We start from the raw sequence: 72,089 nt of genomic DNA on the forward strand, positions 1-72,089 counted from the left end.
TAAAGGTTGACAAAAGGGAGAAACTCTTGCATAGGTCGATCAAAAGAGATAGTGGTGTTGGAGAAAGAATGAGCCACAACAAATGAGGACTAAGTGGTAAGAACATACATCCAAGGAATATGGTGAGACTTTGTGCTATTTACATATTACATAATTTATTATTTGTCAGTTGCTTTGGTTATGTTATCATCAATCACCAAAAGTAGGGAGATTATAGAAAACATGCTCATAAGAGATTTTAGCATTTACTTCAATACATGTATGTGATTTTATATTATCAGAAATTCTGGGATGTCATCAAGTTTGACTTGATGAATTTATTCCACGAATTATATGCAGGTGAATTGCCTTTGTTTAGTCTCATTTTTGGGGTGATAACACTTCTGCCAAAAATCAAAAGGCAAATAGGATACAACAATATAGACCTATTTGTTTGTTAAATATCAGCTTTAAGATCTTCACAAAGGTAGCCACAAACCTGATTAATTCCGTTACGGAGCGAGTGGTCAGTCCTACTCAAACCACATTCATTCAAGGATGAAACATCCTAGAGGAAGTCGTCATCTTACATGAAACAATACATGAATTATATAGAAAGAAAATGAGTGGTGTAATTTTTAAGATTAATTTTGAGAAGGCCTATGGCAAGGTCAAATGGTCATTCCTTCTATAGACCTTACGGATGAAAGATTTCTCACCCAAGTGGATTTGTTGGATTGAGACTTCCGTTTCTGGAGGTAGTGTAACAATTAAAGTGAACAATGACATCATACCCTTTTTTCCAAACGAAAAAGCCTCCGACAAGGTGACCCCCTTTCTCTAATGTTGTTTAATATTGTAGCTGACATGCTACCTGTCCTTATCAAAAGGGCCAAAGCAGATGGGCAAATTTGTGGACTGGTGCCTCATCTTATAGATGATAGTATTTCTATTCTACAATATGTTGATGACACGATACTCTTCATGGATTATGACCTTGAAAAAGCTCGCAATATGAAGCTATTGCTTTGTGCTTTTGAGCAACTATCGGGTCTTAAGGTCAATTTTCATAAGAGCAAATTGTATTGCTTTGGCGATGCCAAACTAATGACCGAACAGTACATTGAGCTTTTTGGATGTGGTACTGGTGAATTCCCTTTGCGATATTTAGGCATTCCTATTCATTATAAAAAGCTGAGGAATGCTGATTGGAAAGGGGTCGAGGAACGGTTGGAGAAGCGACTTATTAGTTGGAAGGGAAAACACCTTTGAATGCTCAACAGTCTGCCCATGTACATGATGTCTTTCTTTGCTATACGAAGAGGGGTGCTTAAAAATTCTTGATTATTTTTGCTCCAGGTTCTATTGGCAAAGTGATGATCACAAGAAAAAATATTGCATTTCTAGATGGAACATATTGTGTCGTCCCAGAGATCAAGGGGGGCTAGGGATTCAAGATCTAGATACTAAGAATATTGCCTTACTCAGGAAATGGCTTTTAAAGTTTCTCACGTATGATGGAATGTGGCAACAACTGATTCATAATAAGTATCTAGGTTCTAAACCCTTATCGCAGATCTAGTGGAGAGTTAGGGATTCACATTTCTAGGCCAGCCTTATGAAGTTGAAGCGAGATTTTCTACGCTTCGGAGCCTTCACTATGAAAGAAGACACGCATATCATGTTTTGGGAAGACCAGTGGTTAGAAAATTCACCCCTGCGAGAACAATATCCATGTCTTTACAATATAGTAAGGAACAAACAGGACACAATAGCAGGAGTCATCCAAACATTCCCTCCAAATGTTTCTTTTAGAAGGGGTCTTATAGGGCCAAAATTAATCACGTGGAATTCTTTACTTCCTCGAATAGCTAATATTGTGCTTACTCAGGAGCAAGATGAGTTCCGTTGGAACTTAACCTCTAATGGGCAGTTCTCGGTGAAATCTCACTATCTTGCCTTAGTGCATAGTGAAATTCCCAATTTAAATAAAAGACTTTGGAAGCTGAGGGTGCTTCTCAAAGTCCGAACCTTGCTTTGGTACCTACGACAAGATGTAGTTCTGACAAAGGATAATTTGGCTAAGCGCAATTAGCAAGGGAGTACAAAATGTTGTTTTTGTCACCATGAAGAGACAATTAAACATCTTTTCTTTGAACGCCGTTTTGCCCACGCAGTGTGGTCTATCATACAAGTGGCTTTAGGACTCTTCTTACCTCGTAGTGTATCACATATGTTCGGTACTTGGTTATGAGGGATTAGGAGGGACTTGAAACCAAAAGTCCTGTTAGGGGCGACTGCTATTTACTGGTCGCTCTGGTTATGCAGGAATGATATGGTGTTTGATAAAAGAAATATTTCATCTCCTTTGTAGGTTATCTCCCTTTGTACTCACTGGCTTCGTACCTGGGCTATGTTACAGAAGCCGAATTCTCGGGATATAGTTACAGTAGCATGTCAACATTTGGAGAGGATGGTCAGGGAGTGTTTTACCCAGGTTTATGGGTGGCAGCCTAGTCGGAGGATTAGATCGCCTTAGCATTTCTTGTTTTCACTGATGTCCAGCTTTTATATATTTTCTCTTTTTTCGGCTATGTTCATCTTGGCTATACACTCAGTGCATTTGTATCATCTTGATATAATTGTCTGAGTTCAATAAAAGCTTCATTTATCGAAAAAAGTGATTTTGGTGATTAATGATAACATAGTCAATGGGACTAATATGTGTGTCAAGTATATGCTTTAGTAGGTCTCTTAAATGCAATACATGAAGAAGTCACCGAAGCCGTGATAAAGTTTGGTTGAATTTGAGAAAACCTAGAGAAAATGACCTCACCGGATGGTCCGACGCTGGATAAGTTTGTACATGATGGAGCTTTGTGTCCAGATACAATTGATCTCACCGGATAGTCTGGTGTTAAGCAAGTTCAACACACTGGTCAATTGAAGATGCTTTTGGTCAGGTTCCGTCATGCCACAAGGTGTGTGGCCCAACAATACTTGTTGTATTCCACTGGTTCATACTCTTTGTAAGGATCAGTGATGTCCTAAGAGGTGGGGGTGAATTATGACACTTAGAATCTATTTGGCTTTAAAAACTTCAGAAGATAAACCTATATAAAATTATATCTAAATGTGCTCTAGGTTTATCTAGAGTGTCTACACTATCGATAGAAAGAGCTTGCAACCTATCTAGGAAGGTAAATTGCAAGTATGTAAGTGAAAACATGTAAATAAGGTAGAGAGAGCAAACTCAGCATAAGAGATTTTTATCACATGGTATCAATGACATAAATACCACGCCTAGTTCATGTTGGAGCTCCACCAAAGATATGCTCCCGGTTACCAAGACTCTATCAGTCACGGCTCTTGAGACACAAAGACAATGACTCAATCTGGATGAGCCACTAAGCCGTAAAGGCACGATCTCACTACTAGGCTCTCTCCTGGTCACTTATCGTCATCTTCACTTCAGAGCTTGAGCCACCAAGGCAAGGGTCTCCGTATCCTCATACAAGCGTCTTACCGCCGCTCCACACCAAGTTTGAGAGTCAATAAGCTTGAGCAACTCTAACTCAAGGTGTCAGAGAGTCACCAAGATTATAAGACGCCGACGTACCACATGGTACGAGGTTGGATCACTCCTTGATCTAATCTTTAGGCAGCAATCACCTAGCGACACTCTTTCTAAGTCTATAAGCACTAATCAAATCACTAGCGACACTCTTTCTAGGCTTATAAGCACTAATCACTTATTAATCGTGTACTTAGTTACTTTGGATGATCACATTAAGCATTTTAATAGCTTGAATGTCTTCTCAAGTGTCTCTGTGTTTATCTAGACTGCAGCACATACAAATAACCGAGTAGGTGGGTATTTATAGCCTTAAACCAGTCAACTAGCCATTTTTCTAACGGTTTATAAAAGTTGTTAACATCGGATGATTTGGTGACAACAGTAGTACTGACATCGGATCATCCGATGAGTATAACATCAGAATCTAACCGTTGAAACCCCACTCAAAGCCTCTATGAACACTGGACTATTCGGCCTAACTTTCAAACCATCATCGGACTATTCGGTGAGTTATCTTGAGCTAACCAAGTCACTTTATTATTCTCTGCACAAAATACTCTAGTGTGATCCTCTGATGTACACACATATCATCGGACCATCCGGTCAGTTGATTTACAGTCTTCAACATTTGAATCCTTCTCTGCAGGAAATGCTTCGGCGCAATACTCCGGTGAGTACATCTCCAATCACTGGACCTTCCGGTAGGTTGATCTTCAACTGCATTCTTCTGAAAATGCTCTGGTGTGTACTACTTTATTGAGCACCGGATCATCCAGTGAAGCTATCCTCACTTTCTGTCAGAAATGCTTCGGCGTGTTCACCGGACCTTCCGGTTAGTGTAACTTTCTTGAACTTTGCTGATAGAAATACTCCAGTGTGCACTGTCTTTCTCTTATGCTGAAAATACTCTGGTGAGTATATTCTTCAGTACACTGGACTATCTAGTGAGAACATATCTCTTGGGATTTCTCTAATATAACTAAACTTTGTCCCTACTGCGATGACTTCTTCATATATTGCATCCATAGTACATACTAAAATATATACTTGATAAACATGTTAGTCCCAACGATTGTATTATCATTAATTACTAAAATCATAATCATGATCTAATAGTACCATTTTCGCTACACCACCTTCTTCTTCTTACAATTATTGTTATGTCAAAATTTCTAGACTAACTATTTACATGGATCATGGTCTTCCGTTATAGGGAATCAACTACTATATAATAAAGTTCCTGGAATCCCTGAATTCTCAGGGCCCTTGCTACTGTAGCTACCGTAGCAGTGAGCCATGTGTATGTACATGTATATATACATATATATGTAATTTTCTTTTTCAGAAAATTCTAGAAAAATATCAAAATAAATATTAGTTACATTAATAAATCAGCTGAAAAAAACTAAAATGCAAAGAAAAATATCTAAAATTCAAAAAAATATGAAACAATTTTTTTAAGGTTAGTATTACTTCCACTACATGTTAAAACTACTATGTGCGTGCATAAAAGTAATATTGTTTTCTCTATAATTAATTGAATGTGTTTAATATTAATAATTTCATAAATAAATATTAAAATGTACAAAATTGATGAACCTAATTTTTTTTAGTCTTCTTTTATCGTGCTCTGCACAGCAAAATAAAAATGAGCGCGCATAGGCGTGCCAATTAGACTAGTATCAACTATATACAAGGAACTTGCTTGCTGCAGATGATGCTATGGTTCCTTTTTCTTCTCTTTTGACACCTTCATTGGGTGATAATGAAGAAACTTCAATTTAGTTTGAGTTACTAATACACTAGATCAGATTTCTTAAGAATATATTATGACAGAGATGAAGGTTGCACAAACTTCATTAACTGGTATATTGCATGTATCCTTTACTAGTATCATTAAGTGATGTTTATAGCTCTGATCTTTCTGAAGCTTTCTGGCTATTTTAGAGACCCAAGAAGGTACATCTAGTAGCCAAGCTATTTCGAGGTATGCGTGCAGAAGATGCCTTATTGCAGCTGCAAGTGACAGTTAAAAAGGCTGGCAAAACTGTTTACCAGGTTCTTTAATTAGCGAACTTTTGACCACTCAACTTCTTCCTGTGATAGATAGGGTTAAAGTGACCATCGATATGTTTCATCAACATTTTCTTGCCAATCGCTGCAGATGATCCGTTCTGCTCGTGCCAATGCAGCTCACAACTACGGATTGGATCCTGATAAACTCTTCGTCGGTAAGATTACGTCCAAGCACGCACTACCCCCTTCAGTTTATTTGTTATAGACTAAGTACTTTCTCCTTATCTATGAAAACCGCAGAGGAGGAATTTGTAGGGAAGGGACTTTACCTGAAGAGGTTGTCGTACCACGCAAAAGGAAGGTGTGGTGTCATGGTGCGACCGAGGTGCAGACTCAGTGGTGGTTAGACAAGCTACAGCTGAGGAAGAGGCAAAGATTGCTAAACTCAGAGTGAGCAACTATATAAGAAGCTAACCAGAAAGGAGCGGCAGCTTATGCCACACCGGCTCATCGAGGTTAGCCCGAGGCGGGCTCGCAAAAGGAAAGAGGATCAAGAGTATTTAGCTGAGCCATCTAATTTGTATTTTAAACTAAAAATAAAATTTTAACCACTTTATTTTATCATAAAACATCCAAATTTGGTATAAATTTTGAAACTGGAGTTGTAACAAACATACCTAATATATACTACGACTAAAAATTTTATTTATTGTTTTTTAAGAGGAAATTGGCGTGCTATTTATCTAGTTTCTAAGCAATTATTAGTAGTGACAGATCTAACGTCAAGAGTTAGAGGCTCTATATCTTCTTCTTTCTCTCCTTATTTTTTCTCTTCTTTCTTCTCTTATCTTTTTTTTTTCTTTTATTTCTCCTCTTCATATAAAAAATTGAAGGAGGGGCTTGGCGACTCCGAGTGCGGCCGGGTAGGGAGCTGGAGGGCTCGTTGGATCCCCCGCTGATTGTTAGGTGTTGGAATGTCGGCAAAATATAGAAAGGACGGCCCGGCAAAACAAAATGGGCCCACCTCCTCTCATTCGTTCTGCCAAGGGCCCAATCCGTAAAAGAAGCCCTACCACTTGCAGCTGAGTCTTAAACCCTAACAACGGGACATCGCGATCGATCCAGTCCAGCTCCGCAGCCATGGCCGCCGCCATCTTCTCCACCGGCCGCCGCCTCCTCTCGACGGCCGCCGCAGCCGTGGGCGAGGCCAAAACCGAGTATCCCATCCCGATAGCCCACCTCCGCCGCCTGGTCCGCGCGGGCCGCCTCGCTGACATCGACGCCGTCCTCGCGCCGCTCTTCCCTTCCCACCCCGTCGCCGCGCTCTCCGCCCTCTCCGCGGTCGGCCTCCCCGACCGCGCATCCGCGCTGCTCGCCACCATCCCGTCTCCCACCGCCGCGCACCTCAACGCCGTCCTCGGCCCGCTCCTCCTCCGCCGCCGCCTCGCGGGGCTCGTGCCCTCCATCCTCGCCGCGCACCCCTCCGCCCCGCGCGATGCCATCACGGACAGCATCCTCGCCAAGTCCCTCTGCATCATCTCGGGCGCCGACTCGGCGCTCCACCTCCTCCGGGAGCCGTCGTCGGGGGCAGCGCCCTCCCTCCAGCTCTTCACCGCCATCATCGACTCCTTCTACAAGCAGCGCCTCCCGCACCGCGCCGAGGAACTATGGCGCTCCATGGTCGACGACCACGGCATCACCCCTGACGCTGCCGCCTACAACGCTCGGATCACCTACAAGTCCACCAATGGCACGGTGGAGGAGGTCAGGGAGCTGATCCACATCATGCGCGAGGAGACGGGGCTCCGGCCGGACGTCATCACCTACAACGCGCTGATGCGGGCGATGGTACGGCACGGTAGGGTGGACGAGGCGCTGGAGGTGTACCGGAGCCTGGAGAAAGGGGAGGAGGTGGAGGTGGTGCCGGACTGCGGGACGTACACGTGCGTAGTGAGCGCGCTTTGCGGCGCGGGGAGGTGGTCGGAGGCGGAGGACGTGTTCTATGAGGGGTTGAAGCGCCGGAAGGTGAGCGACCTCGGTACGGTGCGCCGGCTGGTGCGCGGGCTAAAGGACGCCGGCAAGGGGCGCGCGGCGAGGCGGGTGGTGGTCGGTCTGCGCAAGAAGTTCCCCGACCAGTTTGACGGGCCGTGGAGGGAGCTCGAAGAGGTTGCCGGGCTGCCGGCCTCTGGCAAGGAGGACGACTACGAAGATGGCGACGACGAGCAGCCGGTGGCGACAACGGCCGCAGCGTGAGCTGCTTGGTTGCAGCGTTCATGACAATGCTCAAAAGGAGTGGCAAATTTTGTTTAAGGGGCAGTTTTTTATGATCAATCCAATAAGCAAGTTCACAGATTTACAACAACACTTGAGTATTCGCTTCTTGTTTAGCCTATTGAGGTGTTCTCGAAAAATTTAACTTGTTGGTTGGCACTATATAGTCTTCCAGTGTCTTGTCTTACTGGCACGATCAAACGCTTGATTTTGTTGTTTCAAGTCCCAGTTTTATTGATGCCTTACAATGCTCGCATGCTAGAACTTACTGGCATTTTTAGATGGTCAAGTGCAATTTAGCCGCTGCAATCTTATTCGTATCTACTAGTTTTTCGAAGGTGAAGTGCAATTTATAGCTCTTGCTGCATTTGGTTCTCGCCTCCCCCGCCACCATTCGCCTCCCCATCCTCTCCCTTCACCTCCCCATTGATGTATCTGCTCTCCCTTCACCTCCATATAGATATATATAGTTATTTAGTTTTGAAATAAAGTTATCTGATAGTTTAGATCTACTTATGTTAGGGTTTAGCTTTCCCATGCGCTTGGGGATTTTGCTTCCTTCGTCTCTTTGTCGGCGGTGACGATGACTTATGCACATGAAAATCTTGGAAGGTGTGTCTTCCTCGACCTAATTGTATTCATGTTCGATGGAATTTTGTTTCTCTAGTTTGGGTATTCCTTATTTCGGGTTGTTAATGCTTCAATCTGTGGCGATGACTTTACATTTTGAGTCGTCGGCTTATTTGGTGCTGTCGGCTTGCAGATTTGTCGAGGAAACATATATGGTGGCTGATGCTCATTCAAAGGCTGTTTCACGTGCAGTAGGTCAACATAGAGGCTGCGCTCGTCTGCACGCATCTCTTGTGGTGCTCAAGGGTCTAGAGCCTCTTTATTTTGTTTTGGTATAAGTTGGCGCCAGTAATAAACATATTTTAGCATCAAATTCTCTCAATATATGATCATGATTGTCATCATATCTATGAATAATTACCGTCAACCTTGGCAAATTGCACATACAATATTGTTTAATAGCGATTTGCAGATTTGTCGTAAAAGACAGCAAAAAAGTACAGAAAAGGCTCATCTAGAACAAGTACCAAGAAGAAGTTCGATATAATCTCCCAATGAATATTGTTCAATTAACTTAATTGTGATAGTTAGGTTTGTTATAATCTCCTAAGTACTCAGAAGAAGTTTGATATAGTCTCGTGACAAGAGTGATGAGAAAAAACTGGATAGATTATGGGGTGAATCGAATGAGGGCGAAGGATAGATTCCCTCATTGTGCCACCCTCACCGTCGCGACAACTCGGGGTTCAGCTACATACATTCTCAAATTGCCCATCCTCCCTCTCCGACACTGCCTTCATCTCTCCCTCGATATCTAGTGCCATAAGCGACCCTGCCACGGCCAGGCTGTTGCACCTCCTCGCACCCTCCTTGCTCGTACTTTGGTTGGTGCACCGAGGACTAGCTATATTTATGCGGGTCATGTGCAAACAAGACATGGAGAATGCCGGCCGGTGTGGCTATCTATTATGTTGGTCTATTTTGGCACCACTAAATGATCACTAAACCAATGTTCCGTGACGTGTTTGCAAAACTTCATATACCTGTGATGCAATTTACTCTATTATTTAACCGTGACGTGTATGCACAACTTCATATACCTGTGATGCAGTTTACTCTATTATTTAATTTAGCACAATACTATCCATTTATTTCTATATAATTTTACATTTTATCTAAATATATCAAAAATGAGCTAAAAACAATCAACTTGTTTGTCCAATATTTCTTTCACTTACCACATTTCCGTTTATGGTTATACTAGTGTATAGTTAAAGTGTCTAAAACATTATTAGATATAAATACAATCTGTGCCCACTTTACCTTAGTTTTATAACACAATCGTATATGGTTTTAACTAGCACACGGAGAACACACTACTTATATAAGTATTGAACTATTGTCTCGTGGCAAGAGCTTACATGCAACAAAAAGAATATGTGTACTATTTGTTATTATTATTCTATTTAAATCACTAAAAATATCTTGATATTAATTTAAAGTATTTTTTACACATAAACCTTTTATGCCACATAATCTATGAAGAATCATAATGTGTTCAGATAAAGAGGGTAATGCATGAGAATACAACACTATGGTTGTAAAAAGATACATATATGTTTGGATAAATATTACAATTGGTGGTCTTTTACTATTATGCACATATTCTTTATGTAAATTTGGTTGCCAATAAGTTAGAAAAAATATTAATGCTTAAGATACTAGAAGGAAGGATTTTTTTAACTCTTTTCACATAAACTCCTCAAAAATCTATGCGTACAAATGGTCCCTAAAACATGTATCATTATACTAGAATGGGAAAAACTGAGAGTGCATCTAGCTCTTATGTGTGATTTTGGTAATTAATGATAATACCTATAGACTAACAATATTATTGAGTTTGTTAGTAAGTTGTTCTATTGGTGATGCATGGAGGAGACATATGCATCAAGATGAATGAATTTTTAGTGATGCCCATAAGAAGAAAGAAAAACTCATATAATATTGGTGATAAGCGTGAATACTAAGTTACTTATGGAGACTAAGTGACTAAAGGTATAAAGTTATCAATTGAGTTTTAATGGACTAACCCATGTGCTTTGTGTTTGAGAGTGAGTTGGGGTTATATTCCTTAAGAAGTCATGAGCTGAATTGAGATATTTTATATGTTAAGAGTGAAGAACAAGATTGGCCTCATAGATGATAAAGTGAATTTATTGAAGATGTCGAATATAAAATAGTTTTCTATGGCAAGACGGTGAAGGGTAAGTAAGACTTGGCTGCGATGAACCATCTGGTTGTGAAGGGAACGCAAATGGGTTAGCGTCGAAGGACCAAGGCAGTGGTGAAGAGCGAGTCAAGGGTTTGCGCCAATACCGTGTGAGGCAATGGGAAGCTATGGGTGATTCACATCAATCACATGAAGAATCAAGAAGAGATGGAATGAATACGATATATAAGTTGGCAACCCTCAAGGTTTGAAAGAAAGAAGCGGTAGTTGAAGGTATTCAAATGCTCAATTGGTTCAAACAAGTTTTACATTTGAATTTGAGTATAGGTATGTTGCACTATTAAGAGGGATGCAATGTGAGCTATTAGTCGTGTCTCAGTGCTCAAGAGTTTCTAACCAAACTAAAGTGAGAGTTCGCTTTAGGAATCCTGTGCGGGAAGTATGGAAGTTTCTGAATTGAGTTTTCAGAGTGTTTCTAGTTTGATACAATGTGTTTGGGATCATGAATTTAGTTAGGATGTGTAGCCCTCTGAATAAGCTTTTCGTAGAGTTCAAAATCGTCGAAATTGGACTTCAGGATCAAAAGTTATCGCCGTTTTCAGAGGATCAGCTGTGTTGAACTCGGATACTCCGGGCTGACCCGGATACTCCGAGTTGGCTAGAGTCTCCGGGTTTAGCTTGAAGATGGGTGGTCTGTTAGGGTCTAATTGTTTAACTCGAATATTCTGGGTTGACCCAGAGACTCCGGGTTCTGGTAGTTGTTTGGAACCTCTAAGTTGTACTCCAATCAGGGTTCTCGGTTACGCGTTGACGGGTTGACCCGGATACTTCAGGTTAGTACAAAAAGCTATGTAACGACTAGTTTTTGGAGGAAGGGTATAAATAACCTCTCACCCCACCCTTGTTTGTTGTTGCTTGGGCACGAAAAAAAACATTCTAGAGCCAAAAGAACTTCTCCCCACTCTATTTTAGTGTGAGATTTGAGAAAAAAAAGTGAGTTGGGTTGAGAGATTGGAAGATTGAGTGCAAATGAGCTAAACTTCCATCTTGAACACTCTAGTTCATCAGCAAGAAGTTCGCGAAGCATTTGTTACTCTTGGGGATTAAATCCTCAAGGTGGCTAGGCATCGTTGACGAGCACGCAAGATTGTGGTGTGCCGCGGAAAGTTTGTGAAGGCTTTGACTTTGCCTCCGGAATGGAAGAAATCAAGAGTAGAAACCCAAGCTTAAGTGTGACCGAGCTTGGAGAGGAAAAGAGTTGAGAGAGATCCAGCTCAAGTATGTCCGAGTCCCTCAATGGAGACGTAGGAACCTCTAAAGGAGGTGTCTGAACTTCAGAAAATAAATCTTGTGTCTCCTCTCTTGTATCTTTGTTCTTAAGTTCTTGCTTAATATTTATGCATATTGCTCGATTTACTTGCTCGTGTGAAATTTATGGTAGGTTCTCCATGGATCTACTTGGAATCATCAGTTGGAATACACGACTACATTTGGTTTGAGCTAGAACTTATTAGGTGTCCTTTAATTTCATATTCAAGTTCATTCTCTACCAAACCCGGAAGTTCGGTATTTAACCCAGAAGGTCTGGATTCTGTATAATCAGATATGAACCCGGAGCCTTTGGTGAATAGTATTTTCAGGATTTTAAACTAAAGTTTTGTTTCATATCTTTTGCTAGTTTTGAATAATTTTTGTCACCCTAGAATGGTAACTTTTACACTTATTTAGAGTGATTGTGCACTAGTTAAGCCTAGCATATTTAAGATTTTCAGTTGTGAAAAATACGTTAGTTTATTTTCCGCTACAAGTTTAGACCAACGGTAAAAGGGGACGAATTTTTATAAAAATGCCTATTCACTCCACATATAGGCGACATCATTATCCTTTCAATTAGTATCAGAACCAAGTATCTTTTTTGGGCTTTACCACATACAGAGTAAAGATGTCGACTAGTGGTTTAGTGCACCTAGAACCACTCCTATTGGATGGCTCTAATTATTTTGAGGGGAGTACTCGCATGCTATTAATTTTTAGGACCATGGGTCCTCAAATAGAGCGAGTTGTAGATGTGAGCATTTCTCCTCCTAGTGATAAACTCTTATCAGTTGAAGAGGAAGATGAATGCATACATCTCAATGCTTAAATCATTAATGCTTTATTTAATGCTTTGAGTATAGATGTGGTTGAATCCATCTTGCCACTTGAAGACGCTCATCTCATTTTGACTACTTTTAAAGAAAGATATGACAAGCCCCAAATATGATGAAGAAGAACTTCTTCCGGAGATATTATTTGTAGAATGCTCTACTTCATCATCACATTATGAAGAGCACCAAATGACTTCCTCCTTTGTCCAAGAGGATATCACTTTATCATCCACCTCACCTATTGACATAACTGAGCAAGGTAATAATATGGTGAGTGTGATTAGTAAGTGTTCAGTCCATCCTTTGGACTTCAACAATGCTTGCAATGGAATTTCTATATCTACTTATGTTGTTAACTCTTGCATATCATCTAGCACATCAAAATGGAAAAACATCATTTACACGGTGGCGAAGATGGCTCCTGCAGTGGCGCTCGACGGGACTCCCACCGGAACAACAATCTGGTGACCTAATCTCGATGGCGAGTGGTGGAACAGAGACATAAGCTCATGGGGAACTCACCTCGACACATGTTGAAGCTCAGGGAAACCCAGCAATGTTGCATAGCGACGGTCCTCCTAAGACGGCATCGTAGACGATGCTCTGGTGACAATCGGTAGTCAGAATTGCCTCGAGAAGCTTCCTCACACTCTTGAGATACTAGCGAATCCTTCGGTGGTGGCTATTGAGCTTTGGCGACCGAGATTGACAGCGGCAGTTTTCTTCATTGACGTGGTGGCGGACGGAGCTATGCAGTGGATTTCAAGCTCTAAACTTATGGCTTGCTTTGAGATGCTCTAGAGGAGGGGTTTTGTGTGCCTAACATACCCAGAAGAGATAGGGCTCGTGGGCGGCTCAGACTCAATTTGAATGGCAGTGGCATCAACTCCAACTCCGATTTGAGCTCGATCACATTTAGAGATAATACATCTACAGCCATGATTCTTGCTTATCCTTAGCTAGCAAGCTTCTAGAAGATCTTCTCCTTCATATGCATGTCATACTTGATCCTTGGCCCATGGCCGGCTCAAGCTTCCTCGGTGGCACAACACAGCGACATGAGAGAGCGAGGAAGAAGGGAGCTGGAGGTTGGGGACGACCAGGTGGGCTGACCCGATGAGATGGGTTGCGACCCAGAGAAAGGAGAAGAGTTGGTGATGGCTGGACTAGTTGGATCGGGCCGAAACTGAGACAAGAGAGGGAAGAGAAAAAGAGAGAGGTGGGCTTCAACCTTTTTAATCTAAAAGCTTTTCCTTTTTCTAATCTATTTGTCTCATGTATATACGCATGTATATTAAATACACACAACATGTATACTACTTATATATATTATACTAGCTTACAAAATCAAGCAATCAAATATTTACACATATATGCACTTGGATTATATATTTTTGTAAATTCCTTTATTTCCTTTGGTTAAGTTCCTAACTTTTTCGGGTTTTAAGAATTTGGGTTGTTACAAAATCTACCCCCCCCCCCCTAAATGAATCTCGTTCTGGAGATTTGAGATGATGTCCAAACAAGTGAGGAAACTCTGCCTTTAGCTCTTCTTCTTGTTCCCAGGTTGCTTCATCTTCAGTATGATGACTCCATTGTACTTTGCACATACGTATGACCTTTCTTCGAGTCACTTCCTCTGTCGTTTCTAGAATCTTGATCGGGTATTCTGAATAAGTCAAATTCTCCCACGATTCCACTTTTTCCAAGGGTAATTGTTCTTATGGTACTCGCAAACACTTCTTCAGCTGTGATATATGAAACATGTTGTGCACATCCTCCAGCTTGGGTGGCAGTTCCAACTGCTAGGCCACTTCTCCACATCTAGCCATCAATCAAAATGATCCAATGTACGTGGGTGCCAACTTGCCTCTAACCTTAAAATGACAAAGTCCTTTTAAAGGCAAGACCTTGAGATACACATAATCTCCAACCTTAAAAGTTAACTCTCAACATTGGTTGTCTGTATAACTCTTTTCTCTGGATTGGGCTGTCTTTAACTTTTTTCATATTGCCTTGACTTGCTCCTCAACTTCCTTGAGTATTTTTGATCTAAATACTTGACCTTCTTCAGTCTCACTCCAATGCAGGGGTTTTGTACACTTCCTTCCATATAATGCCTCGAATGAGGTCATCTATAAACTAGACTGATAACTGTTGTTATACGAAAATACTACATACAGCAAGTTCTTCCCAATTTTTGCAATTTTGAAGAGCACATGCTCGCAATATATCCTCAATTATTTGGTTTATTCTTTCTATCTGTCCATTTGTCTGTGGGTGATATGCCGAATAAAACTCAACTTCGTGTTTAAGGATTCATGAAGTTTCTACTAAAACCTTGAGGTGAATTGGGTCCCTCGTTCTGACACTATTCTCTTTGAAACTCCATGTAAGCACACAATCTTGGATATATATAACTCTGCTAACTTATCTCCTTTATAAGTTGTTTTAACCAGGATAAAATGAGCTACCTTCATGAGACGATCCATAATGACCCATATTGAATCATAGCCTGATTAGGTACGAGGTAATCCGACTATGAAATCCATCCCAATTTCTTCCCACTTTCATTCTGGTATCTTCAGAGGCTGTAGCAATCCTGCTAGTTTCTGATGTTCTGCTTTCACACGCTAACATACATTACACATTGCCATATACTCGGCTATTTCTTGTTTCATACCAGGCCACCAATAATGATCTTCAAATCTTGGTACTGCCTAGGTGAATAGAGTAAACTGATTCATAGGCTTCGCTTAGGATTATCTCCTTAAGCTCCTTTTGATCTAGTACACAGATGCGCTTGCCAAACCATACTATATCTTTCTTGTCCTTCAAGAATTTTGGGGCCTTTCCTGCTTTAATATTCTCCTTAATCCCTTTGATATTTTCATCTTCCGCCTGTCCCTTTAAATTGTCCTCATCCAAAGTAGGTTCCACTTCCATGGTTATCGCCTCTAAATCCGTGACAAAACTTAGGTTAAGACGTTGGAATTCTTCACACAAAGTCGGTCGAGCTTCTTGCAACATAGTCGTGGTACAGTACACTTTCCAACTTAACACGTCTACAACCACGTTTGCTTTTCTCAGGTGATAATGGATTCCTACATCATAATCCTTGATCAATTCTAGCCATCTTCATTGCCTCAAGTTAATATCCATCTGGGTGAATATATACTTCAAGCTCTTATGATCCGTGTATATTTCACATCTTTTTCCAAGAAGATAATACCTACATATCTTCAAAGGATGTATCACTGCTGCTAACTCCAGGTCATGAGTCAGGTAATTCTTCTCATGAGTCTACAACTATCTCAAAGCGTACGCTATCACTTGACCTTCTTGCATTAATACACATCTAAGACCTTATCGAGATGCGTCACAGTATATATTGAAATTTTTCTGAAGATCCGGCAACACTAGCACCGGGGCTGTAGTTAACTTTTTCTTTAGCGCATTGAAACTTGCTTCACAAGCGCATGTCCATTCATATCTCTTTTCCTTCTTTAGCAAACCTACGAGCGGCTTAGCTATCTTCAAGAATCCTTCTATGAAATGTCAGTTATATCCTGCTAGACCACAGAAACTTCTCACTTCTGTAACACTAGTAGGTGATTTCCAATTCAACACATCTTTTACCTTACTTGGATCTACTGCAACTCCTCTGGCAGATAAAACATGTCCAAGAAATGATACCTTTGTTAATTAAAACTCACACTTACTAAGCTTAGCATACAGTTGATGTTCTCTAAGCTTTCCTAAAACTTTTCTTATGTGCTCTTCATGTTCTTCTTCACTCTTAAAGTAAACCAATATGTCATCAATAAACATCACAATGAACTTATCTAGATACTCCATAAAAACCTTATTCATGAGGTACATAAAGTAAGATGGGGCATTAGTTAAAGCGAACGACATAACCTTGAACTCATATAATACGTACTGGGTGATGAATGCTATCTTGGGTATATTCAATTTCTGAATTCTTATTTGATGATATCCTAACCTCAAGTCTATCTTTGAAAACTCGAGCTCAAGTAAGTTGGTCGAACAGATCTTTGATCCTAGGTAAGGGGTACTATTTCTTTATGATGACATCATTAAGTGCTCGATAATCTATGCACGTCCTTTGGCTTCCAACTTTCTTCTGCACGAAGAGCACAGGTGCTCCCTATGGCGAGGTACTAGGGCGGACATAACCCTTTTGTAATAACTCTTGTATTTGCTTTTTTAGTTTGGCTAGATCATTAGCAAGCATCCTATAGGGTCTCTTAGCTATATGTGCAGTTCTAGGCACAAGATTAATTACAAACTCAATGTCTCGGTCTGGTGGCATGCCTTGTAATTTATCAGGGAACACATGTGGAAACTCACAGACTATCCGTATCTGGTCTACTATCGATCCTTCAAGATGGTTCAGCTTGCATTCTTCTACTAATGATGTGTCTGCCACAAAATCTACCTTGACTCCTTCTCCATTTTCCAAGGTGTCTGCCCTTCTAGCACACTCTATCACTCATTTGAACATTGCTAACCAATTCATTCCAAGGATCACATCAATCCCATTTGATTCCAGGACGATGAGATTGGCTGGGAACTCTACCCCCTGTAATTTAAGGCTTAACTTAGGGCAGAGGAGACTAGCTCTCATTTCTCCACCAGGTGAGCTAATTAGCATCTTATGTTTCAAGGTGGTTACAAGCAAACTATGCTTTGTCACATACTTAGATGTAATGAATGAATACGAGGCTCCAGAATCAAACAAAACAGAGGCAGGGGCTGAGTTGACAAAGAACATACCAAGTACGATGTTAGGTGCATCTTGAGCTTCTTCTGCAGAGACATGGTTCACACGTCCCTTCACATGGTTCTGATGAGCTCTGTTGGGTGGTGCAGGTGTATGATATTGATTGCGATTCTGAGTTAGAGCAGGTGTCTTCGTTCATGTGTTCAAGTTGAAAGGGACTCAGGTTTGGTTCTGCCTCTCTTAGGACACTTAGCATAGTGTCCAGTCTCATGACAGTTGAAACATGTGCATCCAGTTGTAGCCTGTGAGTTAGAGTTCTTGGCCAGGGCTAGTGTGTTGTAGCTTGTGTTGGAGCGGGGTTGCTGGTTTGCAGGGCGAGGTGCTTCTGCTTGAGGTCGAGACTGAGTGGATGACTGCTGTTGTCCTTGGTGCAGCATGGTGCGTGGCCAATAGTTGTTGCCTGAGTGTTGTCCTTTTGAAGTCATTCTTCTCTTGAGATCTTCACCAAGCATACGACGTTTGTCTTCTAATACTAGTGTCTTGTTTACCAAATGCTGAAAGTCGGGGTAGTCCTGGGTACTTAACTGAGCTTGCATTTCATAAACCAACCTATCCAAGAAACGCTCCTGTTTCTTTTCATCTGTGTCAACATCCTTTGATGCATACCTTGAGAGTTGAGTAAATGTGTTGACATACTCGTTCACTGACATAGACCCTTGCTTCAGGTTGCGGAACTCCTTCATTATAGCGATAGTGTCTGCCGGCACATGATGGTGAAGAAAAGCTTCCTTGAATTCTGTCCAAGTGACTGGCTCCTGGTCCTCATGGGCATTGCAGAAAGCATCCCACCAGTTAGTGGCAGGACTGGTGAGCTAATGTGCAGCATACAGAACCTTCTTACGATCATTGCATTGCGCGATCAATAACTTCTTCTCAATTGTCTTAAGCCAATCATCTACATCGAGTAGTTTAGTGGTGTGAGAGAACTATGTGGCTTAGTCCTCATGAATTCCTCCAACTTGGACTGGTTGTGGTGGTAGGGCTGTGGCGGTGGCTGATTATGAGTAGTCTGTTGCATGTTGGTTATTGCCTGGTTGCAAAATCTAAGTTTGTATAGCCACAAGCTGCTCCATAGTCATCTGAGTTTGCATAACCATCCCCCAACAATAGAAGTTCCCTTTTGCGCCTTACGGATCTAAGGAAGTCCATCCCTTCCATTCTCCGTACCACTAAATGGTCTACACTATACTGAGAGTAAAGCAAATTACTTGGCTAGCCTTGTCCCATACAAGATTTGTGGTTGTACTGTAAACACATAAATATCATCGCACATACTGGTTCTTAGATTTGAGCAAGACTACCACTTTTCCCAACCGTACATCACCTACCGATCATACCGCATGCTCAAATCTCTATGCCATGTTGCTACAAAAATTATTCTATCATATTTTATTATTGTTGCATAGGACCATTATCATGTTCATGGAACATTTATCATGACTTCCATCCTAAAGCAAGGCTAAGCATCATCTACCCTTCCATAATGCAAAACCATACTATAGCGACATGGATGCTAAGGGAAAACTAGGTTGAAGCCTAACTCATATGATTCTCAATATATTATTAGCATGTGTGTTTGTAAAATAAAACATTTGTAAAATTAGGATAGATATGTTCAAGAACACAATTTGCTTTCACTGAACTTAGCTGGGTCTTTAAAATCCTGATCCTACAGACCTTCTAGATCCTTCTGAATGTTGATGTCTACTCGTAACATACGCAAAAAACAACAACACATAAACAGCAAGATCCAAAAAGAACCAAATATCACACAACAAGCATAATCATAAACAAGATCACTCTATTTAAGACAATCTGGTGAGAGAACGGGCCAAAACAGAGCTACGGTTATCAAGTTATGATTTTCTAAATTTTAAAATAGGACTAAGAAGATTAACTACAGATGAAATTATGTTGCTAGAAAATTTCTAGAATTTTCCAAAGCCATCTATGATTTTATGGGGGTTTTTTCTAAAATTTTCTAGCATTTATTTGAATTATAAAACTATATAAAACTATTAATTAGAATTAAATAAACCTATTAAACATTATCATAAATCAATTTCCAAATTATTATTATTTTTGGAATTATTTTTACACTAGACATCTATTTATTGCTCAGTATTTAATATTTATGATGTCAACAAAACAATTAAAACAATTTAAAAGAAAAACAACGCTAACTGGGCATTCTTTGCTGAGGTGGCATGACACATCAGCAAAAAATGCTAACGTACCTGGATGACTTGGCATTCGGCTGACTCAGATTATGGTTGATTCACAGTACTTGGCCCTCATCTACACGGCAGCACGGCGACGGAGATGGCTCCTGCGGCAGCGCTCAGCCGGACTCCTGCCGGAATGGCGCTTCGGTGACCAAATCTTGATGGTGAGAGGCGAAACAGAGACACAAGCTCACGAGGGAACTCACCTAGACACACATTGAAGCTCGGGGAAACCTCTAGCTAGGTTGGCGACGTCGCACGGTGACGCTCCTCCTCGGTCGACGTCGTGTAGACCACGCTCCGGTGATGATTGGCGGTCGAGATTGCCTCGGGAAGCTTCCTCATGCTCCTGTGATACTAGCGAACCCTTCGCCAGTGGCTATTGAGCTTCGATGACCGAGATCGATGGCAACAGCTTTCTTCACTGATGCGGCAGCGGACGGAGCTATGAGGAGGCTCTCAAGCTCTAAACCAATGACTTGCTTTGGGATGCTCTAGGGGAGGGGTTTCAGGAGCCTAATATACCCAGAAGAGATAGAGCTCTCTCGGACTCAATTTGAATGGTGGTGGCATCAACTGAACTCTGATTTGAGCTCGATCCCGTTTAGAGATAAGGCGTCGTCGGCCATGATTCTTGCTTATCCGTAGCCGATGAGCTTCTAGAAGATCTTCTCCTTCGTATGCACATCGGACTTGATCCTTGGCCTATGGCCAGCTCGGGCTTCCTCGGTGGCACAACACGGCGACACGAGATAGCGAGGAAGAGGGGACCTGGAGGTTGGGGACGATCGGGTGGGCTGAACTGACGAGATGGGTTGCAACCCAGAGAAAGGAGAAGAGAGGGTGACGACTGGGCTGGTTGGATCGGGTCAAAACTGAGACAACAGAGGGAAGACAAAAAGGGAGAGGTGGGCTTCAATCTTTTTAATCTAAAAGCCTTTCCTTTTTCTAATATATTTCTCTCATGTATATACACGTGTATATCAAACATACACAGCGTATATACTACTTATATATATTATACTAACTCACAAAATCAAGCAATCAAATATATGCACTTGGATTATTTAATTTTGCAAATTCCTTTATTTCCTTTGGTTAAGTTTCTAAATTTTCTGGGTTTTAAGAATTTGGGTTGTGACACTCCGAGAGTGTTACATAAAGGTCGCGCTACATTTGGGCAACCCGCAAAGGGTGTACACGGAGAAGATAACATCTTACATGGAATAGAAGAGCGGGAAGGCCCAGTCCCATAGAGTTCATGTTGTTGGTAACCGTCAGCATGTGTTTGAGGTGATGTTGCGTGACAAGGACAAACTCGGTATTGGAAGGCAGGAAATTACAATAGAATGTAGGTTGTGGCCAACGGACAACAAGTGTGAGTGCACAAGCAACAAGCCATCACTGATGCATTTATCTTGCTCTCATGTGCTAGCTTGTTGCACGAAGGGCAACATAGAGTCGGAGTATTTCTTGTCGTCATACTACCGCAAGGAAGCCATAGAAAGTACTTGGGCTAGGGAGTTGCTTGGGTGGCGGGCGGTAAAGGACTTCACGAAGCCACCTGAAAATGGTCCATCTTATATTTCAGATCGAAACAGCAATGTTGACACAAAGAGGTGACGAAAGACTCAGCGTATTAGGAATGATATGGATGATGTTGAGGGAGCATGAGCCCACAAGAAGTGCCTGGTATGTCGAGGTCTGCATTCGAGGGGGCAGTGTGATCAGTATTTGGTGGACACTTTGGCGTCAGGCGAATAGGTGAGGTGTGTCCCAGCCCGCAAGCCAAAGAAGAAGAAGAATCCTTTGAATGAGACTCCTTTTTGAACCATGTTGTAATATTTGGATTATGTTGTAATTTGGACCATGTTGTATTATGTATTATTTGTAGTATCAGACAACCTGATTATGTCATGTAATATTTGGACCATGTTGTATTATGTATTATTCAGAGAACTAGATAACCTTAGTATGTGATGTAATTTTGAACCTTGTTGTAATATTTCAACCATGTTGTATTATGTAATATTTGGACTATCTGACTATGTATTGTAATATTATGAACAGTTGTAATTATCTATAATTTGTTTTACATAATTTGTTGTACTATATGATGCATTTGAACATGCTGCTCCGTTTCTTCTAATAACGTGTTTGAGTTATGCACTATTCTTTATGTTTTATTTCATTGGAGTTCAATTTTTATTTTGCATGTTCTGTGTTTCAATACTATGTGCTTCTCATATTCATTATGTTATGCAGTAGAATCTTTTTTTGCTTCTAGGTATGAAGCTCATTGACCTAGTGATTGATACAACGCATCAAACACATTTGGAGGGCACCGAGCTGCACTCCACCTTGAGTCTACGTACTCTGAACCACTTTTGGAGGCTTGACTAGTGTTGGATTCTAAGGTAATAAGTTCGTTCATTATATGTTTGTTGTTCTAAAGCCCCTGATATATTGCTTTCATTCTTTATTTTTTTTAGGTTGAGGGCATCGGGTCTTGTTTTGTTGATGTGTCTTCTCGACCTGACTAGGGACTAGGTCCCCCAGATTACCCTTGACCAGGCACTACTGACTGCACTTGTCGACCATTGGAGGCTGGAGACGCACACTTTGCACCTGTTCATAGGTGAGATGACTGTCACACTGTAGGATGTCTCCATGCTACTGAGTTTGCCCTTAGTGGGGACTTATATGCTTGACTTGCATGCCGGGTGGAGGGACGATGTGCTTGCTAAGTTCAACAGAATCATCCCTGAGGATCAGCAGCCAAAGCAGGTGGGCTTCAACTCGAAGCACGATCCGTCAAAGGCCTGGTTCGAGAAGTTCCAGGCAGACCACCTCACACCTGATTCATGACTAGAGAATGCGATGGCACCTAGAGGCATACCTGCTGTGGCTGTTCTGGTGGGTCCCCTTCACCACCACACACCAAGACACCTTTGACAAGCAGTTCATCTTCTTCATGCAGCAGATTACGGACGGCTCCCTGGAACAAGTCCCTCAGTACAGTTGGGGCTCCACTGTCCTAGCACAAATGTATTGAGCGTTGTGCAAGGCTTGCTGTAAGAGCAGTGCCTTAGCATTGATCACAGGTTGTTCATTGCTCCTCAACCTGTGGTCGTACGAGCACTTTGACATAGTCTGCTCACAGCTGAGGTCATACGACGAGTAGAATGGTTCTATCTACTTCCTCGACAATTTTGGCATGCATGACGCAGTGGATGACCCTATGATGGGTTAACTCTGGTGCAAGTGCGACGTAAGTAATACAAGTTAATACATTTCTTTAAGTACAGTTCTTTCATTATGCTTATATGCCTAACACTTCAATTTTTCATGCAGCCAAGGTGGGCGACAGCGATGATACACGCTTCATACCCTCAATTCGTTGCGGCATTCAACCAGCTGCAGACGGACAAGGTGCGCTAGACACCTTACGACCACGAGGCGGTTAGGAAGCGTGCACCTCTTGGCCTCTCCTACTTGTGCCACAGGGACTAGGCTCTTTGACTTACGAGGTGGCGATTGGTATTTGACGTTACGGTGGAGCCCTACTTCCCGAACAGAGTCTATAGGTAACTCAGGTATCACCAGCACTTTCGCCTGTAGCGGCGACTGATGGACAACACTCACTTGTAAGTATTTCTTGTTACAAGTGCTTTACTAATCATGTTTTCAGTTCTGTAATGGTAATTTTGTCTTAGCGTGTGTGTCACTGAATTTTTTTCTCTGCGTGATTTCATAACTGGGCGGCAAGTCTGGTAGTGGCATTGTACTGCGGTGCGCCAAAGATGGCATGCTGCTAGCTGCCACAAGTAGAGCCTCAACCGATGGAAATGGCGAAAGCAAAAGGTGGTGTGGGTAGCTAGGCTAGCTCGTGTATTAGACATGCATGACCTCGCCATGCTTTCTTTTTCACTGTTTTGACTGGAAACAGTAGCAAAAGGTTCTTCACGCATCAGTCGATGCTCATGAAGCCTGCCAGACTGACAAAGAGAGAGAGAGAGAGAGAGAGAGAGAGAGAGAGAGAGAGAGAGAGGATCGATTCAGTGAGGCTATTGAGGAAGAGATAAGGCTCGCTCTGTGGATGTGACTGTGAGGAAATAGATAAGACTTTGGACGTGAGGACCGAGCCGACAGAGCCAAAATTGGATTGGAGACCAAGTTCAGGTCTGGACACATTAGTGCAAATTGGTGGCTCCAACCAGCACTGATAGTCCTTTTCAGTGCCGGTTCTTAGCGGCTTACTCGTTTTTCGCACTTGAGATATTAAGAACCGACACTGATACATCTTCAATAGCGGTTTTTGCACAACCGACACTGATAGGGCACTACTTATGGCCTGTTCTGTAGTAGTGTATGTCGACATAGTGCTGATATGGCTAAAGAGGGAGCAGATATGACTAGAGAGGCAACGGGCAAAAGAGGCAACGGGCAAAAAACCAACGTTCACATAATGCCTTTATAATCTATGTTTTCATTGCTCGTTTCGCCACTGATTCACCGGCTCATTTGGTCATGATCTTCACAGTTCACAGTTTCACACTAGCAACATCAAATCCTCACACACAAAAATATGCTCCCTGGTGGTCAAACTGGTAGGAAAAGAGCGTAATAAGGCGCAGTGTGTGCAACAGCTCTCCAAGTCCTGGTTCGTCCATGGTCGAGGTTCCCGATCCATGCTTTCTGTCCCCAAGCATGGGAGACTATGGGATGGATGACTGCCATTTGGACGGTGTGGACGGCTACGAGGAGGAGCAACACGAAGGCGAAGGCTATTCCATACCAGAGGAAGCAACGACTAACTACCTCGTTACGGAGACAGTGACAACCAATGATACTGCCGGGCCATCTGCTCCATAGACGGGGGGGGGGGGGAGTATAATGTTGGAAGCATTTCACTAAGAATAAAGAAATGTGCAATGGTAAGTTGGTTGTAGTGTTTGCAACTTGTAATTATTGCAAAAAAGAATATTCTGTAGGCTCATGTGGTGGTACGGGGTATCTAAACCACCATTATCCGGTATGCTTGAAAAAGTTTGCCATGTGAGAACAAGGCGAAAGAGTGCAAACTCAACTAAACATCTCTGTAGATGGCTCTGTAAGTACATGGGTTTATGATTCTCAAATAGCTCGTGATGAAATTGCTATGCATACAGCTATGGAGAATCTACCCATTAGGATGGGCGAAAGTAATAGCTTTGAAAGAATGATACAAAAAGCCTTTTGTCCACAGTACAATAATGTGTTTAGGAAAACCACCAAGAGAGATATAATGAGAAGGTGCAAAGGAAAAATGAATTTTTTGAAACAAAGTTTTTGGGCCATAAGCTTTTCTGTTGCCTTGACATCAGACATTTGGACGTCTTCACACCAGAGAACATGCTACCTTAGTGTTGTTGCCCATTACATAGACAACGAGTACAAGCTAAATGAAAGGGTCATATGATTCAGGGTTATTGATGAGTCGCACACTGGAGAGGCCATAGCCGTACTTACCCTAGAGGTTATCCAAGAATATGGGATAGAAAATAGGATTGTTTATATTACATTGAATAACACATCGGCGAACATATCGGCCATGAAGACACTGGAACCATATATATAGAGCTACATTGGTGGATATGTTCTCCACCAAAGATGTATATGCCACATCATCAACCTCAAGGTACATGCAGGTATGTCTCAAGTAAGTCAATATGTAAACAATATCTATAGTGCTATTCGCATTCTTTCGAGCTCTCCATTGGCGTACATCAAATTCAAGGAGTACTGCAAGATTAACGGTTTGAACCCAAGAAAATTCGGCCTAGACATGAAAGTTAGTTGGAACTCAACATACACTATACTAAAACAGGTAAAAGGGTATGAGAACATTTTCAACAATTTTATCAATGCTCAAGGTATAGGCATATTGCTTACTAACAAAGATTGGAAAGTTGCTACAAGTTTACGTCGTCTCTTAAACCATTCTATAACGCATCAACACAACTGTCTGGTATTTACTACCCTACATCTCCTCTAGTTCTTGAATAGCTTATGAAAAATGTTGACACGTTTAATGAGCATAGTACAAAAGAAATGCTAGTCCCTATTATTAATGCAATGAAGGAAAAATACTTAAAAATATTTCAATGCTATTCCACACTTATATTGTTTTTCTCTCATCTTTGATCCACATAAGAAGTTAGAGAAATTAGATCTTGCTTTTCGTTTTCTTGTCGATGCACTTGATCTTGATTACTCAGCTGCTTACTCACATGTTAAATCTGAGATACTTCGAGATTTTGGTATGTACCAGAAGAAGTTTGGTCAACCTAACCCGAGGTCTGAACCAGCACAAAATGAGAAAAGAAAAACTATGGCGGTTAACATGTGGTAGAAACTGAAGGGCAAGGACTCTTCTTCCTCAACTCAGCCGGCTAAGTCATCCTGGAACCCCAACGTAGAGCTCAACCACTACCTCGATTTGGATCATGTCTCTCATGATCCACTACTTTAGGATGATGACCAAATCGACCTCCTTGGATGGTGGAAAGAAAACGAATGTCAATTTCCTGTGCTTTCCCAATTCGCACGAGATGTTCTTCTTGTGCCAGTATCATCTGTATCTTCAGAATCAACATTCAGCACAGCGGGAAGAATAATCGAAGAACGAAGGTCATCTCTTACGCACGAGATGGTCGAGGCACTCACTTGCCTCAAGGATTGGGAGGCCATGGAAACTCGACAACAGCACCAACTAGAGGACCCATAGATCGCGAATGCCATGGCAATACTCTTTTCGTTACCGGGGCGTAAGGTTTTTAATGAGGCTATGTACTAGCATGTATTTGCAATTAATAAAATTTATGTTCCCCAATTGCATCTTTTTTCTTCTGCAATTAATATTGGCGCGGCCACGCACTGGCGCCCACACGCGATTAAATCCCACGCCCACGCGGGGCCAAAACGTGGGTGGCAAAAAGCTTTGGCGCGGCTAGCCAGGGCACCCTCCTTATCCTTGAAGCCCACGGCTACGGCCACCGCGCTCCCGTCCCCTTCCCACGCCGCCTCCAAGCCGCGAAATCCGTATGGCTTAACCCTAACCTCCCCAGCCCCCACCCCCTCCACCTCCACCATAAGTCTGCCAAGCTCCAACAACCCCAGTGCGAGGGCCGCATCCTTGACGTCCCCGCCCTTGTGGCCGCACTCTCCGCCGTGTGCACGGCTCCCGACCTGGCTGCCGTGCTCTCCCTGCACCGCCCCGTCTCCGCACGCCTCCTCAGCACACTCCTCTCCTGCCTCCCCGACTCGCGCTGCGGCGTCGCTTTGCTTAACCTCCTCACGTTGAACCTCCTGGCCCCGTGCTCCTCATCCCTTACAACCTCCTCATATGATCCTCCTGCCACACTGGCGAGCTCCGCCTCGCCATCGGCCTCCTCCTCAAGATGCACGACAGGGGCGTCGCCCCCGACACCTTCCCATACTCCACACTCCTCATGGTGCTCACCCGCGCAGGCCACCTAGACCACACGCTCAGCTTCCTGCCACTCATAGAGGACGACGCTGTGGCGCCCGACCTCGTCCTCTTCTCCAACCTCATCCATCTCGCCCTCGGCAGCGGTGACGCGTCCAAGGCACTCGCGCTCTTCTCCCGGCTGCTGGGCACAGGGATCAAGCCCGACCTCAAGGCCTACAACATCGCCGTTGCCGCTTACTGCAAATCTGACTTGCTCCGCGAGGCCAAGCGGCTGCTGCTCCACGACATGCCCGTTGATGGCGTCACGCCCAACGCGGAGTCCTACTCCCCCATCCTCGTCGCGTTGGCACGTCGGGGGCGGCACCTCACTTCCGTCTCGCTCTTCTCACACATGCACGCTGTGAGCGTCAAGCCAGACGTCATGGTGTTCAACATCGTGCTCAATGCGTACGGGTAGCTTGACCTCGCGCGCGAGGTGGACCGGCTATTCTGGTCTATGCACCGAGAGGGAGAGGGAGGCGGCAACCAGCATTGGGTAGGTCGTGGACAGGACTGCAGTAGTGGTGGCAGGCTAGCGATTGGCTAGGACGCGGAGCTCGAGTCATGCCCATGCTTGGCCCGGCCCAACGAGGCCTGGCGTGCCGTTGGAATGTGCCTGAGCCTCGCGGGAGACGAGTCGTGCCAGCCCAGCAAGACACGACGTGCTAATCGTGCTGGGGAACCGTGGCTCGACGTGATCCAAGGCCAGACCGGACCGTGCCGGGCCAGTCCAGACCAGTCCAAGTCCCACCTCTACTTGAGGGCAAGTATGCTCTCACGGAGGGGTATTTGTCCGGCTAGCTCTATCGGACGGCGTGAAGATAATCAGTCTTATCGTTTGATAAACAGTAGTTAAGTAGGTTGATCCTTAGTTTAGCTTATTTTGCTTTTTGTTAATCGCATTATGAGCTGTAGTCGAGCCCGAGAGATTATAACCCAGCTGAGAAGAGTTTCTAGGATCATTCCATTAAGTCAAAGTCTATAACAGGACTTGAGGTTCCTAAAGAGTATTGTAGCTTATTTCTCGATTTCTCCCTGAAATTACATGAATTCCCTTGTTTCCCGTTCGATTGCTTGTCCGATTGCGCAGCGGTCGTGACATCACCGCGCTCCTCCACCACCCAGCCCGCCCCTCTCCGCTCCCGCTCGCCGCGCCGCTGCTCGACCACCTCCTCTCCCTCCGCCGCGCACGCGACGCCGCGTCAGTGCTGCGCTGGCTCTGCCGCCCGGACTCCCCGCGGCGGCCCAACGCCGCCGCCTACACCTCCGCCGTCGCGAGTCTCTGCCGCCTCGAGGGCACCAAGAGCGCCCTCGTCGCGCTCAGGGAGATGGCCGCGGACGGGGTCCAGGCCTCGCAAGAGCTGCGGGAGGCGGTGCGGGACGCGATGCTGCAGGACGCGAGGATCGAGGAGTCGTCGGCACTGGAGGAAGCGATGCGGCTGCCGGAGACCGAGAAGGTGGTGGAGCTGGTTGACAAGCTTCTTGCGGAGTGGGAACCATGAGCCATTGAGGTGGAAGAACGATGCATGGTGCTTCCCTGCTTTGGATGCAGAGGTGAAATCTTTTCAATTTTCATAGATTATTGTCCTAGAACTGATAGAAAATCTGATGAGCTATTAATTTAGATAGTGAAATGATTGAGACTAGCATGATAGCATCTGTGAAATTGCCCCCTCTGTTTTTGTTCTCAGTTTTCCCTCCTCTCTGTTTAATCGTCTAGCTGTGGTCTCTCTTTTTTCCTTCTCTTGTGATGTTTTGTTTATTATGTTTGTACCAACTCTTTCTCTTAATTAAATGCATGCAATGCACGCTCTCGAAAAAAGCGTGTGTGGATTTGTATTGATACTGGAACTAATGACTAATGAGTGTTGCCACGCCTAGAACATAGTTCACTAAAAGATTGTGGCAGAGCTTGATGGCTTGATTGGATAGATGGGTGCGCATACGATTGGGGAAATTTCATCTCTGAAGTGGTGTGTTGTATTGGATTATTGCAATGTTTGAGTTCGTCACAGACCCGTCATACCGGAGTGTTTATGCTCCAAATCATTTCTCTGATAAACTATTTGCATTTAAATGTAATTTAGGAGAATAATATAAGCTTATGTTACAGGTTTGCCGAAATGGCACAGCTTATCGTGGCTTGGCTTATTCAGAACAAAGGACAGATTCTGCCTGTACAGACTATAGCCGGAGGGTCTGTGATGAACTCACAAGAGAACTTGGCTTATTCGAAACAAAGGACAGAACTACTGTAGCCCTCGGTCTGGTCCATCCATTTTTGACCGGACGGCTCACATCGGCCCTACTGTGAAGTCCAGAGGATCCCGATTCTAGCCGGAGTACGACAGGCTTCTGCCTAAGATGGCAGTGTCTTAGTTTCTGTAGAACTTGGATTTGTTGATACTCGCTGGCACATTACTAAGCTGGCATACTAGCATTAACTTATTTGTGCAAAAGCACAAAAAACTGTGTCCAAATACAGACTGCCTAACACCGAAATTCTCTCTTCCATTGCAGCACTTTCAGCACCAGCTTTAGAGCTCACTGAAAATCTATTTTAATTTTAAGTAACCAAAACGTTCAGCCTCTTTCAGATATACAGCATAGAAACTCTTCTTACCAAAATCTGCCCTATTAGCTTACAGAAGATGGTAGAGAAGAACACAAAAACCACTATCTCGTGCCTTCAAAGAGATCCACCGAACGAGTACCACCCCCTGCAGACAGTCCACATCGGGCACAAGAACTTTTTCTTCCTCGAAACTGATGAGCCAGTTGATCCAGCCACGACAAAACTGATGCAACATGAACTGCAAAATTGAAGTAAAAAGTTGCAAATCCTCAGGCCACCTACTGATGCACTAAGCATGCACACCATTGCCATTGGCATAGTATGTTCCATTTGAAAGACCATTGGCAAGCTTCTTTGCGTGCCCATTTTGGTGTACTGTAGAGGTGTAAGGGCCATTGCTTAGAGATTGTTTAGGTGAAACCACATGGCCATTGCAACAGTCTTGCAGCATTCTATCCAACTGCCCAGATGAAGCGGCGATTAGTCCTGCAGAAATGTAAATGAGGATTAGCATATGATTTTTGGAGGAACCATTTCCTATCTATAAAGTGCAACACAAATGTTTCTGGAAAGGCTGGAATAGCAAAACATTCAAGAAGAGATAGCATCTTACCCACAAAGAGCGGAGAAGGTTTTGAAGGTCTTGACTTGAACTCCGGATGGAATTGTGCACCAACAAAATATCGGTGACTGGGTATTTCAATAATCTAGAAAGTAGTATAATGAATGAGATGGTTTTCACGAAAGTTACAAATTGTTCACGCAAGTTTCAGTTTGAATCAGACCTCCATTCTCCTTCCAGTACCATCTTTGCCAACAAACTGAAGTCCAGCATTTTCAAACTCTGGAACCATATCAGGGTTGACCTGTGATGGTGGCAATATTTCAGTCCATATCAGAAACAAATAAAAGAATAGGCAAGCGGTAATAACAAGATCATAACAGACAGCAGAATTCATAGCATTTAGATGCCATTTACAAAACTGGCAAATCCTAATAAACAGACCTCATATCTGTGCCGATGCCTCTCATCTACATAAGTGACATTGCCATACCTAAATGGTCAAATTAATCAGTGAGGGGTTATTTCAAAGAAAACTTAATCAAAGGGACACAATGAGTTATGCAGAAGGATATATATGCACTTACAATTTAGCAGACTTGCAATCCACGACCTTGAAAAATGTCCTCCTTGATCCTAGACGCATTGTCCCACCCATATGTGATTTGGAACCCTAAAACAAAATAAAATTCCGAGATGATCTGTATCAGACTGACAAAATATTGCTCTTGCCATCAAATTTTCAATGGCAATCTGTGTCAAATTTAAGTCACTACAAATGCAAGCAAATTCACAATAATTACCTCAGGCATAAAAATAACACATGGGGTCTTGGTATTAAGATCAAATTCAGTGCTGTTTGCGTCAGAGAGATTCATGACATGGCGAGCAAACTCCACCACAGCAATCTGCATTCCGAGACATATACCAAGATATGGAACATTGTTTTCACGGGCATACTTAGCAGCCAGAATTTTCCCTTGAACACCTCTGTCACCAAAGCCACCAGGTACTAAAATTCCATCTGCCCCCTGAAATGAAAGCTCTTCATGTAACCATCAATCCATCATAGCAAGTAAAATATATTACAGAAATCATATACGTGACACAATTCCAACTATCCACGTTCTGAAATAATCTGCAAACTCCTCACCCTCAATAAATTCCAGGCTGTTTCATACGAATCAGGTGCCTAGAAATATAGCAAGAGCCAAGTAAGAAAAGAGAACACCCCAAGACAACATGTGGAATAATAGGAGATTGCGCCAAACCTCAATGGCAGTGGAGTCCTCAAGATCCGTAGAAGCAACCCAATCAATAACAAGCTTCCTGCGACAATTAACAGAAGCATGCAAGAGGGCCTGCAAAATTTTTGCAACAGATACAAAGTTAGATGACAGTGTTAACATTTAGAAAGAAAAAAACAAATCATCATTGTATTGAACAAGCTGACATGCTCACTTTCAACACAGAGAGGTATGAATCTGATAAGCCAGTGTACTTCCCGACCATAGCGATCCTCACCTGAAATGATCACTGTTAATCACATGGAACTAATGCAAAGAAGTTTCCAAAGGCAGGGGTCTAACTTAAAAAACTAACAGTGTCTTGAAGGGCATCAAATATAGTAGCTCTTGCGATCCATTCGTCTAACTTTGGCTCCCGAGCAAAACTGGAAATGTTAGAAAGAAATATCAGTTGCCTGTGCACAACAATGCCACGGCTTGCAGAGAACACACTGACTTGATATCGAGACAAACCTTTCAAGGTTCAGATCTTTAAGAATAGCCTCATGTGCCTTTTGGTCCTGCAGGGCACAAATCAGATTCAGCACAGAACATGAATTCCAGAAACACAGAAAATGAATTTTAGTGTTCCCTTCGATCCCAAATTTAAGAATATTTGGGAACAGAGTACAAAGAAAATGAGATGTGGTATACCCATAGCAGCAAAGGAATGTGCCAGATATTGGAAACATCATACAAAGAGACAATGTTTGTTGCCTGTGGAAAACTACTCATTAGCTTCCTGGAGCAATTAGTTACTAAAGCATATGAATCTCCATCTGAAAAGGTTTACAGTTCCATTACCGGCACATGGCAGAACTGGGAGAGTTTTTCCTTCACATTATCTTCCAATTCCTGTTAAACACAGTTTCAGTTTATGAAAAGTAGTATTAAGAAACTCACTAAGGCCATAGTCTACCAAGATACCGCACAAAGGTACTGAGTTTGATGACTAACCTTTGTACTGCGGCAAGCTAAAATATTTGGGGTGAGCCCGAGTCCCCTTAAGCCACGCACACTATGTTGAGTTGGCTTTGTTTTCTGCAGGAGTAAACAGCACAGATAGAGAATAAAAAATAGGTCAGTGGGCCCAAACAGATTTCTCCCAATAATAAGTAAATCATATGATCAGTCAATAAATAGTGGAACATACCTGTTCACCAACAACATTCAGAACTGGAACCAGACTGACATGCACCAAACAGAAGTTCCCAGGACCTGGCAACCAAAATAACGTATAGATGAGATCATCACTCCCACTTACTAACAGAAGATGGACTAGAGATTGTATGCATCAGAATAACACTGCAGCTCCTCACCAACACGATAAGAGAATTGACCCAAAGCTTCAATAAATGGCATCGATTCAATATCACCTGCAGGTGTTCACAACGCAATCAAACATCTATTGCTACAGCTATCAACCAAAATAAATATTTAAAACAATTGGTTATCTCATGCCACCTATAGTGCCTCCCAGTTCTATCACACAGACATCAGCTGGTCCCTCCTTGCCATCCACTGGTATCATAGCAATACGCTCGATCCACTCTTGTATGGCATTTGTGATGTGTGGCACAACCTTTAAAATAAATCGCTTGAATGATCAGCACTAGAACAAAAACATACAGGCAGAAGTTCCCACGACAGAAAAAATAAACTTAAGTCCACATGAGGTGATCCACACCTGGACAGTCTTTCCCAAGTATTCGCCCTTTCTCTCCTTCTCAAGTACAGACTGTCATAAACCATCAAAATCAAAGTAAATTAAGAAAAGTCAGAGCAGCCTTTTATGCAGGGAAAAGCAACTGTATTTACGAATCAATTTAATGTCAAGATCTGACAATTTGCAAATACACTATTGTACCAATTTGCAAATGCAATGTCATAATGTAAGATCTGACAAGGAAAAAATATTATGTTTACCTGATAAATCTTTCCGGTGGTTATATTATTGTCCCGAGTCAATTTAATGTCAAGAAACCTCTCATAATTCCCCAGATCCAAGTCCACCTAAAAGATGTGAAATACAATCTTAAATCAGTTGGGCTAACATGCGCTACCCCTAGCAATTTAACTTGGTGACATCACTATATCAATACCTCGCCACCATCATCCAACACGAATACTTCACCATGTTCAAATGGGGACATAGTCCCAGCATCAATGTTAAGGTAAGGATCTACATATTCAGGTAATTCAAACAGAACATGTCAACCACATTAAGACAAAAGCAAGCAACTAGAGGATTCGAGCAAGTATTAGCTGGCTTGCCGCCACCAATTTTACAAGGCAAAGGGCACGATCAAAGCCCACGTGCAGCAATAGTACAAACAGTCACAAGGCTACAACAGCAAAAACAAAGAAGGGTTTAGGTGGTAATGGATAAGAATAACTGGAGTGAACAAAGCATGTAATATTGGATTGAATGAAGTCAAATATTCCACTGTGCAAGGCTGGCATCCAATTGTTAGTGCATGATTTCTAAATCAGCATTCACGTCATCTGATATCTAAATCAGCATAGGCAAGCCCTCCACAGCATAGGTATCTGGAAAACAAAGCCAAGGATGGGAGGGAAAACCTAGTCTTCTCCAACCACCTTGTTTCCGTGGCCACGGCATAGAGAACCAAATATTATGCTCAACTTTTGAGAGTCGAAGCAAATTTATGTGCATCCAACAAAAGCATATTTTTCTTCAGATATTTGGGAGCCCGTTCATGTGACTGCCGCATTTTTTTTCTTCTTTTGTATCAAACGAGGGTGGAACATATTGCCATAGGCACTTGTTCAAGCATAAGTGCTGACCACCAACCAGTGAAGTAAAAAATCACAAGGTTCTAGAATATTGGACCAATCTTGAATGGACCATGTTCAAACTTCAAACCTTATCGCTCAAGCAGAAGATTCCCAAATCACAACTGCAAAGTAAAAAAAAAAAAAGGTACAATCCCCCCCAAAATATAATCCTCTCCTAAACAAAATCAGGTGTGGGGGAAATCCTCTTTGCACAAAGTATAACCTAGAGTAGGTGCCCATTAACGAAGCAATCTTTGAAGAAAAAGACAGACAACCTCTCTCACTGCACACGAGACAAGATTACCGAACTAATGATCAACATCACATCCATTTTTACAGCACGTCCTCCTAAAACCCCAGACGCCAACGAATGGAATGTCAATAGCACTGAGCGGAAGATTCAAAAGAGGCTTTTCACCAAACCCAACCAAGAACCCCGGGTCCTCCCCGCACCTACCCCCACCCACAGCCATGCGCCCCCACGAATCGCTCCAAAAGCAAATGTTTCGCCGGCCAGTCGCGCCGGAACGGATCGAGGGGACAGAGCTACCACCGGTCAAATCCCCCAGAAAAACACCCCCCAAGAACGCGCCCTTTCCGAGCCCCAAGTCGGCTTTCGAACGGAAGAGGCGCGCGGGACGTGCGTTTTTTTTTTTTTTTTTTTTTTTTTTTTGCAGGCGGCGGGCGGTGGTGGCACGTACCGATCTTGATAGACGTAATGCGAAGGCCGCACGCCTTGAGGACGACACCGATGCTGCTGGCCGTAACGCCCTTGCCAAGCCCGCTCAGCACCCCGCCGGTGACCAGCACGTACTTCATCTCGCCCGGAAATCTCGGGCCAGACAAATCCCAAGCCGCCGCCGCCTCCTACCCTGACCGCGTCCACGCGCGCGCTTACGCACGAGCGGGTAAGGCCGGTTGGTGGACGCGAGCGCTCGTGCGGGCGGCGCGGGGGAAGGAGGTTTTAGGAGGGGAGGGGACAGAGGGCCGCCGTTCAGGAGGCAATGGAGGCGGCAGGGATAGATGGAGGACGAGGGCTTTGGCGTGTGTTATTTATACACCCCCAAATCCCTCTTTTCCCTTCTACTATAATTTTTTTTGCCTGCTAGCGTCCGGCCATAAATAGGATTCGATCTCTGAAAGGGATTTGAAAAAAAAATCATGTTACCTCCATAAAACACCAATACCAGATATTGCTTTATGTACAAGGATTTTTTTTTAAAAGCACAAAAAGTATGAAACAAATCAATTGTTGTTATATTAAAATTCCAACAATTTAGAAGTTCATATGCAACAATCGGAATCAACGTCTGCAACATATATATGAGTTGCAACATCCACAACACAATAATCAGAATGGACATATACAACAATCAGAATCAACATCCGCAACACAGCAATCAGAATGAACATATACGACAATCGAAACCAACATTCGCAATGTCAAAATTCAGCACCCTAAAATGAAACCAGAAAGCTATAGTCAAACTAAATATATGCAACATCCCAAATCAACTACTGCAAAAAATTGATCGCAACATCTCACATTTGCGTATGGACAATCTTGCCTTTTCATCGGATCCCCTCCTCTGCATCCAGTGAGGTGACTGAGGCTTATCGGATCCAACAGTGTGTGCCCTGGTCGTAGCTTGCTAAAGCAGGGCAAGAAGACACCCTCACAGTGGTCGTTGTCGTGCTCCTCTACCAGATTTTGTTGAAGAAGAGTGTGCGAGAGAGCTAGAGAGAGAGGGGGCATGAGGGAGGGCAGAACGCACAAGCAGTATGTATGTGTTTGGAGAGAAAGGAGAGATCGAGCGACGAGCGCACCGAATATGAGAAGGAGCTAATGCAGGCAGTAGTCGCACTATGGCATTGCATAAGGAGGAAGCAGATGAGACGAGGAAGGGAAAAAAGCAAGGAGAGAGGAGACAGAACAATGAGTGGATGAGGATGGATAGAGACTGAGATATTTAACTGTGCCAGCTCGTGGTTCTCTGGCCTCGATAAGGAGTAACGAAGGTAAGCCATCAGATCAAAACAATAAGGATCCCATTATGGATAGTACGTTCGATGCATCGGACATCAGACTTGCAACATTATCGTTTAAATTAGGACACTGCTAGCGCCTGAACGTCCGATGGATCAGACGTTCCAACAATCTATTATAACATCAAAAAATAACGTTTGGAACATCTGAAATCAACATTTACAACATCAAAAAAAATGCACCAAAATAGCTCACTGTATACATCCAATTCCGAGATAAAAATGTCCACCGCAACATCCTGTCATGTTGCACGCAATATTTTCAGGCAAAACCCCATGTCATCACTCGACCTTGAGCTCGTGTTAGAGATCTTAAGTGAGCTCGACTCCTTACGCAATCGCACTAAAAAATGGCATGAAAAGGGTCTCAGATACTATAAATTGATTTTCTTACCCTCTAAATATATCAACCACCCTAAACAATTGCAACATTAAAAATTGCTACTGCAACTTCTCAAAATAAATATTACAACATTCCAAATCACCTGATACAACATTGAAAGAAGCTAATCCAACCGAATCACATGTAGTAACATCTCAAAATATGTACTGTAACATCCTTAATCACCAGTTGCAACATCCAAAAGTCACCAATTGCAACATCCCAACATTTCATATTGCAAAAGTTATTTCAATTGTTGCACACATTGAATCAAAATATTGCAACGTAAATTTTATACTGCAAACATTCTAATCGGTCTTGACCTGAATCATGCAAATAACATCAAAGAACAAATGAAAGTAACTCCAATATTTTAGATTTACGTTGCAATATTTTGATTCAATGTTGGCACATGAAGGTTGACATCCTTGCGAAACGCAACTTCATAGATTGATTCGGGTGCATAGCTTATTATCACTACTGTAGCAAGGCCAATCATCTTCCGAATCTGATGGAGCATGAAACTGTGGCCAACAACTTCACACATGACAAAATCAATCCCATCCAAGCTCACAACCCGATCAGCACCAAAGGAAATGAGAAACCTATTGGCTGCAAGACTCTGTGCCTTAATTCTTGTGGTAAAATTTTGTAAATTGTGGGTTCTAACGTAATACTTGAGAATCCTGTTGAATCTCTCATTCACTGCATTAGTGTAAGAAAAGATGCTCTTTTTTGAGGGCAACTCCTCCTCATATGCAACTGAAGCATCAGCTAAGCCTGAGAGTACAATATCATGCTTCTCATTACTGTTTGATCCAATTTCATTATGACAATTTGCATTACCACCACTTGGGATTGTACATTTGGTATCCCCAATTGACCTAGATTCGTCAAGACCAGCCACCGTTTCCTCCGGGGAGGCAGCAACATCATTCTCACCGGGGAGGTGGTGTGATGGATATTTTCCTCACAGAACGTCTCGTCTACACATCATTTGTGCCCCACCTGATATTTTCCTGGCGTCGAATGACCTAACAGAAGCATTACTGTATTTTTCTCTCTGTGTGTTTCCTAATTTCTCTGCTTCTTCTAGGCTTGGGTTTTTTTTCTGTAACTTGAGGCAGAGGACTTAGAATTTTATATATATTTGTAAAATTAAATGCGTATTTTAAAATTTGGTAAGAATAGGCTATCATTGTCAACCAATGAGCGACACCTTGACGTGGTTGGCCGCTGACCTAGCGCAGAAAGTGTTGCTAGGGCTGTCAACGAGCCGAGCTCGAGCAAGCCCGTCGTGTCTTAAGCTTGAGCTTGATAGAAACTCGAGCCGAGCTCGATTCGAGTCAAAGATCTAGCCGAACCTATAACCAAGCTTGAGCTTGATTTGTTAGGGTCTCAAGCCTAGAGCGAGTCGAGTTCGAGTAGCTCGTGACCTCAAGCTTTTTTGATAGCCCTATTTATGAGCCACATGTGTATATAGTCATGTAGCCTTGAGGTTGGACATTGTACTTTGAGTTAGATGATAAGGTTAAAAAAATAAACTTGGCTAAAGTGAATGAGAATCAGATTTGTCTCAACGGAAAGCAGTTGGTGTTAGTCGAGCTTTTGATGAGCTATTCGAGCTCAAGCTCCATAGGTTCGTTAGCTTGTGGCTAGGCTTGAGCTTGGCTTGTTAGGATCTCGAGCTAAGCTTGAATCAAGCCTATAGCAAGTTGAAATAGAAGCGAGCCTATAGTGAGTTAGATGGGTGATATTTTGTTATCGCCCATCCAGCGAGTGACATCTTGATGTCATTCAATCAGAGGACGGTAGCAAGATGTCAACCGTTAGATGGGCGACACCTTGTTGTCGCCCTACCAACGAGCAACATCTTGCTGAATTAGGGTTTTAGCCCGCTGTCGATCTGGTTTATGGAAGATAAGCATCGTCTGTGCTGACATTCTTTGTTGTCTATGTGTCCATTATCGTTTGATATTTTTGGATATTTTGGATACGTGAAATTCACGGATAAGGAAGGTTAAACGCAGTGATTTTAATTGAAGTTGCAACAGAAATGGTGGCATGATCATTCTAACCTATCCATGTACCTTTACTAAATGTAACATGCTTTAGTAAATGTAAACAACACGATTATAACATGTAGTCTACTGAGTACAACATGGGTACTTTTCCTTTCTCGCCACTTCCGGCCATGCCTCATGCGCCCGACATGCCCTCTCACGCTTTCTCTCCCTCTTTGTCTCATGGGCCTCCGCATCATGCAGTTATGCTCCTCCCTTATCTTCTGTTGTTCCTCCTGAATGTGTTTGCGTATAGCCTCCCTCCTCTCGTCAGCTTCTATTTCATGGAAGCGTCTCCAAATAGCCTGGTGCTAAGTGTGTAAGAGAAACACATGTACTTGTGATTGTTCAGTATCCAGCTGCTTTAAGAAGTCACATAGTGATGGCAGGGACTACAATAAAGATCAAAATGTTTAGTGGTAAATCTCAGTTGTATTTGAAGTAGTTTAGCCAGAAGTGATTACCTGGTGGCGGGAGCCAATATCGATGCTTCCCTAAGGTGGATCGTACTCATAGTTGTGGCACATGCAAAACCTTCTTCTGTAGGTGTCGGAGAACTCGGATGACTTCATGACCCTACAAAGGTCTCCACACCAACACGTGGCCACTTCGACCCTAGCAAGCATAGTATCTGGTAAGTATTGCTTGGTAAACAATCGAACGTCATTATAGCAGGAGTTGTGGAGGTTGAGGCTAGTGGTTTGGTTCTACAAGTAGCCAGGAGATCATCTATTTATATTACGATTTCGTGGTGGTGCATGGACTAAGTCCACAGAAATTGAGCATGGAAAGCAGTTAATTCCGCTGTAAGGAGTTGTCATATCAACTAAAAATGTTACTTCTGAAAAGCCTACTTCTAAAAGGTCTAAGTCTGAAAAAGCTATGACTGAAAAGGCTACTTCTGAATAGCCTACTGATGAAAAATTTATTAGCATTGTTGGATGTTTGTGGGTAACTCAAAGTTCACGCTAATATTACATTCATGTGATTGAGAAAGGCTACAACTGGGTGGATCGAGGATATTTGCCCCTTCTTTGACGTGTCGCTTTGCGGTCAACCTCTTCTTTCTAATGCAGAAGGGCTTCACGCCTTTGTTGTTCTTCCTCACGCCTTTGAAGCTTAGCCTCCTGCCTCCTTAGAATGTCATGTCAGAGATAGTGTTCCTCCTCACATCTCTGAAGTTCCTCATCCTATCACTTGTATTCTTGTTCTCGGCGTTGACATTTTTGTTGGCGCTCTTACCATGTCTGCTGCCACTGTCGTGCTTCCTCCATTCTAATCTCGTACTCGTGTTTGGTTTCAGTATCTCTGATGTAGCCCCCATTATGTGGTGGCTGAAAAGGTTTATCCATTCCTTAAAATGACATGTCTTAGGACAATAAACCTGGTGTTAGAAGTGCTCTATGCAATATATACTTGGGAGGTGTAGATGAATGGCAAAAGAGGGACACACCATGAAATCATCATCAAGCTCTGGAAACATGAAGAACCTCTACCAAAAGTCTCGACCTCGAAGAATGTTGACATTCAAGCTCAGTTGCCACATAAGCAAAATGGACTCTCGTGCCATTGTGGCACTCCCATGGGGTGGTTCCTCCGTGAATCCATGATGACCTGTTTCGAAAAGGCAAGAATTAGGAAGCGATTAACTATGGTTCTAGTGGGTGGGAGCGGGAACGCTTGGAAGCGGTCAAACTGCAGCAGCACACGATGCGGGGAGTACTCCTCTATGTAGATATCACACATGAGGGTGCACCGCGTCTACTAGTACTCCTACTCCCGTGTGCACAACAAAAAAAAGTCCAAGGGAGGGGCGTAGATGTACCTCCCCGTTAGTGTACAACCTCCACCTGACGTAGTTCACCGTTAGCTCATCGAACTGGTGAACGAAGTCTGAGTACGTGCGATGGGTCTCCACATTGGATTAGGTTAGCTGTGCAACAAAACTAAGTTAGAGAAGCATAGTAATGAAAGAATTTAACTAATACTTGCAATGTTGGTAGCTCTTACCAGACAATGGCACAACAAAGATCCCATGGTCAAGCCATCGACACCGTCAGCGAGAAACCGGTATGCACTGTGGTCTACAATGGGCCTACCAATGGTGAACTGCTCATATGACCACAACTGTAGCAATAGCGGACACCCGATGAAGATCGTGTTCACATTGGTCTTCGTGTAGGCATCGCACAAGCCCCGATATGTCATAGCCAGCATAGCTGAGGCTCAGCTGTACTGGGGGACCTCCCTTGGTCTAGCATCCACAACTTCTCTGGCTTATGGGACCATGCTCCGCGAGACCGTGTTACCGTGGGTCTCAGCGAACATGATCCACCAGAATAACCACAACAACTATATATCCAAGTGCCAGGGCGTCACACCACAAAAACTCTAACCTAGTCATTAAGCACGCATATGCATCATGACATCATAATTCATGCTTTTGGTTTTGTTTTACGTATTCCAAAAACTTTCAAAAATGATATGTCGTTAAATGCCTCTCATTTCCACTATACATATGAGTGGGAACTGTTTGAAGGTAGTTAGATAGCCTAACACCATTTAGGAAGGAATGAGAGAAGATTTGGTAGAAAAAGGAAAAAGGAGGGAGAACTTTTAGCATGTGGGTCAACCCACGGTCTAACCGCCCGTGCTCAGAATGCCACTTAAAACCCAATCAACCACCTCTCACTCCCTCACTCGTTCATTCCTTCCCCACCCAACAGAGAGGAGGGAAGGGAGATCCCTCACCATTCCTTCACCTCGAGCTCCACAGAAGCCAAAGCTTGAAGGAGAAGGTCCTCCACATCGTCCCTGAGCTCATCCCCAAGCATTCCCCTCGCTGGAGCAAGTCTCAAGCCAGGAGAGAGAGAGAGAGCTCCACCTCGACAACCACGATAGTTGAAGATCAACGGAGATGACTTCCTTGAGCTTCCCGTAGACTTCTCCAAGCTCCTCCCCGATGTCTTCTCAACAAATAAGCTTCTCAGGTCTTTTCCACCCCTAGGTCGGTTATAGCATCCCGAAGCTGATCTCCACATCAAAGCTTTCCCGAAGCTGACCGACTCTCAAGAAAGCTTCCCCACACCAAGGTGAAACTCCCTAACCCATTTTCCCTCATTTCCCCCCAGTTTCCCCCACTCCCTATAGCATTAGTACCGAGCTCCACCTAGCTATAGATGTTGATCCATGGGGCCCAAGATTTTGGCTCCCTGCACGTTGCTCAAACCATCCAAAATACACTTCACTAGTCTTATAGAGTATTTTGGTACCACCCTTGGTCGAAGGTATCACCGGAGCCTTTACCAACGACCTCACTGAGGTGCTGTCGGCCAGACCCAGTGGTTTGGCTGCCACCTAGGCTAGTTTGACCGCCGAGATGAGACTTAGCTGGTTAGACTCAAGTCAGACTACATAGTCAGGAGTCAGGATGCCAGGTTTACTTAGTACCGAATCCCCCTCTGTTCGACCCTCACGGTCTGACCACCACCTCCCATGGTCTAGCTATTAGCCACCCAAAACCCAATGAACTTAGTTTATCCCATATGATGTTTAGATCCTTTCTAGCCCAATCATTTCAAATGATCTTTTACAAATGTTTTCATTATTATGCATCATAAAGAATAGTTTATGGCATTTCGTCATGCTTATTATGATGCATTTCCTCTCTTTTAGTGATCGAGGAACTATAGAGTGACGAGTTTTCTTTAAAAGATTTTGTAGTTGATCTTGATTTGAAGCAAAGCACCAAGGCCAGCAATGATGCATATTTCTCCTATATTTTTGTGAATTGTTGGTAAACTTGTTAGATATTGTTATGTGTCATATATGCATGTTTAACTAGTTGATGTCAGGAATCGGGTAGTACCTATCCTATTGAATATGTTCCTAACTTGGTATATTGATATCCTTGTAACCTAGGGATAACCATGTTAATGACTAACTTAAATTTTTTCTGAAATGCTTAGCAATGTATAGGTCATCGGTAGAAGTCGAGCGGAGGAATGTTCTATCATTTGCGAGCTATAGGCTTAATTGCTTTCATGATGAAAACAATGTTGAGATGATGAGTTGTGAGAATGAGATGAGATGTGGGTGGTGTTAGAGGCATGTCGGGAGAGGGACCTGGATGCCATAGACTGCTTACATGGTTTAAGCACCGTTCGTTGGTGTTGTTAGCTTAAGTACCTTTCTGTACTACCACATATTCGAATAGGGTAAGGATGAGCTAAGTATCGTAAGTCCCTGCGTTCATTTGACTCATGTACCTATGATGTGAGTGAGAGGCCTTGTAAGAGGTACCTAAGGTTGTTCCGGGAGTAGACCTAGGTGACCACCGCATACTCGGGTATGGGAACAAAGGTTTTGGGTGGGTACGTGAACGGCTGTCACGTTAATCATAGCTTGCAACCGACGGATTGTATGGAGGGTGGTCTCATATCTTGTGGGTAAATATTTACTCCACTACAGGGTGTAAAATCAATTTGAATTGTCGTACTCTCAGTTATGAGCAAGCTTAATGTTCGTTATACATCACCGTAGAGTTCTGTTTGGTATTGGTGACATGGAGGTTATATGTGGGATGAGGTGAGATGGTCTTTTTGTTCTATGTTGAGATAATCATATTCACATGTGGTATATGGATATGTTCTTATGGTCATGAGAGGATAACCTAAGTGTTAAGTTATGTTAGGTGCTCACATGTTTAAGTTGTAAGTTAAATTACCTTTCGCATAATTCAATTTAACCTTATGGCATACTCCTTTCTAATTCATTCAAATGCATTATCCTTGAAGTCGGGAATATATATACCCATACGAGTAAGACTTGCTAGTATCTTTGTAGTCACCGTGCTTTGTTGATAGTTTTGCTGGAAAAGTTTAGAAGTCGTCTACTTGTGCCCCACAGAGAGCAGGGTGATGATGAGTAGTTACTATACTACTACTAACTCTGGTCGGTTGTCTTGCGGGCAAATAGCGCCACTGGTCTTCGTTTTCTTTTAGATGTTTATTCCGCTGTGATTTTTGTATATTTACGCTAGATGATACTTGTCTTTTGTTTATTTATCAACTTGTAATCACTTGAACTCTCATTTAGTCATGATGTTGTGATGTTCATGTGGGTAGAAATATGTGTGGATAATAGCTTTGTTGGAAATTATCAAAACACATATTGAGACTACAGGAATTGGGTTTGTTTTAATCATTTAGTAGCCACAAGTGTCACGTGGCATGTTGAGAGACAAACGTGTGCTACCTCTTATCTTATTAAACGATTGCCTAATTTGATTAATACGAATACAATTTGGACGGGTCCTCACACTGGAGACATCATCGTCACCTGCCAGTGGGTGGATATTGTCTGACTGTCAATGAAGAAAAGATAAAAAAATAAGTTTACCGGTTAGTAACATCAATGACACGATTGAACATGACACGAGCAACATACCACAAACAGAACGAGGAAGGCCTTCGTCAGGTCGTGCTTCTCCAACTCTGGAAAAGGCCTGAAGGGGGTCAGGCCATCCCTCTGGGCAACGATGGAGAAGCGGGAAAGGAACTCATCATGCAACATCATGCCCACGTCCCTCAGGCCTACTGCGGCACCCACGCAAGGCAGGCCTAGCAGCACGAAGATATCCTCAAGCGTGGGGACCATCTCTCTACACGGGAGGTGGAAGGTATGTGTATCGGGATGCCACCTGTCCACATGGGCCGTGAGCAGGGCCCTATTGTAGCTAAAGTACATGGCCGACTCGGCACCCCCCAGCAACTCACCCACTTCCACCATCTAACACAGTTGAAGAAGGCTAGCAACACACATTCTACAAACAAAATACGTTTTGCGAAGACTTGCTACAACAAGTTATAGACAACATTACTTTGAGATGTTACAAACATCTGCATCCATCAAGCATCAATCTTCATGAGCTCATCTGGCATATGGGGTTGTAGTACCGGGAGCTCCCTAGCCTGCACAACGGTGAGGTACAAACGGCGCTTGAGGTCGAACTGAGGGTTAAGCAGCTCTAGGTACGTCATACCTGCAAGTTAAAAAGTTGTTTACATTTTGTTAAACAAATCAAATACATAGTAACAAGTAAGAGTACAACATATGATATGACAAATTAGAGTCTTTAATGCGTACTCAATTATGTTAACATAGTTCCATACATAAATTCGACACGACATAACATATTCGACAAAAATAGCAATCACAATTTAACACATGACAACCTCAAACATAATAATAGTCCCACTAGTTCAATAGGAAACTACAATGTTGCGAACATGAATATTCATAACACTACAAATTACAACATGAATCAAACTCAATAAGTAGATGAAGCTGACGATCGGCAAGTACGAGGATGTCTCCCATCTGCAACTAAGCTGAAAGAACCTGCCCCACCGGGGTTGGCACTTGCACACCAGCGGTGCATTTCTTGTAAGTATACCCTATTCCGCTCCACTTGCTGCACCATTTCATGCGATGGTCGACTTTTGCTTCGTCCATGTCATTACGGATCATTGTCGTCCTACGTCGTCCCTTCTTCTGCTTTATCTTCTCGGGATCAGGGATGAACACACAATCCAGGTCAGGATCCTTCGTGAAAGAACCATAAATCCTGAAACCATGTACCTCATGGTTCTAGGTGCTGAAGAGAGCTTCCTTCTTGAAGTAATCCAAGACGTACCTTCAAGTCCTCATGCCCATCACAACACATGTGGCAATCACATGTGAGCATGACTTGTGCAGTAGTATCGGCTTATAGCAGCTGTAAACATACCCTCCTGCCTTTGTCCCTGCAAAGAACTTTGTATCTGTGCTATGTAATACCCATAGGCTTCACCCGATGCATCTTTGTCTTCTCTGTCTTGTCTTCTATGTACTTAGCGATCTTCATCCCATAAATTAGACGAGTATCATTTAGCACCGGCTGAGCTAATGCATAACGGTCCCTAAAATACTTGCAGGCTCTTTGAAGTATGAACTCTACATTGCTGACAAATGGAAGGGCTCTCACACCTTTCATCCCCTAGTTGTACACTTCTGCTTAATTTGTAATTGTAATGCCATACTTAGCTCTGTTTGTGTCGTAGAGAATAACGCACTTCTCCTTCGGCTCATCCTCAATCCACTCACTGAATGACCTGATAAATGATGCGGTTCTCCGCGTTATGTCAACTTCATGGTCCGTTAGCAGGCAATCAAGAGCTACAGGTTTATCCTCTGATCCCCTCACTGGCCTCTGTGCACACTCCTATGCTTGCTTCTGCATTAACTCATCCAGTGTCTTCCACAGGGTATCAAACTTCCGCTGTTGGTTATTACCGCAGAACCTCTTGAACATGTTCATGAGATTCTTATTCTTGAATTACTGGAAGAAATTTACACCCAAATACCTTATTCACCACCAACTCTACAAATGTGGCCACACCAAACCCATCATGCCATCCTCCATACCATTCTGCATATCCAGAATAGACTTCAACATCCCCGCATGCTGGTCAATTATAAGGCACACGTCCGGCTGAGCACCCATAATTATCATCTAGACACAGTATAGGAACCAATATCAACTGCTGGTGTTCTCACTCTCCACAAATGCAAAGGCCAACGATAGCACTTGGATATTCCCATCAACCCCAATAGCAGTCAAAATCTGGCCCTTGTACATGCCGGTAATGAAAGTGTCGTCAATGCAGAGGCTATGGCAATGATGCTTGAAAGCTTTGATACATGCTCCTAAGGAAAAAAACAATTGCGCTTCGAGACATAGTTGCTAGGTTCATATAGCAATGGGTACTTATCAAAGTCATAATAAGTCTTCAGGTTCTTTTGAGCGATGGTCTGAAGCAAGTGTGGAAAATTATCATATGACAATTTGTAGGTTCCGAATCTTATCTCAATTGCCTTCACCTTCGCCCTTCATATCTTGTTGTAGTTGATAGTGTACTGGTACTCTTCCTCAATTGCCCTGATTATGAATCCTGGTTTGTAGTTCAGGTTGTTGACTCCTCAATGCTAGAGATCTTTATCTCTCATATGCTACGATCAAGAGCATAGAGAAGCTTGATCGCCCTCTCATAATCAGGGTAAGGCAAAACCCCAATGGATCTAAGATTACTAAAAATCTCATCAAATTGAGAAAACTTAGCATCCAAACACTCTCCAGAGCTTTGCACGAACATCTAATATTCCTGATTGTACGTGGTCTAGCACTGAGCCTTGATCTGGTTGGTGCCTTCATGAAAGACACTAAGAGTAGATCAAATTTCTCTAACAGTACAGAGGTGCTAAACTCTATCAAACTCATTACAACTCATGTTGGTGAACAATATATTTCTAGCCTTATTGTTGGTTTCATATTATTCAATCTGGACCTGAGAAGTGCGAGTGATAGGAATCTCATAATTGAAGTCTACAATCTCTCATATATCACTCATTGGCTTAATATATAAGCCTCCATATGTACATTCCAGTACGAAAAATCATGGCATTCAAAGGAAGAGGCCTTCCCATGTCTCTCCATTATCGTCTACGGATCACAAAGCCGGATACAGCCAAAAAGTGATCAAACTCAGCTCTGATACTAATTGTAGGACTGAGAATGATGACTAGAAGAGGGTGAATAGGTGTCTCACCAAAATTTTGGATGACCTTTTTCTATTTTCTCACTCAACACTCCTCAAAACCAAGAGCGGAAGCAACACAAGGAGAGAGAGAAAAGTCATAATGAAAATCTCCCAATAAAATGAGGCTCTCATGGATGGAATTGAACCTATGTTCCACATCACACCATTCCCAGAGTCATAGTAACAAAAAGATAGCAACTTGAAGAAATCCTTCAAAGTGATAGATCTAGAGGTAATGGATATTCAAGACTAATTTATATGTGAATTTTATACCCCTTCTAACAAGAACAACAACCTGAGGTGATTGAAAATTTTAACTCCCAAGAGAAAACAAAAATCACAATGAAAAACTAAAAATTTGCGACAAAGGTAAGGGAGCCAATAGCAGAAAAATAGAAGAAGATGAATACAAGCATAAAAGGCAACATGATCTTCATTACTTGCAAAATACAACAATATTTTCGGTAGATTACAAAGTTTTTTTTCTCACAAAAGCTCTCACCTGATACATATGCTAAGCACTCATCTGAACCTTCTAAATCCCTAGCTTACAATTCTCAAATGGCTAGCTCAACCCTCTCCTACAGTCATACCCCTCTATTTATAGGCCTTGCTTAGCCCTTAAGTTTCTTTATCCCAAAATACCCCTCACTTCCAATGCACTCCTACCTATCACCAGGGTCATTTTAGTCCAATCTTTTCTTCGTCCATCGAATGGTCGTGACGCTTTCATGACTTAGCTTTGCCTCGATACAAGTTTTGTGATGATACCATGTGCACTCCATCCTTCTACAGTTTTGAGACCAAACCAAGAAACCGTTTTGCATGCTTCTCAAAGCGTGAATCACCGTCACTTGCTTTCACCTTAAGTAAGCATTCCGATATCGACATGTGTACTCTGTCTTGCAATCTTGACTGTCAGCAAGTCTCTCCCGCTCCCGATCTCTCGGACCATCTTATCACTTGCACCGGTATACAATTCGCTTGACTTTGTCAACACGTCGTCTTCATCCACCTTTTTAAGCTATGCTTGATCTCCACATGCAAAGCTAGGATCACCCTTGACTCCGCCCGGTCTTCTTGATCCTCTGGCACCAAGCTCCCTACTTACCCCGATCATCCCGCCGTCGACTGCCAAATCGCATCCATCACCTTCACAACATAAGAGAAGCACAAACATATCTCCAACTCAATCATAGATTAGTCAAAATTAAAATCCTTAGTCGAAAATCTCATCTTAGAAAAATCATAAATATCGAATGATCTGGCATCGCCAACTCTTCATCGCCGGACCATCCGGTCAATGCAACCCACCAGACATATCATTTTGCAACTTCTCTGGAAAAATTAGTCTGGTGTGCACTACTGACCATCGTTGGATCATCCGGTGTTGCAATGGATTTTCTCTTCTGAGTCAAAACACTCAGGTGTGAAATCTTCATGAGCGTCGAACCATCCGACATATACAACCTTATTAGACATGCTTTCAAACCTCTCTAGAAAAATTAGACCGGCATGCACACTACCCTATCGCCGGACCATCCAGTGTAGTATTTAATTTTCTCTTCTGGCTCAAAACCCTCAGGCGTGAATTCCTTCTATACGCTGAATCATTCAGAGTATTGAACCTCTGAACTTTGCCTCCTAGAATGTTCCAGCGTGCACAGTGCCTCATCGTCGGACCATCCGACGTATATAATTTCTCCAGCACCAGATCATCCGGTGAGTACATTTTTCCTGGACTCAGAGACAAAAACACCAACTCCATTTTTCTCTACAACTTTGGTTAGTCATGATTATAATTGCAATACATAGACATGCTCATGCAATTTCAAATCATCAAATCAAATTAACAACTTTGTCAATCACACATCCCATATAAACCAGGACACATTTTCAACTTGGTTTATCAACATTGGCAATAAAGGCTGATGTGATATTCCTGTGGCTAGGCTAGAGTTTGTCCATCGTGCAAGTGTGGTCCACCTCAATTGACACCTTCAAATACTCAACTCACTTCCCCTTAAAGTCGTGCACCCGCCACGAGCAACCCTCCTTCACGACTTCATATCGTATTCCTTTTTGCTTGACTTCACTATATAAAACTATCATCAACGCAATGCTGCCCATTGAATCACAACATCCTTCATGGCCTGACTGGTAGGGTACCTAGCCCCCTCGGTCACCTCATTTTGCGTATACTCTTAGGGCACATGATTCCTCTCATTCACCACAAGGTTGTTAAAGTTCAGATTGTTTTAGTTCGCAGAAATAGGAGCATCGTCCTCATCATCCAACATGTCATACTTAAGAGCTTAGTCAGCTTCAAGATCATCATGCTCCATTTGTTCAATTAGGGAATTGAGTCATTCCCCTTCGTCTGCCTCACTATGGGTACAATTGGATCAACCGATGATTGTCCAACATTTGGTTTGCCATCCTCATTAACCTCCTCCTCCTTCGTGTACCCCCACCCTACATCTCCCTAACTCCCTCCTTATTCTTCCATTGCACAAGCAATATAGATGGTCAACCTCTTTCCACTACATCCTGCAGATACCTCCTCAAAACTTGATTTTCCTTGAGCGGATACACCTCCTAGTACACATCATCTCTCATAAGGTTGCCCACAATGCTAATGGTCATCTCTTGAACCTCAGGGTATATTTTGAAACTCCGCATCAACTAGTCGTACAAATGTCCGATACTCTTCTGCATTGGTCTAAAATATCCTTATCCATTGACTCAAATACCGACAATACTACCCCTTTCGAACCATAAAATATTTCACTGTCCCCATAAACAATCTTAAACTACCACTTTTTTGACATACCTGCAATCCAACAACATAGAACCCTACCATTACTCTGATAGAACATAAATAAAACATATGTAAACCTATATTTAAAATATTGTAACATTACACGGTCCAACATTTACTCTACATTGTAAAAAAAAGTCCTCAGATTGGTACATCTAATACCTTTAAATCATACGTCTATTAGAGTTCTATCTAAATCCTACTTCTAATTCCGAACCTATGTCTAAACTACATCTAATTGCTAACATATGCCTACAGACTAGATCGAATTCCTAAACTATGTCTAACCCTAGTTCTAAACCTAGATGTACATTCTAACATATATCTAAACTCTAGATCTAATATCTAAACTATTTCAAAACCTATGACTAGTGACTATCCTACTAGATTTGTAAAAAATAATGAACCAAAAAAAACCTTTTTTCTCTGGTAGGGCTTCACCTCATCTTCTTCTTCCATCTCCTCCTCTCTCCTCTCCTCTCCTCTCCTCTCCTCTTCTCTCATATCCCTACCTGCTCCCTCTCTCTCTCTCTCTCTCTCTCTCTCTCTCTCTCTCTCTCTCTTCACTCAGCTGGCAAACAAAGCAAATGAGGCACTGACGTCGGTCGGGTGCACGACGCTGAATATATACTGAAAGAGAATGGGCGACACCTTTTCAGTGGAACCACGGGGGCACACAGAAATGAAGGTCTCGTTTGTTGAACGGACGATAGTTTAACAGATGAGACCTTGACGTGGCTGCCAGATCACCGGTCATATTTAATTCGAGTCGGTTTGACTGTAGGGCCCATAAGGTATCGTCAGTTGGATAGATAACACCTTACTGTCGCCTATTTAACGGGTGACGATAGACTATTCTTACCAAATTTTAAAATAGACATATAATTTTGCAAATATTAAATATATATATATATATATATATGTGTGTGTATACATATATATATATATAATTTGAGGACTTAGTGGGCAGAGGCCCATCCACTCAACTATTCATCCTGGTTCCTCTCGAGAGACTTAAAAAATTGCAAAATATATGTGTCTATTTTGAAAAATTATTTGAGTTGAAAATTTTTAGTGACCTATATGGTAGCATCAGAATATTTTTAGAATTTTTCATGACTACTTTACCAATAAAACCTAGATAAAAATAGTCAAACCTTTTTAGAGCCTCTTTTGGAATTCCTGGGAGGAAATGATCTGCTCAAATTTTTGCTCTTACATAGGTCCCTTGTGTTTGAGGCAGATAACTAATGTCCTTTCACTCCTTTGAAATACCAACAAGATATGTGAGTTGGATCGATCAACTATAGCATTACACCGACAGATTTACCGTTGACCTTTGTGTCAGTACTTGATGACTTGGTTTTGGTTCTGAGGATTATGGTGGTCAGGCTTTACATCACAGGCTTGTATTCCTATATCACTAGAAGCTTTGTACATCTATCTCCCTCCTGTTGTCATGATGAACTAGTAGTTTAATTCACATAATAGTTCCATAGGACATATTTTTTTTTTCCTTACACTGTTCTTAAATGGAGGCTGTGCTGCAGGACAACATTGTTTTTCTCAGGCATCTTGTTTGTTTTACTATAGATTGAGTGCACATGTGCAGGTGCTTGCGAATGAATAGATGTATATTTATAACTTGATGTTTTCATCTGTAGCACACCTATGCGCTTGAAAGATCATACATGAATTGTCAGACATATGCCCAGACAACATGTTTTGGATGGTTGGACTTTGAAGTATGATCCAACATTACTCATTTTATTTGAGTAATACATACACTCACGATAATTGCTAATGCTAAGTGGTGTGAAGACTAATGTTGTTGTTCCATTACACCGTGTTTGATAGGTTGGAAGATCCACCATACATGTTAAAAAGTTGAACTGTCCTAGAACTATCTATGGATGGCAATTGGACCTATAGGTCCGGGTATCCACGAGTTCTGCACCCGATAGGTCCGAGTTCGGGTTTTATTTTCCGTCCATGGGTCTGTCAGGTTGGGTACCCAAACCGAGTTGGATTGGGTTCGGGTTTTAATTTTCACGTGCGGGGCTATTTGGGTCGCACGAAATCCATTCTCAATTTATATAACTCAGTCCAACTTACCTCAGTCCATCAAAATCCCAGCCTCAAAACAAGACCTTCCCAACCCAACTTCCCCTCCGCCTCCCCTGCTCCCCACCCCAGCCTCGGGTTGACGCCCCTCGCCACTGGCCTCCCTGCCCAGCCCCGCCTCGGGCCTCCCCGCCTAGCCATCATGCCCTCCGGCCACCTCCGGTAGTCTAGCCTACCACCCTGGCCTCCCAACCCAGCCCTTCCTCCTCATCCTTCCTGCCTGGCTGCCGCCCCTCCTTAGCCTCCCCGTCACTCGACCGGCCTCCCCATTGACACCGCCCTCAGCCGGCCACCCCGCTACCGCCCCACCTCGGCCTCCCCACCTTGCCAGCCCGCCCTGCCTCCCACATAGTCAGCCCCGGCCGCCTCCCCATCATCCCTCCCTAGCCCCCGTTGCTGCCCCTCTCCAACCTCCCCGCCTGGCCACCCACCGCCGCAGCGGGACGAGTGCAGCGAGGCACTGCGACCCGATGGGCACCCGACAGGTGTGGGTGTGGGTTCCAAATTTCACCCATTTGCTATTTCAAGCTCAGGTCGGGTTAATACTGTTGGGTTTCGGGTAAAATGTGATTTTGCTCCATAGGATCCAACCTAACCCGTTCCCATTCCTAGAGCTATCCAAAGTTGCTCAACCTAGCATGCTTATCATCCTAGCTGGATCAGATTGTCGTGCCAACTGGGCACAAAAATAAGCTGGCGAAATGTTACAGATTTGCATCAAAATATTTTGCCGACAGCTGAAGCCATCAAACTTTTTGTATGGTGCCCTTTATTTTGTACTACATATTAGCGGATTATTATACGGGAATACAAAAGGTGTACTCACTCAGTTCAAAAATAATAAACATATTTCTTTTGGATTTCGTCTTTGAAGTTAAATTTTTTATTAAGGTTTTCTTACAAAATATTATATTTATAGCTACAAACCTATATAGTGTGAAATCATTTTGAATTGTGAACCTAGTTGTATATTTTTTAAACACTAGACATTCTTATAATTTGATATTAGTTAAAGTACACAAAGTTTGACCTTTTTAAAAGAAATATACCTACTATTTTTTAATGGAGAGAGTATTACTTTGAACCAAGAAGATCCGTTTTATTATTTTTGGACCTATTATGTGAAAAACAGATAAAGAACACGAAATTAGTGATGAGTCATAAGATGAGCCATCACTGATGATAATAGTGATGGATCGTAGTTATAACTGGTCACTAATGATAACTCATCAGTTATAGATCATCCTAACCCAGTCATTAGTGACGGGTCGGTCTAGGCAAGTTACTAGTGACGGATCAAGCTATAACTCATCACTAATGATGATAATTTTTTTATTTTTCTCGTGCAGCACCAATGACTTCATTGGTGATATATCGCTGTTACGACCTATCATCAAAGACTTATGGATAAACTTCCTGCCGCCCTCAGCATGAAGATAAACCATTCCGCGTGTAGCACCCAGAGCAATTTTTGCTCTTTTTTTCCCAGTCCCATAGAGTTCTTCTAGCAACATTATTCTCTGAGTATTTACAATCAACTGTAAATCTGTTTAAGAAAGTCGGACTAGTACAATAGTCCATAGACGAAATAATACAATAGGCTATTCACAAATATTTATTTTTATTTTCTCTTATTTGGTTGAGTGCATATGCCGCAACCAAGCTCACGAGATGCAGCATTTGGTTGGGTGCATATGCCTCAACCAAGCTCACGGGATGCAACATCCCAGTGTTTGGATACTTGTACCACCTCCGGAGCTTGGCTCATGGGATACAAAATCATTGTATGAGCCTGCTCCCGGAAAATGGATTTCAATTATGTTTCTCCATAGCCAAGCTCACGGGATGCAGGCCTGGCTCATCTAATGATGATATTAGTGTATAATTAGTGAGTATTAACTCATATTGATACATTTCAAATTGGATGAGACTTAATACGATAAATTAAGTACTATATAGTGTATTTATGAAAAATAAACATCACGTTAACACTAGATTTTTTATTTATTTCTATCTCATACAACATATACTCACACGAGTAACCAAATACAATCTCTTCTCAGCTAGACTAAACACATATTACCATCCAAAGAAATTACTACTTCATGCACTCAAGCATAGCTGATGTGAGTCTGACTCACAGATACAGACCAAGCTCAAGCATGTAAGCAACTAAATACCCCCTATATGTATCTGCCAGGCCAGGATCCTCCCATGCCGGCCACTAATCAACTCCTTGGTGTTTGTGCATTGCAATATTAGACAATTTCAATATTATAGCTTAGATGGACACCAAAAGAAAATCAATATGGCATTTCGAAAGGTATATAAGTATTGAATTGCACATACTCCTTTATTTTTTATGTTCTTAGGCACACATATTTTTACGCAAAAGGTTTATGCATTTCATAGTGGAGATATGTGCATCTTCTTATTATAGTATTATAAGGAAATCAAGTTTTTGCCACGACAAAAAATCCACTACTAGATAAATCATTTGTACAGACGGTTCAAAAATCTCGTGTGGGATACTTTTTTGAACCATATGTGGAAAAGAGTCTATACAAATCAGATTTGTACAAACAGTTCAGAAACCCCGTCTATAATTATGATCTGTACAGACGGTTCTAATATTTTAGAACCGTTTACATAAATTATTAGTACAGACAATTCTAATTTAGAACTGTCTGTACTAACAAAGAAAATAAAAAAATAAAAATGAAATCCCCGAGAGCAATGGTAAAGATGTGATTATGGAAACATTTTTCCAATCACCAGAACAACTTAACTTAGCACTATATTTCATCTAGGCTCTATATAACACAAATTCTCCACATTACAATATTAGAAGGTAACTTCAATAGTGTAACAGCTGCACCATACACTTCTCTTTTCTAGGTGACGAACTGCATATATCAACCCTGTTACTGAACATTAAAGAGAATCTACAAGTGAACAACCATCATCCTCAGAATATACCAGCGCTTGTGGCTATCCTGATGATCTAAAAGAGAGATACATGAAGAAGAGTAAATGACACAATTATTTAGTACAAAAGTTCATAAAGATGGTATCAGAAAAAAAAAATTGCTCATGCTACATGGAAACTGACATAGCTGCAAGGTTTTCATTCTCCAAAAGTCTATTTTCACAGAGAAAAAGAATTCTGTGTATGAAATTAGAGTGTGCAATTTGGCAAGTGTCTATGGTGATATAATGCCCCACCATCTTTTGACTTCTCTCAGGTTCTACATCAATATACATATGAAATGACGGCAATGGAATCCCAATTCCCTATTTTTATATGTAAAGTCTTAATCTTACCAAAGTCAGATCATTAGTTTGAATAGCTAATGCCCATGGTAAGTAGCATGAGCTGTCACCAATACATCTAAAATTGTGACCCATATTTTGATAATTGACTGAACGCTATAGTATGCATAATGATTACTTATAATGTCTGGATATATTTGTAGTATATGTATGTGGAAAAGTGGAAGGCATGGAAATGTAAGCCAATTAAAGGAGAAATAGCATAAAAATTGTGAGCATCTCAATTTACATGACTCTAAGCAATTCATACCATGAGGGTCACAATGGACATTAGAATAGTATTAGGGAAGAAATCAACAACACAGAGTATAATAAAGATCAACAAAATATAACTAGTTGCATCATAGCTATGGAAGAAAAGCATTTCTAAGACGCAAGATTACTTAGTGTTAAAGTAAAACACTGAGAAAATCACTACTACAAAACAGTACATCGTTGTCGGCTCCAAAACCCCCTTCACTACCAGTGGGTAATGGGCAGTGATAGTATGGGACTATCACTGCTGGCTCCGTGGACCGGCAATGAAAGTAGTTATCACTACCGGCTGAAGGATTTGGCCGGAAGTGATTCCTTGGGTATCACTGCCGATTGGTGGTTTCAGCCCGCAGTGATTCCCAAGGCATCACTGCTGGCTAAAAGCTTCAGCCGACACTGTTGTGCCTCCCCCCTTCTACTCTAGCCCTATCCTCCCTCTCTGTCCTCCCTTTCTCTTCTCGATCTCTCCATCTCTCTCCCACTCAATACATGCATACAATGAGACATATGTAATGTAAATCAATAATAAAGACACCTTCATTAATACATAGTAATTCATGTCACACATATATACATAATAGTTCTCACATATAATATTGTAAATGAGTACGTTACGACCACATTTAACAAAAAAAGTCACATCTTATATAGCAAAATAGGCATAAAGGTACTGACAGTTGACACATTGATCTTACAAGTAACATCATCTTACATAGCAAAATAATGATGATTACAAACAGAACTAGGATTATGACATCTTTACACATGAAATCATACTTCTTCTTATTTTTGAAGTTAGCCAATTTTAGCTCGGCCTGGATAACTTGACTATTGTATGCCGCAACAACTTCATATTTGGACTTGTATCCTTTGTAATATGTTCCTTTAAATCCATTAACTTGTGCATGATATTCCTCCCAACTGGAGAACACTCCACTTTGCTGACCATGATGAACAACATACCATGTCATAGCAGTCCTAAATTTCAGAGAATATGCAAAAAAAATGATATACTACAAACCACACTAACACCAAAGAATGTTCTTACAAAAGACTATTAGGCACAATGGCTCTGCAAATGGCTTTATTAGGACTTCAGTACTGATTACCTGTTCAAGGAGAAAGCATTCTTCTCAAGTCAGTATTTATGTGCCAGTTCTACTAGTTCAAAGAGTAGCTTCTCTCAAGATGAGCTGGACGCTCTATCTGAGATTGACCTCAAGAATTTTCTTTTAGGTTGGGCTAAACAGTGTAGTTTTCAATGGCTGAGTTTTGAATGAACTTAAAAAACATGTCAGCTAGTTGATTGAAGTTCCCTTCCTGTCATGTCCTATGCAACTACATAACTTGGGATATACAACATTATAAGCAAGTAATCTCATATTTACTTTCTCATTAGTGCATGGATCATATAGCTCTTTTTGACTGAGAACATTGATGCATCCTTTAGATTAACAAGCAGGACTTAGTTTGATAGAGCGTTAATAAAATAAATATGAGGGAAATTGAAAAGGAGACTAAACATTGTAATAGTCTTACACTCAAGTTCACCACTTATGAAGAAATAGGGGAGCATTGGAATAGAATACATGCATCTGTTATGTTGAAATTGGACTGGTTTTACAAATTATGGTTCTACCTACTTCTTAAATTGCTACAAAATCTAACTCGAAGTGCAAATAGTTGTCCATCAGACCAATACACACAATGAATATCATGAATACATCCAGCACCCAACAGGCAAGAAAATACAGTTGACTTCATGAATTTGATGTGCTATTAAAGATGACTTTCATCTTCCTATCTATGGCAAAACATCCATTGAACATGCATAAGTGCACAAAAGCATTTATTCGGGAAATCTGTACAAGCAACGGCTTGCGGCCTACATCAGTATGAGGTCACGAGAAACTGATGAACAAGAAGAGGAGAGGAAAGGAGAAGAGAGCAGAGGAGGAGGATTACAGGTGATGTCGTCACTAACCTTGGAAGCAGAGAAGGAGAGGACGGCGGGGCACGGGGATGGCCGCGTCAGGTGAGGGCGCAAGGAAGGGAAAAAAATTTCTAAGTGTCAGAGGGCGCAAGGCGTCGAGCAGTATTATAGGGGGAGGAATTTCACTGCCGGCTGAAAAAGTCCATTGGCAGTGAAAGGTGACCTTCACTACTGGCTCAATGGGATAACCGGCAGTGAAAGTGGTTTCACTGATGGCCCAAATCTACCGGCAGTAAAAGTGGTTTCACTGCCGGTCGAATATGTGCATTGGCAGTGAAACCCCTTTCACTGTAGGTGTGGGGAGAAAAAAAATTTGATTTGGCTACGCAGGCTGAGACTTGAACCCATGACCTACTCCAAGTAAAATTGAACAAACCACTATGCTACTCGAATGTTTCGATTGATTTTTTACTATATGTATTATTAATATTATGTTAACCTAAAATTCTAATACATATTTATTTAAATTACAAGGCAGTGATAGGCCGATATATAATCCGCCGAGGTAGCTCTGTTAGCTCGAGGTAGAAGAAGGTGGGGAAGAGGAGGACATTGTTGCTGGCTCATATAATTTGTAGGCAGTGATGTACATATATCACTGCTTGTCAGTGGATTAAACCGATAGTGATGAGGGTGCTGGGTATCACTGCCGGCTCAATCCATCAGCTGACCGTGATGACCCTTATCACTACCGGTTCATAAGCCACGATGGCTGATTCTTCCCGCGCAGCTTATGAACTGGTACTGATGCCTCATCACTGCCGGCCCATGAGGAACCAGCAGTGATATGCCGACATATAAGCCCAGTTCTATAGTAGTGAATCAGTACCAACATCATCAACTAGAGAATAAAATTTGAAAAGCACTTACAAAATAGGATAAAAGAGAATTATGATTGACTGATTGTTTCACATCACTATACATATTAGAAAAGACATGTCGTAAAAAATGACATACCGTGTTTCTAGAGCACCTTGTCTACCAGCTTTGGTTGGAATCCCATTCCAACAAATTGTGATCTTAAATAACTGGATGAAGAATTTGGTTGACCTTCCTATAGTGCGCATCATGTCAGTATCATAACTTTAACAAAACAGAATCAATGCACCAAAATGACACACTTATAACAAGGAACTTCACCAAAACAGAATCAATGCAAATGTGCCCTAATGCATTTTGCCTCTACGATGAAACCACACTTATAACAAGGAGCACATCACCTCCTATCTCAAGGGCTATTTCCCCAAATCCAACAAATTTTGCACTTAATATATCATACAAAAACACTACTTCAATCTCTGAACCAAATGAAATGATCACTGAAATCAACGTTTTTATACATAAGTCTAAAGAACATATGGAGATTACCTCCTCGACGACCTTGTTCCTCGCCCTCTCTGCAACGCTTTTATCTCCGTGTGCGCCTCGCACAACTCCCTATCCTTGTCTAAAACCTCACAAAAATCAAGCATTGACCCATAAGGTTCCTCAAAATGCAGCAAACACCACCAAAATTAAATCGAAGCTACAACATCCACGAATCAACTCACCCCTCACTTAATTCTTGAGCCGGTTGAACTCGACCTTGATGGGATTTGACTAGTGCATCAGCATGACGAGCTCGTCCACATCCAGGCCCACCTGTGTTGGCCCTTGTGCACCATCAGACATCCCATATATGAGCCCTGGAGCCGCAACCTAAAATCCAAATCAGACGAGACTACCCAGGACCCCCCGCCATGAAGCTCTGAATTTGAATCGCAGACACCGCATGAGGAGGTCACCGACTCCCTTGTGATCCGCCTTACGAGAGCATGCTCTGGTGACTGTGCGCGGTGTCTGCCTACTTCCACATGGTCAGCGATAGCGCAGAGGAAGGAGGCGTCGAGCATGGAGATGGTGTGGAGGCATGCGAGCGCGAGGAGCTCGGACTCGCGGTCGCGATGGTCGAGGTCGAGCGTGGTGAGCACCATGCTCCGCCAGTGCCTCAACTCCTCGCATAGATCCACGATGGAGGTGGGGATTGGGAAGCGGAGCACAGTGGGGTTCCCCCTTCACAGGATCTAAATGCGCCAAGGAGGAGGGTGGCGGAGAGGAGGAAGCTAGGGTTCTGTGGGAGCATCAGAGGGAGAGGAGAAAGGGTTGAGGTCAGGAGGGTTGGAAAAGGATCTGGGGACGTAAAGTGAACATGTGGGGGACGCTCGCAGTTGAGATCCGTCTGAAGTAAAGTGAACGTGTGAGGGGACGCTCGTAGTTGAGACCCGTCTGAACTATGTGATTTGTATAGACGGTCTCAATTTGGAACCGTCTGAATTAGTAGTACAGAAGATTCTTAAATAAGAATCATTTGTACTAAAGCGTCTCACGTCGTGGGAACTACGCCTCGTCATTTTTCAAACGGTTCTAGTTTGGAACCGTCTATGTTACACTTTGCACAGATAACTCCAAATAGGCATTTGTACATGGCCGTCCTACTAAATCATTTTTGTAGTAGTGATTGTTGCATAAGAGTCAAAATTGTAGCAATATGCACATATCGCAACAATTTAGTGTGCTCTAAATTTTTGCCACATTTTTTCATTTCGTCATAATAATTGTTTATGTTGCCAAAAATCACCAATGAAAGTTTTGAGAATCTTATAGTTGGCCTCACTACTATGACTAGGAGTTGAACTTGAGACATTGCACGCATAATGCTTTACCACCACACCAAAGCTATTATTCATGTATAGAATGCAGATAATATCATTTTATCCCCTCTCTCTCTTTAAAGTGGGAATACATAGAAAATGTAGCAATAGTTAAAAATTATGGTAATTGTATATGTATATTGCAACCATTCTTCACTCATGGGGATAACTCATTTATATTGCAACCAAATTTTAATGTATTACAACAGTAGTAGATCATGGTACAAAATACCACAACAAAACCAATTATGGCAATAAAAGCAATATATTGCCACAAAAATAAAAAGGAGCAGGCTAATGCCCTCGTGTGCATTCTAATTTGGTTCTGTCCGCACCTCTCTAATTAGGAAATTATATTTAATTAGCTGCTTTCCTTATTAGGTAAACTATCTGATTAGACATACAGGATGCACTCATGTATGCATATTAGTCAACATTGGTATGCATTCATGAATGCTTAACGTGCACACATTCTAGAGTTAAATGCTTTGACTACGAAAAACATAGGTATACATTCAGATTTAGCATCCCATTGTTCGTCTATACAAAGATATCACATAATGAAGTGTAAACTAGAAAATTCAAACATGAGCAGAAATGAGCACACTGGTTCATAGATCACAAACATCCAGATCACAGGAATTTGCACCATTTGCTTGATCCACATGAGCAGATTATTCTTCTCACAAAATGTATCATACAACTGACCATTTCAATACCTGAATTGCAAACAAAGGAAAAAAAGTATGAGCAATTAACTTTTCAATCTATTTATTCATTTACTTTCTGCTACATATTTGGCCAAAAATTTGCTAATCGGATAAAAAAATGCTTCTCCAAAATAGTTAACTGTCTCACTGAATCACCAGATTTGTCTAACATTGAATGCAAAACAAACAAAAGGTATAAAAATGTTATGCCTGACACTTCTTTCACCTAGAATGTTTGATGTTCAAATATTCGATTTACCTTTTGAGTACCGAGAGTTAAAAATAAACAAAGGGTAAGAAATTAAATTTGTATTGTACTTATTCATTTATATTTTTCTACACATTTAGGAAAAGCAAATTTCTTTTGACTTATAAGTAAATATGTAAGAACCAAAAAGCAAATTTGTTTAAATTTATAACCAAACCCATGCGAATTCAGAGGATAAATTTGGTTCAATTTACATGAAAAAATCCAACTTAGAGAGGAAGTTCATAGCCAAAAAATCATACAAAAGGCAAAAGCAAATCGGCACATCAGAGAAGAGAGCAAGAGATTTTGGGGTTGCGGCAAGAGGTAATTTGATGAATTGGCTAGGCAAATTCAAAGCATTATATCGGGAAATTCTTACAAATGCCAAAGCAAATTGGCACAACCATGGTGATTCTGCAGTGTCCTCCTTTCCCGTTCCTAATTAACTGTGTACACATTATCACTTATATTTGCTTATCAGTATGAAATATTTTGCTTATCATTATAAAATAATGTGCTTATATATAAGCAATAATTTGCTTAGCAATATAGAAAATAAATAAATTTGCCTATGATAAACTACAAAGTTTGCTTGTCAATATGGCCAAAGTGCTTAGCAATATAAAAGGTACATAAAAATTGTCTCTGGAGAGCTAAAAAATGCTTGATGAAGAAAAACAATGCTTCAAGGTAACATAGAAGTGCTTATCAAATAACTCTGACTAACGTGATTCTCTCACTCATCCTCTAAACCCATCTCAAAATCAAAAAGTAACATAACTAAAACAGATTAGAGAACTACTTAGGTGAACAAAACCTGAGACAAAAGTGACTAATCTATTTCACAATAGTAAAGAAGTGAATTCATAGCACCATAATTATCTCCTTTTCTCTCTCAAAATGGGAAGGGAACACAACCAAATCAGAATAGAGATAGAATCAGGTGAATAAATCAAAGATAAAAAGTACCTAAACATGTCCAAACACAAAACCACAATAAAGTATGATCGGCAGATAGAAAAAGGAGTAGATGAAATAGAAAGAACATACACAACAAATGTTTTGCTTATTAGTTTTTGAATTATTGATTTTTCAAATAATTAAGTTGTCTCTTTCAGATAATGGAATTGTTTAGCAGTTACTAGAAAGACCTAGAGGTCTAAATAATTCATTAAGTTGAATGCATTTTTGATATAGTTAACCTAGTTTTACTGTACAAAATATGATGTTTCTACTACATTCTCTATATATTTACTTCAAATGCTCTCCACTGCACTCATATTTTGATTGCACAGCATAAACAAAAAGGACTCATAATTTCTATATTACATTTGGACAAATCAATTCACTTGCTTATTTGATCTTAATATTTGCTTATCCATAGCCACATATTAGCCTGTTTGAATTATTATAATTGCATAATGAATAAACGGAACATCATATTGACTTTGAAAAAATTGCTTTCTCATTTTACAAAATTTGCTTTTTCACATATATACATAAAGCTGCCCCTTAATGGCATTAACATGACACATGATTGCATAGAACATGATTTAGTGCATATATAACTACATGATTTCCTTGAAAAAAATGTTGTTAAATAAGATAAAGTAGGAGAGTAAGAATGGTACTAGGTAAATTTGAAATTGTGAAACAAGAACGGTAAGTTTGGTTGGCTTCATGTAGGTGGCAACTGGTAAGTGAATGAAGCTAGTGCAATCATAAGAGCAAAAGAAAGGAAGTTCATGCAGCTCATGAACAAGTACTGGTTGCCATACTTTGACAGGAACAGATTTAAAGAGATAATAATGACAAAAGTAGAGTGAAATCTAGAGTGTTACCTGACTAGCATAGGTAACATTTCTCACCTCACAGAACACTAGGAAGCTCAATAAGCAAGCAACAAACAAAACTACCCCTATGGCCCCAAACAGAGAATGGAATACTCACACAGAACAATAACTACATCAGTGGGTTCACAAAAGGAAACTACACATATACAACACTACTATAACCTCATTGGACTACACTTGACAACAAGCTTTAGCTCACAACACATATCCCATACCCCTTAGGGCACAAAATCAAACAAATAGATGAGAAAGTTTAGCTACAAAATGTCAATAGTGCAGAAACATCACTCCATATACTTGCTAAGGCCAAAGATCCAGCCTTTTGCCCACCACAACACCACAAACATGGGATGTGACTATCTAAAAGCTTTGAAGATGCACAAGAAATAGCAATGAAGCAGCTTGAACACTGCAGCATCCACTTGACCAAACATTGTAAGAGCTGGAAGCTCAAAGGAGCCATGCAAAAAGGAGGTGCAAAAAATAGGGGGGAAACAAGAACAAAAAAATTTGGGGGGGGGGGGGGGGGAGGGGAGGAGGTGCAAAAAATAAGAGCCGCATCTGTGAGGCATCCCTAAATCCCCATGCTTCTCCCCCACTAGGAGATCCTCGAATCCCAGAGCATATAGCAAGGAGCAGCTCAAGCTAAGCGAGCTCTAACACTCCGCGACAAACTAAACCCCAAGCTTGAATTCACCGAACCTGACCTTCCCACACAAATTACCCACCAGAAACCTAAAATTTAGCATCTAGGTTGAGCACAGCGACTAAAGCACCACGAGATTGAGCCGCACTGAGCTCCCAATTTCCCCACCCACACAGATCCCCCAGAAAAAAAGCCGAAAGTAGTCACCCCCCCCCCCCCCAAAAAAAATCCTCAACCCTCATCCCGCCATGAACCCTCAGCACGAGCCCCTGCCCGTCCGATTCACGCCCAGCAAACGAGCGCCCGGGGAGAGACCTCGCGAATTTCGGCCTAATTCGGGTGAGACCTACCTTGATCTGTGTAACACGGCGTGATGGCGTTGGATTTGGATCGATGGCGCAGCACAAGCCCGGCACTCCCACGGCCTCCCACGATGGTACAGGAGCTAGGGTTAGGGTTTCCCACGGTAGAATGGCGAGGGTCTCGAGCTCCGGACCATGAGCGAGCGAGGGGGGGGGGGAGAGCGCAAGCAAGCGAGAGGAGAGAGAGCGAGAGCTACAGCTTGGAAGGTGTCGGGAAGAGAGGGAGAGATAAGGGGGATGTTGGTGTTGAATGAGTGGTGAGGATCATATGGATAAGGTTGACGGAGAGTTCCTTCTCACGCTAGTATCGGTCTGAGCGTGCGTCCGAGCGAGCAAATGGATGTATGCTTGGAAACAAGTCTTTACCAAATAAAAAATACCACAACAATTTCAAATTGTGACATAATATATAATGGTCTTAATGCAACAATTTTTTTTGTTGCAATACATTGCAACCTATTGCAATAAAAGTTTAAGATATGGCAACACTAGGAATTCAAGACAATAATCTACGCATTTCCACATTTCATGTGTTGTTGCAATTAATATGTTCCATGGCAAAAACTCATGTTCCTTGTCATATATGAAGAATGTACTAGGAGATTCAATTTGATACATCTATTTGGTTAAATATTTTGCATGTATGCACTACTAAAAAAAACCCTTTACTGCCAGCCTATAAAGGGGTTTCACTACTGGTTTTGGAGCCGGCAGTAGGCAACGAGCCGATCATCACTGCCGGCCCGGGGACCGACAGTAAAGGGGTTATCACTGCTGGCTGAAGGCTTCTACCAGCAGTGATAGTTAGGTACCAAATCGATCTTTTTGGGGTTAGAAAAATTGAAATATATATATATTGCACTCGAGGAATCCCCACGTCCGCGTCGTCGTAAGTCACAAGTCAGACAATTTTTCGTGCGACATACGCGCGCGTGTGGTCCGTGGTACTCGTACCTGGAACCTCTCAGCTCGCGCAATACGTCCTTACTATCCTACCATAGAAGTACTAGTGATAACATTAGCATATGCAATCCTTTTGAGATCTTCTGTTCAGAAACTTCAAACGATTATTTGTATATCTAAATGACATCAAATGAAAAAGCTTTCAACTACAAAGTTATAAATTTCGTCGAGGCCTACAGTTTTGATATAAAGTTTGTCCCCATCCAACTTCGTATGAAAAAGTCATGAATTTTTTAAAATAACCTGTTATTCACTATCACTACCGACTCTAGCCACCAACCGATAGTGATAGTCAAGGTTTCACTGTCAGCTCATAACACAAGCTGACAATGATAGTAGATTTTCACTCTCAGTTCTTTTCGAATGACCTTTTAGTGACTGTCCTTGATACGAACTGGCAGTGATAATATCACTGCCGGCTCGTAAGAAATCGGCAGTAATACGCTGGTATATAAGCTTATTTCTGTAACAGTGATGCTAGGTCAGCAAAATCATACATCAGGCTATAAATAATCAATTAGCCAGAAAAAAGTGATGCACCAATTACTCAGCGATTATCTCTTAAATCGGTAGGCAAAGTATGTATCTTGTGGTTTGCTTGCCCCAGGCAAAAACTTTTGAATTGCGCAACACTACTCGACAAATTATACAATATAATTGAGCTGAGTGAAAGCAATCGGCCAATCGCTATATTTTTCTGTATTTAATCTTGTTACTGGAGTAGGTGCTTGCATTCTGCATATGTGACACCAGCTACCTAGGAATCACTTAAACAAGCAAAGCTATACATCCATGGTGGTGGCGCCGTTGTGGCCTGTGGGGCTCCCTGCACTTGATACGTTGCAGGAAGGCAGGCGGGCAAGGTGCTTGCGGCATTACCCAACAGTGCACTACTCCTAGCTATGTGCCAGTAAAAGTGATTTGGATATGAGAACTGAAATTTACATATATGACACGTACTTGTACTGCTACTACTATGCAGCAGTGGGAACATGCAAACAGAATTGTGTTCAATATTTGTGCGTTTCCCTAAGCATCCTTACACTCAACGGATTTGCAGCACCCTGTCTAGGTTAGAGTTCGGGAGGTAAACAGGCTTAGTGGGATGGTCTTGGGCGGTGATGGAACTGGTGGTGGGTGGTGATGTGGTCAGAGCCATCGACAGCGAGGCACCGGTGGCGAGGAAAGCAAAGCAACAGCACAGCATCACTAGGTTAGGAGGCGATGGGTGGTGGCTACAGATCTAACAACGGGACCACCATCGAAGACTGGGAGGAGAGTATGGCAAGTGAGAAAAAGGTGAGGCATTGAAAAACAAGAATAAAGATAGGATATGTCGCTGGGGTAGAGGAACAACGGAATTTAGAAGATAAATTATGAGACGTTGGATGGTGCTTGACATATAGACACTTCGTCCTTATGTTTGGTAAGGCAACTAATAAGTGCTTTGTTTTAAATATGGGTGTTACTATTGTTCGAGTGATTTAACATTAAGATTTCTACAGTTGACGATAAAACTGCCAGGTCTACATCCAACTACGCAAATCCTTTCTTCAACACCTTTTCTTGCGACCATGCTATCTGCCTATTTCTGTTCTCTCGCTGCTCGCTCCCATCCCACCACCACGCTAACCTCTCTCCTCTTAACGCCTCTCGCCCACATGCGGCCCTCTAGTAGTGCTACCACTGTCTCACCGGTCCTTCCACAAACCACAGTTTTCACAGACGATTCTTTATGTGAACCAGCTGTAGAAATAGAGATAGAGATATTTCTACAGGTGGTTCCTTATGAGAACCGCCTATAAAAACTAGTTTTCACAGACGGTTCACATTAGGAACTGCCTGTAGAAACTAGTTTTTACAGGCGGTTCACATTAGGAATCACCTGTGGAAATATCCCATAAATAGTACCTCCTGTGGGGAGCTTGATTTGGACCGAGCTCACTGTTGTTCGAATAGTGCAGCTCAAGTGGCGGAAGCAAATTTTTTAAAAAAAGGGGGGGGACAGTTTTGTTTTTGAATTCATTGGAGGAGACGTCTAAGGTAAGAGTATCTCATCCATAGGTAGCATCTTTTTGAAGTGTAGTTTTAGATTTATGGCTTATTTAGGGTTTGAAAATGTTCTAGAGTGCTCATGGTTCTAGCCATTTAGATCATTAAATTAGCTAAAATTTGTGAAAATGTTGATTCCACTGTGTAGATTCACATGATTCTAGCATTATATGTCAAAATTGTAGCTTTAATTTGATATTTTTAAGCCTCTAGGAGGTTTCATCATGAATGGGGATTTTTTTTATCTAGATCTAGATCTAGATGTAGAGGGAGAGAGAGTAATGAATCCATATTGTTTTGAGCCATAAATTTGCACCAATGTAGATTCAATTGCGTAGATATATTATAATCATAACATGCCCAGTTTTTCTATATTTTTTTAAAAAAAACTTTTTTAAAATTGATCTTATTATTAATCAATTAACTTATGTATCTAATTCTGTTGTTGAAGTTAAAGATAGACAGAGCATGGATGTATGATGTACCAAGACATGGAGAAATATACATCAAAGGACTTTCTACTTTTATTGAAGCCGCCGAGAAGGACGCTTTGACTAAGAAGACAAAGGAAATATATTGTCCATGTTCTGACTGCAAGAACCAGAAATTATGGGTCAAATCAAGTATAATCAAATCACACTTGATCTTGAGAGGTTTTGTCAAGAATTACACATGTTGGTACAATCACGGCGAACAACGTACAAGCAAACCAAACGACGACATCGCTGCGAATCAAGTGGATGGAGATGATGAGGGAGTCGAAAACAGCACTGATGTTATGGTGGATGATGATACCGATTTTGATCTGGATGAAATGTTGTGCCACGCAGAACCGCATGTTTTAAGGGACACGAGAGATTTAGATAATTTCGAGGCGTTATAGAAGGCATCAAAGGAACTTTTGTATGAGGAATCGAATGGTTGTGATAAGGAGTTTACGATGTTGCATTCGGTGCTTGAACTTCTAAGGTTAAAGGCCAGCAATTGATGGTCCGACAAGAGTTTCTCGGATCTGTTGAGCCTTTTGGCAAACATGCTTCCGAAGCCTAACTCCTTACCCACCACCACTTATCATGCGAAGAAGCTTATATGTCCGTTGTCATTAGATGTGCAAAAAATACACGCGTTTTTGAACCACTGTATCATTTAAGAGTATGAAGTCTTGGAAAGATGCCCAATGTGCAATGCGAGTTAGTACAAGAGGAATGATGATTTTGAGGACGAATATGCTTCCGTCAACGCGAAGAAGAAGAAGAAGTGTACTGCTAGTCGTGACAAAGAAGACACTTCTTCCGACGCGGAGAAGAAGAGAAAAAGTCATGCCATAGTGATGTGGTACCTGCCAGTGATCTCCCGCTTGCAGCGTTTGTACTCGAACCCTAAGGACTCTGAACTGATGCATTGGCATTTCGATAGGTGCAAGAAGGATGGAACTAAACTTCGACACCCCGCTGATGCTAGCCAACGGAGAAAGTTCGATGCCATGTATCCAGATTTCGCTGAAGAACCAAGGAATGTAAGATTTGCGTTGAGTACCGATGGACTGAATCCTTTCGGTGACATGAGCACCTCACATAGCACTTGGCTAGCGGTCCTGGCCATCTACAACCTTCCTCCATGGCTATGCATTAAGCGTAAGTACCTTATGTTGTTCATTCTTATCCAAGGACCAAAACAACCTGGTAATAATATAGATGTGTTTCTGGAACCACTGATGGAAGATATGGCAAAACTGTGGAACGATGGGGTCCGGATGTGGGATGAGTTTCGACGACAGTACTTCACGCTGAAAGCCATGATTTTCGTTACCATCAATGATTATCCCGCTCTTTTTTCCCTGTCGGGACAGGTTAAAAGGAAGCAAGGATGTGTTGTGTGCTTGGATGAAACCGCATCTGTGTACCTTCCGTACTCACAGAAGGTAGTGTACACGCGACACCGACGGTTCTTACTTAGAACTCACAGATACCATAAGATGAAGAAACATTTTGACAACACGGTTGAGTAAGGTACTGGCCCAAAACCTCGCAGCAGGGCACTAGTATTTGAAATGGTCAGGAGCATCAAGGTTGTTTTCGGGAAGCAGCCGAAGGGTAAAAAGAGGAAGAAAAGTGAGATGACGACCAGCATGCTGTGGAAGAAGATGCCGATTTTCTTTAAGTATTTGCCCTACTGGAAGGACTTGGATGTTCGCCACAGCATCGATGTCATGTACGTTGCGAAGAATGTGTGTGATAGCATCCTTGGCCTCTTACTAGACATATCGGGCAAGACAAAGGATAGAATCAAGTAACATAAGGACTTGGTGCATTTTGGAATCAGGCTAGTGATGCACCCTGAAGACAGACCAAAAGGGAAACATTATCTTCCCTCGGCTAGCTACTCTCTGACACCTGAGGAGAAAAGGGCATTGTGCAAGTGCTTACGTGGGGTGAGAGTCCCGACTGGTTACTCATCCAACATTAAGAAACTAGTCTCAATGAAAGATTTGAAGCTAATCGGCATGAAGTCTCACGATTGTCATGTGATGATGACGCAAATGATCCTTATTGCAATCAGGGGTATCAAGCCAGGATACATAAAGGTGGTCATCACATGGTTGTGTCACTTTTTTAACGTAATTGCTCAAAAAGTGATTGATGCTGAAAAATTGGGTGCTCTACATAGTTACTTAGTAGAGACTCTGTGCCAACTTGAGATGTGCTTCCCTCCATCCTTTTTCGATGTCATGGTACACCTCTTGGTTCACATCATGAATGAGATAATTGCACTGGGCCCTTTATTCTTACATCAGATGTATGCGTAGATGTATGCGTTTGAGCAGTACATGGGCATTCTTAAGGGCTATGTATGGAATCGTGCTCACCCAGAGGGTTCCATGATCGAGGGCTACAGTATCGAGGAAGTCGTTGAGTGTTGCATCGATTACATAAAAGATGCTAAACCGATTGGTGTACCTGTATCTCGACATGAGGGGAGGTTGTCTGGGAGAGGGACCAAATGAAAGAAACGATTCATCGATCATGATTACAAAGCAGTGGAAGAAGCACATTTCACCATCTTGCAGCAACTCCAGATAGTGGGGCCGTACATCGAACAAAACCTGGATGAGCTTCACATAGAAAATCAAGGCCTCTCATATGATTGGGTTTTGAAAGAGCACAAGCGTCGCTTCACCACATGGTTCAAGAACCAAAACCTTCCAGATGGTGAATCCGTAGATAAAAAAATGTGAAAATATTAACTTGTGGCCCATCAAGTTTAGTTACGTCATGCTAAGCGTATGACATTAATAGGTACACATTTATATACCAAAGCAAAGGATAAGAAGAGCACGGTCCAAAACAGCAAGGTTTGGATAGAAGTCTATGACGCAGCAGGGAAGGAAAAGATCACCTACTATGGGTTCATAGATGAAATATGGGAACTCGATTATGAAGTGAATCTGTAGATCCCCGTCTTCTGGTGCAAATGGGTCAAACACCCAAATGGTGTGGCGGTGGACAACTACGGGTTCACAATTGTCGGTCTCAGTACTGTAGGCCACAAAGATGACCCGTGGGTACTCGCTGATCACATCGCACATGTTTTCTATATAATCGACCCCGCAAATGAAAAGAAGCACGTAGTTGTTGCCGGAAAACAAAGAATTGTCGAAGTTGTGAATGTGGATGATGAGGAAGAATACAATAAGTTCAATGACATGCCGCTTTTTGGAGATCCAGAAAAGATCAAACTTGTAGAAGCAACCCTCGATAGATCTATGATGCCCTATATGCGCCTTGATGGTGTAGAAAAAACTGTTCAAGACAAATAGTGCTATGTTATATAACTTAGTTTCCAATATGGCATTCATGTTACGTAAATTAATTTCCAATGTGATATTTCATGTTATGTAACTTAATTTTCAATATGCTTATTGATTCCTAAAAGTGACAAAAAATGATAATGTCCAAGAGACCTGTCAAAACATATTTAAAACAAATGTATACGCATTGCCATGCAACAAAAATATGTAATACAACAATATGATATATTGTTTTAAATATATGCATATAAAATTTGTAATAGAAGAATTTTTTATGGAAATAATAAAAATAAAAATATAAAGTAAATGTATTTTCACAGGCGGTTTGTTATGTCACCTGCCTGTGGAAATTCATTTTTACAGGCGGTTTGTTAAGTGAACCGCCTGTGAAAATGCATTTCACAGGCGGTTTGTTACGTCGACTGCCTGTGAAAATGAACTTTTATATATAGCATGCGCGAGCCCCCGAAACCCTAGACTCCACTGACTGCCTCTCCTCTGTGTCGTCAGGCTACCTCTCCTCCACGCCACCGAAGCCCCCG

At 42.0% G+C, this 72,089-nt stretch overlaps 4 protein-coding genes and 1 pseudogene across 5 annotated transcripts; 4 read left to right on the plus strand and 1 right to left on the minus strand.

Moving 5' to 3' along the window:
* Positions 1-4,010: 4,010 nt before the first annotated feature.
* Positions 4,011-6,633, plus strand: LOC133884210 (uncharacterized; annotated as a pseudogene).
* Positions 6,634-6,651: 18 nt separating this feature from the next.
* LOC133915857 (small ribosomal subunit protein mL103 (rPPR7)-like) lies at positions 6,652-7,936 on the plus strand. The gene has a single exon (XM_062359221.1). It carries the CDS (start codon positions 6,713-6,715, stop codon positions 7,823-7,825), a length of 1,113 nt encoding a protein of 370 aa, XP_062215205.1. The 5' UTR covers positions 6,652-6,712; the 3' UTR covers positions 7,826-7,936.
* A 19,328-nt stretch (positions 7,937-27,264) lies between these two features.
* Positions 27,265-27,753, plus strand: LOC133884220 (pentatricopeptide repeat-containing protein At5g39980, chloroplastic-like). The gene has a single exon (XM_062323571.1). The coding sequence runs from the start codon at positions 27,265-27,267 to the stop codon at positions 27,751-27,753; it is 489 nt and encodes a 162-aa protein (XP_062179555.1).
* A 631-nt stretch (positions 27,754-28,384) lies between these two features.
* On the plus strand, positions 28,385-29,597 carry LOC133884230 (uncharacterized; the record flags this gene model as incomplete). The annotated part of the gene is made up of 2 exons (XM_062323582.1): positions 28,385-28,889; positions 29,449-29,597. A coding segment is annotated over one exon (453 nt), but the record flags the coding sequence as incomplete, so codon positions are not given.
* A 156-nt stretch (positions 29,598-29,753) lies between these two features.
* Positions 29,754-35,596, minus strand: LOC133915864 (uncharacterized). 2 transcript variants are annotated; one of them, XM_062359234.1, is made up of 21 exons: positions 35,259-35,596; positions 33,861-33,940; positions 33,685-33,771; positions 33,446-33,496; positions 33,223-33,340; positions 33,078-33,134; positions 32,912-32,976; positions 32,716-32,799; positions 32,563-32,613; positions 32,413-32,475; positions 32,233-32,279; positions 32,075-32,144; positions 31,934-31,996; positions 31,744-31,833; positions 31,626-31,664; positions 31,276-31,503; positions 31,060-31,145; positions 30,917-30,965; positions 30,696-30,776; positions 30,524-30,617; positions 29,754-30,396 (listed from the first exon to the last, which is right to left on the minus strand). In XM_062359234.1, exons 1-21 carry the CDS (start codon positions 35,374-35,376, stop codon positions 30,200-30,202), a joined length of 1,818 nt encoding a protein of 605 aa, XP_062215218.1. In that variant the 5' UTR covers positions 35,377-35,596; the 3' UTR covers positions 29,754-30,199. The 2 variants fall into 2 exon arrangements, with proteins under 2 accessions (XP_062215218.1, XP_062215227.1); XM_062359243.1 differs by having other exon boundaries at positions 33,861-34,103; positions 35,259-35,394.
* Positions 35,597-72,089: the final 36,493 nt, after the last annotated feature.

This window comes from Phragmites australis, chromosome 1, assembly GCF_958298935.1.
Source record: "Phragmites australis chromosome 1, lpPhrAust1.1, whole genome shotgun sequence".
In the NCBI taxonomy this organism is placed as follows: domain Eukaryota; kingdom Viridiplantae; phylum Streptophyta; class Magnoliopsida; order Poales; family Poaceae; genus Phragmites; species Phragmites australis.

Coding starts and splice junctions, on each gene's coding strand:
- LOC133915857 (XM_062359221.1), top strand. CDS start 6,713: ATGGCCGCCGCCATCTTCTCCACCGGCCGCCGCCTCCTCTCGACGGCC.
- LOC133884220 (XM_062323571.1), top strand. CDS start 27,265: ATGCACGACAGGGGCGTCGCCCCCGACACCTTCCCATACTCCACACTC.
- LOC133915864 (XM_062359234.1), bottom strand. CDS start 35,376: ATGAAGTACGTGCTGGTCACCGGCGGGGTGCTGAGCGGGCTTGGCAAG. Junction 32,476..32,562: donor CCCAGTTCTGCCATGTGCCG/GTAATGGAACTG, acceptor AGTTTTCCACAG/GCAACAAACATTGTCTCTTT. Junction 32,145..32,232: donor AAAGATCTGAACCTTGAAAG/GTTTGTCTCGAT, acceptor TAACATTTCCAG/TTTTGCTCGGGAGCCAAAGT.